The sequence below is a fragment of the Elephas maximus genome, chromosome 2, assembly GCF_024166365.1.
Source record: "Elephas maximus indicus isolate mEleMax1 chromosome 2, mEleMax1 primary haplotype, whole genome shotgun sequence".
In the NCBI taxonomy this organism is placed as follows: Eukaryota; Metazoa; Chordata; class Mammalia; order Proboscidea; family Elephantidae; genus Elephas; species Elephas maximus.
The window spans coordinates 155,152,928-155,223,756 of record NC_064820.1 but is presented as its reverse complement, the minus strand read 5'-3'; the positions used below and the strand labels follow the sequence as shown (position 1 = coordinate 155,223,756).

Below are 70,829 nucleotides of genomic sequence, written 5' to 3'. Positions count from 1 at the left end.
CACAACTCCCACCCCCACCCCTCAGCCCCTAGCAGGTGATATTATTTCCCTCTATCAAGCCACTTAGGTGACAGTGGCATAGCATATGAACGGCAACCTCCCACCCCCGAGGCAGACTTAATTTGGGGAAACCTGAGAAGTGAAACCCTTTCCCAGGTCAAATGAGATCCTCCTCCCCCAGCCAGGGGAGCTCAGTTGGAACAAGAGAAGAACTTTTTAGCCTAGCAGAATCTCTCCAGAGATAAGAATATCTTCCCGACTAGGGGAGGTCTTCCTTTAGCCAGAAGAAATTTTCCTTAAGCTGGAAGACATAGCCTCACTTTGCCCCTCCCTGACAAAGTCACATGAGACCATTTTAGCCAGGTGGACCCTCAGAGTTCTGGGAAACTGTATTCCGATGTCTTCTCCCCTAGGCCTGGAGCACCCATGGGTGTGGGGCACTTGGCACAGTGGGGGGCCAGTTGCCTTTCTGTAGAAGTTCTCAGCACCCCTCCATGGGAACTGCCCCAGGGGCTGGGCAGCTTGGTGGGGCCGGGGCCTGGGAGGGAGCAAACAAAGCGTCCCTGCAGACAGGTGGGCGTATCTCCCGCTGTCATCTGGTGCTGGCCTGATGCCAGCTCCAGCTCCTTTCTCCTTCCGCATGGGCTGAAGCTGCCTCTGTCTTTGATGTGAGGGAGGTGAGGAAGGCTCAGCCTGCCCTGGACACCGTTACCTTTCTTAGGAAACTATGCATCCTGGATTCTCAAGCTGACATAGGGGATAGGTAGGCGCTTCAGACTCCTTTTAGAGGCTAGTGACCTGCAACCTGGAGAAGGGACCAAGAAAGAGAGGAGAGACAGACAGTCAGGAGTGGCAAATAATAATAGCCTAGGTGCCAAGCACTGTTGTGAACACATTAGGTGTATTATTATACCATGTAATCTTGTAAGGTAAGGATTATCTCCATTTTACCAATGGAGCCCATGGAGATTAAGAAACTTGCCTAATATCACACAGCTGATAGGTTCAAATCCTACCTTTGCCACTTCCAATAGTCTGGCTTCAGAGCCTGTGTGCTTACCAGCTACATGGCCTTGCAGGGAAATGAAGCAGGTTAGCAGGGCAGAGATGAGGTAGAGAAGTTGACAAGGGCTGAAACACAGGTTGGGGAGAACATGCAATGGGAAAGAGGCATAGACAGAACTGAGCAAGGATGGGAGGGAAATAGAAACTAAGAGTCGCAGACAGAGACAAAGACAGCAGGGTGGCAAGTGACACACGGTGCGAATGATAGTCAAAATTGGTAACAGTTAGACAGTGGGTGGGGGGTAGAGGGTGGGAATGGGGAGGGGAGAGGAGATCTTTAGGGTTTAACATTCACAGGTGTGAGCGGAGACCAGGGTAGCTGGGGAACCCCTGCCCAGGGATCTCCACTGTAGAAAAAGACCTTGGCAGATATAATTGGTGTTCTCCTTCCCAAGGGAAAGAAGACTAAGAGTGTCTTGAGGACCTACAAAGTGCCCAACTCTATGTTAGCACTGATTTTTAGAGACAGATAGGAGGATGGAGAGATGGATGGATGAATACTAAACCAAACCAGTTGCCACTGAGTCGATTCTGACCCATGGCAACCCCATGTGTGCTGAGTAGAACTGTACTCTATAGGGTTTTCACTGACTGGAGTAGGTTGCCAGCCCCTTCTTCCGAGGTGCCTCTAAGTGGTGTTAACCATTTACACCACCCAGAGACTCCAAGTGGATGAATAGAGAAGGGTAAGTGCTATTGAGGGGCAAATTTCCACGTGCTAGAGGCCCTGGTGGCACAGCAGTTAAGAGCTACAGCTAGCTACGGCTGCTAACCAGAAGGTCGGCAGTTCAAATCCACCAGCCACTCCTTGGAAACCCTATGGGACAGTTCTACTCTGTTCTATAGAGTTGCTGTGAGTCAGAATCAACTTAATGGCAATGGGGGTTTTTTTTTGCTTTTTTTTGTTTTTTTTCCATATGCCAAGGAGCCCTGGTGGCTCAGTGACTAAGTGCTGGGCCGCTAACGAAAAGGTCAATGATTTGAACCCACCAGCTGCTCTGTGGGAAAAAGATGTGGCAGTCTGCTTCCTAAAGATTTCAGCCTTGGAAACCCTATTGGACAATTCTACTCTGTCCTAGAGGGTTACCATGAGTTAGAATTAACTCAACAGCAATGGGTTTTTTGATTTTCCATGTGCCAGGCAGTGTAGGGCATTTTTATATGTATTATCCCAAGTCTGTCTTGAAAGAAAGAGCAGCCAGAGCGCTCTTTGGAAGCAAGCATGGCGAGACTTTGGCTTATGTACTTTAAACATGTTATACCAGTCCCTGGAGAAAGACAGCATTGGTAGAGGGTCAGTGACAAAGAGGAAGATCCTGAATAAGATGGATTGACACAGTGGCCCCAACAATGGGTTTAAGCATAAAAACAATTGTGAGGATGGCGCAGGACCGAGCAGTGTTTTGTTCTATTGTACATAGGGTTGCTGTGAGTCCAAACCAACTTGACAGTACCTAACAGCAACAACATCCCGTTTAATCTTCACCACAACCCTGTGACATATATACTGTTAATTTTTCTCATTTTACATATTTATAGACTGCAGTTTGGGAAGGTTAAATAGCTGGCTCAAGGTCACATACTTATTAGGAAATTGGTGGAGCTGGAATTTGAACCCAAGACTCTTGTTTTACTTCCCAGAGAGTGCGAAATTATGCCTGCCCCTTCTGCCCCTTTTCCTTTTGAAGGCCATCAGCTATTGCATTCTGTCTGGCTATGGCCTAACTCCAACCCTCACGTTTCCACCTAATCAATGTACCACATGGTCATTCCCACCTGGTTCCTGTTGCCCTGTTACCACCCATGTTTGTGTATAGAGTTGGGCCTAGCGTGCGTCGGCATTGGTGTAGGAGGGCGTGGCCACTGCAAAGGGACAGATAGTTCATTGTTTGACACTGGGAGCCCAGCCCACTGCCAGCCGGCTCTGTGGCCTGCACCAACCCCTCCCTCCTGGCCGCAGCTTGAGCTGGATTCCTCATGTTGGTGCCTGTTGGTGCCTCGCCAGGCCAGCACCAGCGGGAGGGGAAGGAGCTGCTGAAACAGGTTTCCCCGGTTTGACAGGGCAGTGGCTGGGGCCTCGGCCTGGCAGGCGGGCTCCCTCTGACCCACATCTCTACCTGGCTGCTTTCAGAAGAAACCCTCTCACCTGTGGTCTCTGGGCCGACATGTGGTTCTCCACTCACACTTGCAAACACATATGCCTTCTCACACAATCACACATACAAATGTTTATGTGCCTGCCTACGTATTATATACACACTTGCGCGTGTAGACGCCATCTCTGTTGCTCACACCTTTCTTTAGAAGGGTTGAAGACCAGTTCAGTGACTTGGAAGGGCTTCCCTCGCTGCTACTTGGCATCCTCATCCTGGTATTTTGGGGAACTGTTGCAGGAATGACAAGTGGATTTTAAGTACATCCTGTCCCATCTCCTGTAGTCGCCTATAGCTGCCTGTAGCACTGTTGAAGATTCACAGGCTGCATCTGAGCTCTTCAGAAAAATAGATTAGTACTGTCTGCCAGAGTCAGGACTGAGAAAAATCTCCTTTTTTTAGAAAATGTACTACTTTTCGAAGTTTGTTGGACAGGACATCGGCAGCACATTGTATCCCTGGACTAAGCCATCCCGGTTTTCCTTGTATTTCTCTCCTGCCCTGTAGGTGAAGGCCAATGACTCAGATCAAGGTGCCAATGCAGAGATTGACTACACGTTCCACCAGGCCCCTGAAGTGGTGAGGCGTCTTCTGCGACTGGACAGGAACACTGGACTTATTACTGTACAGGGCCCCGTGGACCGTGAGGACCTAAGCACCCTGCGATTCTCCGTTCTTGCCAAGGACCGAGGTGCCAACCCCAAGAGTGCCCGTGCCCAGGTGGTTGTGACTGTGAAGGACATGAATGACAACGCCCCCACCATTGAGATCCGGGGCATAGGGCTGGTGACCCATCAAGACGGGATGGCTAACATCTCAGAGGATGTGGCAGAGGAGACCGCGGTGGCCCTGGTGCAAGTGTCTGACCGAGATGAAGGAGAGAATGCAGCTGTCACCTGTGTGGTGGCAGGTGATGTGCCCTTCCAGCTACGCCAGGCCAGTGAGACAGGCAGTGACAGCAAGAAGAAGTACTTCCTGCAGACCACCACCCCACTCGATTATGAAAAGGTCAAAGACTACACCATAGAGATTGTGGCCGTGGACTCTGGCAACCCCCCACTCTCCAGCACTAACTCCCTCAAAGTTCAGGTGGTAGATGTCAATGACAATGCACCTGTCTTCACGCAGAGCATCACTGAGGTTGCCTTCCCAGAAAACAACAAACCTGGTGAAGTGGTTGCTGAGGTCACTGCCAGCGATGCTGACTCTGGCTCCAATGCTGAATTGGTCTACTCTCTGGAACCTGAGCCTGCTGCCAAGGGCCTCTTCACCATCTCACCTGAGACTGGAGAGATCCGGGTGAAGACATCCCTCGATCGGGAACAGCGGGACAGCTACGAGTTGAAGGTGGTGGCCGCTGACCGGGGCAGCCCCAGCCTTCAGGGCACAGCCACCGTCCTTGTCAATGTGCTGGACTGCAATGACAATGACCCCAAATTTATGCTGAGTGGCTACAACTTCTCAGTGATGGAGAACATGCCAGCACTGAGTCCAGTAGGTATGGTGACAGTCATTGATGGGGACAAGGGGGAGAATGCTCGGGTGCAGCTCTCGGTGGAGCAGGACAACGGCGACTTTGTTATCCAGAATGGAACGGGCACCATCCTCTCCAGCCTGAGCTTTGATCGGGAGCAGCAAAGCACTTATACCTTCCAGCTGAAGGCGGTGGATGGAGGCGTCCCACCTCGCTCAGCTTATGTTGGTGTTACCATCAATGTGCTGGACGAGAATGACAATGCACCCTTTATCACCGCCCCATCCAACACCTCCCACCGGCTGCTGACCCCCCAGACACATCTTGGTGAGACTGTCAGCCAGGTGACAGCCGAGGACATTGACTCTGGTGTCAATGCCGAGCTGACCTACAGCATCGCAGGTGGCAACCCTTACGGACTTTTCCAGATTGGGTCCCGTTCGGGTGCCATAACCCTGGAAAAGGAGATTGAGCGGCGCCACCACGGGCTGCACCGTCTGGTGGTGAAGGTCAGCGACCGTGGCAAGCCTCCACGGTATGGTACAGCCCTGGTCCACCTTTATGTCAATGAGACCCTGGCCAACCGCACATTACTGGAGACCCTACTGGGCCACAGCCTGGACACGCCTCTGGATATCGACATTGCTGGGGATCCAGAGTACGAACGCTCCAAGCAGCGAGGCAATATCCTCTTTGGTGTGGTGGCTGGTGTTGTGGCCGTGGCCTTGCTCATTGCCCTGGCAGTGCTTGTGCGCTACTGTCGGCAGCGGGAGGCCAAGAGTGGCTACCAGGCTGGTAAGAAGGAGACCAAGGACCTGTACGCCCCCAAGCCCAGCAGCAAAGCCTCCAAAGGAAACAAAAGCAAAGGCAAGAAGAGCAAGTCTCCGAAGCCTGTGAAGCCAGTGGAGGATGAGGATGAAACGGGGCTGCAGAAGTCCCTCAAGTTCAACCTGATGAGTGATGCCCCTGGGGACAGCCCCCGCATCCACCTGCCCCTCAACTACCCACCGGGCAGCCCTGATCTGGGCCGCCACTACCGCTCTAACTCCCCACTACCTTCCATCCAGCTGCAGCCCCAGTCACCCTCGGCCTCCAAGAAGCACCAGGTGGTGCAGGACCTGCCACCTGCCAACACATTTGTGGGCACTGGGGACACGACGTCCACGGGCTCTGAGCAGTACTCCGACTACAGCTACCGCACCAACCCCCCCAAATACCCCAGCAAGCAGGTAGGCCAACCCTTGCGGCTCAGCACGCCCCGGCCCCTACCCCACCCCTACCATGGGGCCATTTGGACCGAGGTGTGGGAGTGAGGGAGCAAGTGTATCATGCCTGCCACACTCAGCAGCACATGTGGGAATCGGACCACAGACCTAGGGGGGCTGGGGCCTCGGACCTTGGTTATGACCCTGCTGCCTGACCCAGGCATGGAGGGTCAGGCTGAGTGAAAGTTGAGGGAGGGTGTGCTCTGGGTCTCCTCCTCCCTGAGCCCCCTCCCCCACTGAGGAGAGGACTATGACTTGTTAGACCTTAGGACCCTGGATCAGCTGCTGAGTCTGTGGTGAGGGCTGATGGGCAGGTGAGCAGAAGGGTTTAGAAGCAGAAGTGGGAGAGGGAAGAGGGGAAGAAGTGTACTCCAAACCTAGATCTCTATTCGAAACTAGCCATAGGTGCTGTTCAGAGGAGAAACAAGGAGACCTAGAGTACTGGTGGGAAACTGGGTGGGGAGTCTGTCAGGGAGGGAGAACCTCCCCATCTGTGCCTTCTCTGTATATCCTGTGTTAACCTTTTCCCCACCTCCAGGCTCCTGGAACTGGGCCCCAACTCCCCAGCCCCAGCACCTAAACTTGTCTCTGACAATAAAGTTCTCTATTTTTGGAGTTTTGGTTTCTTATTTTCCTGGAACTGAGAGAAGGAGCGAGAGAGACTGGAAACAGCCCTTTGTCTTGCCTCAACTTCCCCATTCCTTGTCTTATCCACATCCTAGACCTGCCCACTCCACCCCATCCTATCTTAACTTCCCATCTCCTTATCCACCCCCATGGCCACATCTGGGGAAAGTGCCCTCTGACCAGCTTCAAAAGAAGATGTCTGGACCCTGTCCCCTGCCCCACAGTGTGAGGTCATCTCCATAAGAATGACACCCTTCACTGAGGAAGGGCAGGTGGGGATGTACCCAAGTCCTGTTCTTTCTCCACTGAGACTTGATACCCAAATTAAGTGGCCCCTGATAGACCTCAGACCAGAGGTCTTGTGGGGGTGGAGTCAGCCGCCTGCCTCAGGGGAAGGCAGAGAACCTCCTGATTATACCAACCACCTTCCCTCAAACTAAGATCTTCCCCCAAGTCCCTTTCCCACTCAACTCCCAGCAGTTAGCTGGCCCTGCCCTGTCTCCCCACCAGGATCACCAGCCCTGCTGGAGGGAGGGAGGGTCCAGTGAATGGGGAGGGGATTCTCAAGTTCTTTGGATTGACCTGCTCTGCATCCCCCGTTCCTAGATTGTTCCCTGCCTACTGGGGTGAGTGGGTCCCAGTTCTGCATGCTACCTCTGCTGCCACCTCCCTCCCCTTCCTTCAGCTCCTTACTCTGGCTGCCCTAGGCTGCTGGCTCTCTCTCTCTCTCCATCTCTCACTTCTTGTACTTGTGGTCTGCCCTGTCTCTGGCTGTGGCTGGGAGGAGGGACTTGGGCTAAAGTCTGAGTGAGAGCCTCAGGTCCTGGGGGAGTATGTGAGGCCAGAGGCAACCCATCTCCATGGTGACTGAAGAGGCTTGAGACACTCCCAGGAGGTCCAAGGCGCCAACTCCGTGCTCTGATTCCATCCACAAATTCTCTAATGCCTTGGGGGTACCCCCAAAATAAGAAATTCTAGTGATTTAGGAGGAGCAGTCATGGAGGGAGTGAGGTCTAGTTACATCAAGTTATATCTCATTTCACCTGGACAAACCCAGCATCTCATGGGAGACCTCCAGCAACTCCTGACTTCCCTTTCCTTTTTTTTCCCCGATTCTTGTCACTGCTGCCACCTTCTTCCTCCTGTTCCTTTAGCTCCTTGATTGCTTTCTTTCCCAGAGTCTAAGGGCTTTCCCCTTACTGCACCAAATCCAACCCATACGCGGAGCCATGTTGAATACCTTCTCCAACATTTGGACCCATCTTTTTTTTTTAATCCACAACACCTATTGTCATCATCAAAACACACAGGCTATGTTCCTCCTGTGTGCTCAGCATGGTACTAGATCCTGAAGAAAAAATGGCATACTCATTATAAGATGTACAAGTGAAAAGTTGAGGCAATTGAGAATCTAAGTGTCAAATGAAAAGAGTGCCATCGTAAAGGTTTTCCCAAATTGTTCCCTGAAACTACTGCTTGAGTCTATTTTTTGAGTCCTTACTAGTTGCAAGGTACCATGCTCAGCACTTTATGTGAAGTAACTCGTTTAACACTTATAGCTTTTTGTGGGTCGTTATAATGCTCATTTTACAGAAGTGAAAACTTGGGCTTAGAGCAGTTAATTAACTTCCCCAAGGCCATACCGGTAGTTCAGTGATGGAGCCAGAATTCAAACGCAGCACCAGGAAAACTGATTTCCAGAGTCTGCCATTATCCATTATGCTATACAAAAGGGGTTCCATGATTACGTTAGTTTTGGCAGTAGGGTATCCGCTCTGAAGATTCACTATCACTGGATATTAAAGCCTTCATGAAGTCCTACAAAAAAGGGGAGAACCTATTAAACATTAGAGTTTTCTAAATTTATTTGAACTTACCTTTCTTTGAGGAGCATAGTATGGGAAAATCTGCCATAGGACATGAGGTGGATTTCTGGGGGCAGAGTGTGAAATTTAAGCCACCTCTTCAACGAGGAGGCAGGAGGATAGCCCTGCCTAGGGTCACCATGTGAGTAAATGGGCTGAGGCTGGCATGAGTGCCCAAACTGGAGGCAGGGAGAGGGCTGAGCAGGGAGTATTTGGGGTGGACGGGAGGGTAGCGGAGAGCTGAGAGATCAGATTGGAAGAACTGTAGGTTGTAGCAGACATGGATGCCTTCCCAAAAGCTCCTTAAAAGTTTGAGTTTTTTCGGGTGAACTGAGTTTTAAAGAGTTCTCTAGAATGTGTGATGGGTTTAAAAGGGCTGGAGATGAAGGTGTAGGCTTCAACCTTTAAGTTCTGGACTAAGGTGATGGTAATGGGGGTGGTAGATGGATGGATAGATTTGGCTGAGCTTAGGGTATGGATAGCGAATGAGGGGAGAACTACCAAGATTGGGCGGATAATGATGAGATCGTTTACCATGCAGAAGCTGATTGAAGAAAAAGAAGAATTTGGTTTCACACATGCTGAGTTTGAAGGGCTAGTGGGGGTTAGTATTCAGCAAGCGTCTAGAATTTCAGAATTAGAGTTTGAGAGAGATTTTAGAGCTGGGCTTTTATGGTTTGCTAGTTGTAGAATTATAGGGAATGTCTAATGCCAAGTGTAGCCTACCCTTCCATTTTACAGAAAAGAATCATAGGAAAAGAGACCAAATGACTTACCCAAGGTCCCAGCTAATGGGCAGGACTGGAGCCCTCAGTTACCAGGTGTGGGCTCTGCAGGGAGGGAGGGGTGCAGGCTGAGGTCTTGAAAGAAGAAAGAGAAGCACTGATAACCAGGCTCCTGTATACCTCTCAGACCCATCCTGGAGCTTGTTTAACCCACCACCAGGCAGACTATGCTCCTTTCTAACCTCCCAGCCCCAATGTCCAAGTCAATTTTGGGGACCTTGTCTGACATCACCCATACCCTTTGGTGTTTTGGATCACAACATGGATCCCAAGAACGGTCACCTTTTCCTGAAGATGGGGCGGGGGCCACTGTAGAGAAGCAGTTCTGGCCTGCCTTCCTGCCAGCTACAAATCTACTCTGATAGCCTCCCCGACCCTAGCTGCCTTGAGTAGGGTTGAAAATCATGTAGGGGTATCAGAAGGGTGAGTCTGCAAACCCAGGAACCACTTCTCCTGGCTATCTTCACACCTCATAACCTACTGAGGTTTGTAAAGACAAGCCCTGCCAAAGCCATGGCGGGCTGGAGGGAGCCTGGAGACTCATCAGCAGGGCTGGATCTGTGCTGTTCCCGCCTCTGGCCTCCAGAGGCCCTGGGTCTGTGCCCTCCACAACTCCTAATTTCTGTTGGCAGGAAAACCAGTAGCAGTCCCAGGTGGGTGTATAGGTGGCTGGGTGGTTGTGCAAGTACCAAGCCAAGGTTGCCAGGTTCCTGGGATGATTGTTAACCCATGGCAGACAAACCTGGCTGCTGCCTGGAAGTTTCGTTTCCCCACTTCCCACTCCAGTCTAAGTTTCCAAGCCAGCTCCTCCTTGAATGGGTGTCCCTCCCCCAAACTGGCGGCCCCTCCCAAGCACTCCTTCCTATTTCCTAGAACGAAGCTCCATTTGAAGCCAGCCTTCCTACTCCCTGACTGATACCAGCCCTTCCCTTCCCCCCATTCCCAAGCTTCTCACAGGGCCTCACCCTCTACAGTTAATACTCTCTTTCCTGATCTGGAAGACAGGGGAGTTTCCTTTGTTCTACTGCCCCACCAAAAATCCTCACAACTGAACCAATAAGCAACATGATGATAAATGAAGAAAATTTTGAAGTTGTCAAGAATTTCATTTTACTTGGATCTACAATCAACACCCATGGAAGCAGCAGTCAAGAAATGAAATGATGTATTGCATTGTGCAAATCTGCTGCAAAAGACCTCTTCGAAGTCTTAAAAAGCAAAGATGTCAGTTTGAGGACTAAGGTGCACCTGACCCAAGCCATGGTATTTTCAATTACCTCATATGCCTGTGAAAGCTGGGCAATGGAAAAGGAAGACTGAATAAGAATTGATGCCTTTGAATTATGGTTTTGGTGGAGAATACTGAATATACCATGGACTGCCAGCAGAAAGAACAAATCTGTCTTGGAAGAAGTACAGTCAGAATGCTCCTTAGAAGTGAGGATGGCGAGACTTTGTCTCAGGTATTTTGGGCATGTTACCAGGAGGGACCAGTCCCTGGAAAAGGACATCATGCTTAGTAAAGTAGACGGTCAGTGAAAAAGAGGAAAACCCGAGATGAACTGAAACAGTGGCTGCAACAATGGGCTCAAATATAACAAAGATTGTGAGGATGGCGTAGAACCGGGCAGTGTTTCGTTCTATTGGTCTTAGGGTTCATAGGGCCGCCAAGAGTCCGAACTGACTCAACAGCACCTAACAACTGCCCCACCCCAGGTGCCCTGGTTTGTTAGGCTCCCTTTTCACCGGTCTTCCTTCCCACCTTATTCTACTCCAAAGGGCTTTCTGGAGAGAAATGAATGTAGGACTGAGCGGGGAAAGGACTCAGGAGGGCATCCTGAGGCTGCCTGCAGGGCTACAAGCCAGGGATGGGAAAGAGGTTGGCACCTGGTTTGGATGGGACAATGAGAAGTTACACAGCAGTGAAACAGGTGAGGACCTGGGCTGGAGTTTGGAGGTGCTGTTTGGAAATTAGGCGACTGTTCTGGTACTGGTAAGCTGTTTGGCGTTAGGAGTCTGTACTGCTTTGGAGGGAGCTAATCTAGAAACTGTAGTCTGTGCCGGTGTTAGGAGGCTATGCTAGAACTAAGGGAGTTGGGCTGGTGGTGTGCTCTTCTGGTGTTGGGTTCTGCACTGTATTAAGGCTGTTCAGAATTAAGGGCTATACCAGTGTTGGGAAACTGAGCTAGAACTAGAAGAGCTGTGCTCTAACAGTGGATTGTACTAAATTAGGGTTATTGTTGTGGTCTGGGGGCTATAATAATATTGGGGCCTATGCTATGTTGGGACTTTTGGTATGTGGACTTGGCTGTATTGGAGGCTGTCCTAGAATTAAGTGGCAGCCCTCTTCTAGGGCCTGTGCTTTCTTGGGGGCTGTGCTGTGTGCTAGGGGGCTGAGCCTCTTCCTGGTTGCTGCTGAGGCCTGGGGGGCTGGAAGTTCTGAGTGTGGGCCTTGCTGGGGCTGGGGTCTGGTATGGTGATGGGCCCATGGGGCAGGCTGACCAGCCAGCAGTGACAGTCCCTCTCCCAACAGTTACCTCACCGTCGTGTCACCTTCTCGGCCACCAGCCAGGCCCAGGAGCTGCAGGACCCATCCCAGCACAGTTACTACGATAGTGGCCTGGAGGAGTCTGAGACACCATCCAGCAAGTCATCCTCGGGGCCCCGACTTGGTCCCCTAGCCCTGCCTGAGGATCACTATGAGCGCACCACCCCTGATGGCAGCATAGGCGAGATGGAGCACCCTGAGAATGGTGAGGAACGCCAGCATGGTAGGAAACCTTGGGAATGAGTAGGAGGCTGAGAATGGTGAAGAGATCTCCTGCTCCTTTCATTGAGCTTATTGTGTGTGCAGCAGTAATCACTGTGCTGAGTGCTTGCAGGTATATATTCACTGAATCCTCAGAACTACTCTGTGATCTGAGAACTTTTTTGTGCCTACTTTACAGTGAGAGAAACCGGGGCTCAGAGATGTTGTCTCTTGTCCAAAGTCATACAACTAGAAAGTGGCTGAGCTGGGAGGAATTCAAACCTAAGCTTCTTTAACTGCAAAACCCTTGCATTCAGCACTACATTATACTGCCTCCAGGGAAACAGGGACCCTGAGAATGATGAGGGGAACATAGGATGGCCAAAGGGCTCCGGTAGTGGTGCGGGAACCTTGGGGAGGGAGATGGAGGTAGGTTGGCAGGATCCCAGTTGCTATGAAGAGCTCTAGGACTGGTCTGATGATCCCCCTGGAGAGGACTCGACTGAGGAGGAGAAGGCTGGGAAAGCTGGGGCAGGGAAAGGCCTTTCAGAAGGGTTTGGAGGGTGATGGCAGAGGGCAGTCCTAGGCGGGAGCAGAGGTCAGCATGGGAATGGATGACACAGCGTGCTGTCAGAGTATGTGTGCATGTGCACGTGTGTGTTGTGCGTGCGAGTCTGTGTGTGAACGCATACGAGGCAGCCTGGGGGAAAGGAGACAGGATAAGCTAGCCCTTGGGACGGAAAGACTAACTTGAAGCTGTCCTTGGGTCTTGCCCCCTCCCTCAGTTCCTAACCTTCCTCCCCAAAATAGATCAAAAGTGCCACTCCCCACCCCTTAAGCATAGGGCCCATGTTTAAGCTCCCAGGCCCTAGGTCTCATGCTGCCCTGTGCCCCCAAGCCCCCTCCCTGCGCGATCTCATGCCAGTCTCGTCCTTTTTGTGCCCGCGCAGAGCCGACTGGCCGGAGCAGGCCCTGAGGTGGAATGCCAGGTAGGTGGGAGCTGCTCTGGGGTCTGGGGTCTATGGGACTCACCCAGCACCCAGCCCCGCCCACCCAGTGCCCGTGCTCTGCTCCGTGCCACATTGGGTTCCCCAACTCCTCCCTGAGGTAGAGGGCCTTGGCGGTTTGAGGGTTAACAAGAGTGCTGTCCCATCCTCACCTTGCACTGCCAGGAGGCCAAGCTAGGGTGGGTGGTGCCAGGGGAGCCCCCACCCCAGGCAATGCTGTCTCAGTCATGTCCCTCGGGGAGGTCACAGCCTCACGCTGTCCCTGAGTGAGGGCAGGACCAGGGCAGCTGAGGTAGTAAGTGCTCATGGCCCAGGTGTTCCCATGGAGACCCCGCTCCCCAGCAACCACACCAGCTACTGCTGATGTCAGGCGGCCAACTCCTGTTCCCGTGGGTGCTCTGGGCTGGGAGCCGGGGCAAGGCCAGGGGTGGTGGTGGTATAGGGGAGGTGCTGCATGAGCGTGCTTGTGGGTGTGTGTGTGCTTGTATGTGAACACCCCACAAAGGCTGGCTCGTCTCCTCCCAGGCTTTAAAGCAGGGCCTCGCTGTACCAGGGTAGGGTGGGATTCCAGGACACTAGGAGGGCGAAGGCTTGAGGGGGCTTAGAAGAAAGGTGTGTGCCCACATTTTTTCGAGGATAAAGATACCCAGTATAGGTTTTTGTGTTTGTGCTTATCTGTGGGGAGATGTGTATGTGTGTGAGAGAGAAAGTGAGATTGTATCCTTAGATGAGGATGGGGGTTTCCTCAGCCCTATCTGAGGGTAGATTTGCATGTTGAAGCCTGTCTGGAGACAGATGACAGAGAGTGTAGTTGAGTGTGTGTGTTTGTGCACCTGTCTGAGGGCAGATTTGGTGGGTGTGTGAGAAGAGAGCTCGAGAGTGGGTGAAGATGGAAGGAATGCATCTATTTAAGGACGGATTGTGTGTGCGTGTGAGAGAGAGAGGAGAAAGAGCAGTGGGCTGGAGGGTGGATGGTGGAAGGGTGTGTCTTTTTGAAGGTGTGTGTTTGGGAGCTCAGTGGGCAGGAAGGGGCGTGCACCCTTGTTCTGAGGCAGGGTGTAGGTGCCTGCTGGGGGCTGTGGAACAGAGCTTTTTGAGGCTGACCCACTGATGACTGTCCTTTTCACCTGTCTCCTGCAGACCTGCGCCCTTTGCCTGATGTCGCCATGACGGGCACATGCACCCGGGAGTGCAGCGAGTTTGGCCACTCTGACACGTGCTGGATGCCTGGCCAGTCATCTCCCAGCCGCCGGACCAAGAGCAGCGCCCTCAAACTCTCCACCTTCGTGCCTTACCAGGACCGAGGAGGGCAGGAGCCTGCGGGCGCCGGCAGCCCCAGCCCCCCGGAAGACCGGAACACCAAAACGGCCCCCGTGCGCCTCCTGCCCTCCTACAGTGCCTTCTCCCACAGTAGCCATGATTCCTGCAAGGACTCGGCCACCTTGGAGGAAATCCCCCTGACCCAGACCTCGGACTTCCCACCCACAGCCACACCGGCATCCCAGACCGCTAAGCGTGAGATCTACCTGTGAGCCCCCCTCTGGCCGGCCGGCTGCCCCCTCCCTAGCCGCCGGCCAGCTTCCAGATGGGCCCATTCCAGGGCCTCCACTCCTGACCCCTCCAGCGTGGACTTCCTGACCAGGACCCCAAGGTGGGGGGAGTACTGGCTTCATAACCACGCTGACCTTTCCCCCACGGAGGGTCCAGGTCCTCTCCCCTCATTTCCAGCCCCCAGCCCCTGGGAGCCCCTTCTTCCCTTTTATGGGGCTCCCCCCAGCTGATGCCCAAGAGGGCTCCTTTACAATTACTGGGCTCCCTTCCCTCGGCTTCCAGGGAGCACCCCTCACTTTGGGCAGATTGTGGAGTCAAGGGCAGGCAGCACACTTTTAACTCATTGTTTCCCGCATGGCCGACGGGGCAGGGATAGAATGCCCCCATTTTAGCCCTAAAGCAGGGCTGGACTGGGAAGTTCCTCTCCCTGAGAACTCCCAAAAGAAACCCTTGACTGTCAGGGGCTCTGTGAAGGGCTTTCGTTGCCAAAGGTGGGGTGGGGATGGGGGTGGAGTGGGACGGGGCCTAGGGGCCTTGTCTTCCCGTAATGCTCCTGGGCTGGCCCACCTGCCTGCCACATGCCCTGCCTAGTCCCATCTGAGTGTCCCCTTCCCCCCGGTCATGCAGTGTCTGTATATAAGGACCTTGGAATGATGTCCCCATTTCTGCCTGATTTGCAACTTTTCTCGTTGATGTTGTGTTGTCTTGGGGGATCCCTCTGGTGAGGGGAACCTGCCCTGTGCCCCCTCTCCCTGTCGCAGTGCCCCCACCCCATGTTGTAAATACCCCTGGGGCCGTGGCGAGATAGGGGTGCAGGCCAGGGAAACAACAGGGTGGGTGGGGTGGGGACGGGAATAACATTCGCCTATCAGCAGAGCTGGGCTTTTATTTAATTTTTTTTTTAAAAATACAGATCTCTATTTTTTTGGAACTGTTGCGCTGTGCCCTGGGGGGATCCCCGCTCAGGCTGGCCCCCCACATCCAGATGAGCATCGCAGAGGGGCCCTGAGGCTGTGGGGGGCAGCTGGACAGGGGTGGGATAACTGTGCCTCTGGCCTGGTTGGGTGAGTTGGGAGCAGGAAGGTTTGTTCAGGGGGTGGCTGGTTGCTGCCCCTGGTATGGGGGGCCTGCCCCCTGTCCCCTCCCTGCCCTCCACCCCCCAGCCCCTGCCATGACTGACCCGTCAGCCTGTAAAACCACCATTGCCTTGATCTCAGGGGGGTGGGAAGGGCTGCCTCAGGGCATCCCAGGATCCAGGCCCCCTTCTTCCAGTTGGGCTTCCCTTTGCCAGGGTCAGGGGTCCCATGGGGGGGGAGGGGCTAGGGGGCAGCCATGATGAGGTGGGGTTCCTTTCCTCACTTCTAGGGGGCCAGGGTATGAGGGGCATCCTGCAGAGCCCCTAACTCCCACTGTGGCCATCTCAAAGCCTCAGCCCCTCTTCTCTCCAGAAGCCCCCACTGCCTTGGCCCATACCTCTCCAGCTCCCCAGGGGTCCAGGCTGGGAGGCTGGAGACTCAGGGTATGGCCCTTGCTTGACTTAGTCTCTAAGCTTAGGGGTGGCCCAAGTGTGGGAGGGGTGGGTCAGGTACAGGCTGCTGGGTTGTCTGGTGCCTTTGGGAGTGAGCTGCGCTACTGGGGTCTTGACTCCTGTAACCCCAGAGACTCCCTCCCGCCCTGGAAAAGCCAGGGGGGCTGAAGAATCACCGTTTTCTCTGCCCCTTACCCCCAACTTGGCTTGGGGTAACAGTGCTGGGAAGGAGAGCATTGTTAGGCTGGTGGCCCCAGCAAACATAGCCCTTCTATGGAGGGCAGGGGCGGAGTGGGCTGGGGTCGCAGCAACCAGGTCTAGGGGTTCGCCAAAGGCTCCTTTCCCTGGGGGAGGCCCAGGAAGTGGGCTGGGGGCTTGTTAAAAAGCTAGTCCCTTCCCCCTGCACAAACGGGACAGGTGCAATAGTGGTAGAGTCCGTAGCATGAGATGCCCAGCTTGTGGGGCAATGGCCTCGAGGGCTGTCCTGGGTCCTGGAGGTCAAGATGCAGGCAAGAAGATTGTATGAGGCCTGTTTGCTTGGTGGAGAGGGTAGTCCAAACAGGAGGCATTCCTGGGGTTAGTGGACTCCCTGGAAGCCTCTGGTGGCTTGGGCACCCTGCCCTGGTCTTGGAGACCCCTGAACACTGAGTGGAAGGGCAGAGGAACATTTTGCACAATGGAGAAGCCAGAAGGAAGGGGGTGGCCCAGACGGATGGGAGGGCTGAGAAGCACAGAGGAGCCCTTCCCACAGGCAAAGGCAGAGCCCCCATCCCCCTGGTTGGGGTGGGGGCACTGAATCTGTCACCACCTGGGCACTTGAGAGGTGAAACCAAAGGTGGGCAGGGGATGGGTGACACTGGGGACCACCTCTATTGGTCCTAGGTCTGTGTAGGCCCTCCCCAATGCCTTGTGTCGCGTACAGTTTTATGTACAAACAGGCGACATTCGGCCAGAGGAGACCCCCCCAAACTCGGCCTGACCTAGTCAGTGTCTTCCTAGAGGGGACTGAATCGGCCCCCATCCCCCTACTTCAGGGCATGTCTCTTGGTGAGGGGGGTTATTTGGGGACATTTCTCTCCTATCCCATATCCAGGGGGATATGTCTCATACCCCAGGGGGAGGGTCTTTGGGGCATCCCTCACCTCTGGGGGTCCCCTAGGCCCTATCTCCCCCCTTGGGAGTCTCTGAGGGACACGCATTCTCCCCTGTGGACCACGGGAGCATGTCTCTCCTCCTAGTCAGGCTCTCTCGGGAGCCTGTTTTCCTCCCAGGGTTCCTGGGCATACTTAAGGCATGTCTGTCTTGGGCCATCTCTCTTCCCAGGGAAGGGGGCTATCTCGGAAGCATGCCTGGGAAGGGATGTTTCTGGCTCTCCCCCCATCTCTCTTCTGGGGGTGTCTCAGACCCGCAGCACTTTGGGATGAGGCTGGGAGTCTCTGAGCTGTCTTTTCTCCTAGGGGCTCTAGGATACCTCTCGCCTGAGGGTGGGGCTTCTGGAGCCATTTTTTTTCTGGGTGGGGGCTATCTCCGGGTGCTGGGAGGGCTTGTGCTGGCCGTGAGAAAGTCTCTTAGGGGTTGTCTCCACGCGGGACTTCTCTGGGAGGGGGGACTGTGTCTCGCCCATGGGGTTCCCGGGCGGGTTTTGTCTGCCCGTGGGGAGGGGGAGACTGTGTCTCCTCGGGTTATCTGAGTAGGGAGGGGGGCCGTGTCTCTCTCATGTGTAGGGGGGTGGGGACCTGGGAGGGGGGTTTTGGGCGCGCAGAGTGCCCACACTGGGGTCGTGTTTCTCTTGGTTCGTGCCACTTCCCACCGCCTCGCTCCTCCCGGGAAGGGCCCTCGCCCCGCCCCCACTCCACCCCATCCCTGGCGCTGCGAGCACAATCCCGTTGATTTGTAATGATTTCTCTGTCTTTCTCTTTCTCTGACCACGCCCCCCCGCCGCGAGCATGCGCAGGCACCACCCCTATCCCCTCCGGTTCGGTTTGTTTCCGGTTTGTTTGCTGAGCTGTCAATGAAGAGACCCGTGTAATTATTCCCGAGCTTTACAATAAAAGTGTGAAAACCGGACCCCAGTCCGCTTCTTCCGAGCCCTTGGGGCTGCGTCCCGGGGAGAGTGGGGGGCTAAGCCTGGATAGAGGCCTCGGGGCTGGGAGACGCAGCGGGGAGAATAGGGACCGAGACTCACACGGATTCATTGGCGTCTGAGGGGCGAGGGGGGCGTGTATGAGTGGAGAGAGGCCGCTGGGCTGAGGCTAGACATCTAGTCCGCACACCTCAAAGTGCGCCACTCGGTCCGCTGAGTCCTGCCCGCCTGGGCAACTCCATCCCCACCCGGAGCTGAGCTGCAGGTCGGGGATTTGGGGGCGGGGGGGTGCTGCTGGGGAGGGTTACGATGTGTAACCTTCTTCCCTGGGGTCCTCCCCCCAGAACACGCTGGTGTCGTCCCCTGGTGTATCCATTCCCGTTCCCTCCCTCCTTTGGCGACGAATCCGAATTGCCGGAACTGGATGGGAGAAGGGGCGGGAGACATCTGTCTGTCTGTTGCTCCCTCCCACGTCAAGAACCAGGGTTGGAAGTTGATTTAGAGGACCCGAAAAGGTCGCAGCCCGATCTCCGACTGCGCTCCTTTCCCCTCCTCCTTCCGGGTCCTAGCGGCTCGGCCTCCTCGGTCCGGCTCCCGGGTAAACACCGGCTCCTCCCGAGAGGTAGAGAACAGAGACCGGATCGGCGGGTTCTCGGCCCCGCCTCCCGGGCGCCCCTCCCCCTGCGCCCTTCTCCTCGGCCACCGCCCCCTCCCCGGTCCGGCGCCGCGTGGGCATCGCACAGAGACTCGGGGTCGGTCCAACCGCTGGGATTAGCCGCGCGCTGGGGCTGATCCCGGATGAGCCTCCGTGTACACCCAGATCGACGGCGGGGACGGCGGGGGGCGCGGCCGCCCATTCATCGGTCCCACACCAGGGCGCCTTGCTACTTTTGGAGAGATATGTGGTTAGTTCTCCCGGGGGGTGGGGGGTGGCGAATGAAGAAGACAGGGCAAGGATCTGGCGCCTCGATCTGGAGAAGGGAAGCCGGGGAGAGGAGGACAGAAAGGAAGGGCTCTCTGGCCAGCTCTGAATACTCCCTGGCCACAGCCCAGCACCCCCATCAATCCTCCAATTACAGAATCACAAACCCTCCCCCTACCAGTGGCCATGGTGACCGGCCCATAACCTGGAGGCCTCACCTAGTCCGGAGAGGCCTTCCAGCAGGCACTGAATCAGCACAAGGGGCCCCACCTCAACCCCACCCAAGATTTGGGCGGACAGTGAGGGAGGAGGGGTTCCTCCTGGTGAGACCAAGCCCGGGAAGAGATGTGAGGGGTCAAGGGAGCTGGAGGATATGGGGGTGGCAGGCTGAATACTAGACCCCCGTCCCTGATTGAGTCCCTCATTCTACAAACGGGGTACTGGGACACCCCAAAAATAGCACACACGGCCTCTCCGGAAAACAGATAGGTAAACAATAACCACAATCATGTGTTCAACCTGCTGTGAGCCGGAAATTCTGGCTGGAGTGCCAAAGGAGGTGTCTCCTCCAGCTGGAGTCCTGAAGACTTCCTGGGAAGGGTGGTGCTACAACTGAGTTTCTAAGGCAGGTGGGGAATAGCCAGCGAGGAAGGGGGTGAGCTGAGGGAGTAGTGTGTGCAAGCACCTTGGAGGTGGAGGAGAAGGTGAGGTCAGGCAGGAAGGCAGGAAATACTAGAGAAGAAGGCAGGGGCCAGAACTTGAAGGGCCTGCTGGTCAACCTAAAGAGCTTGGACTCAGGAGAGGGGGGAGCCACTGAAGGATTCTAAGCCTCTGAAACAAAAGGTCAAATTTACGTTCGTTACAAACTATTTGTCCTCCCTCCCTTCTTCCCTGCCCCAGGTCACGCTGGGGATGCCTGGGTTGGGAGTGGAGACCGAAAGAGGAACCAGGTTCAGATTAGGTTAGGAAATATGGCCCCCACCTCCTTCCATCACACCTGGAGTCAGAGAAACCTGCATTAGAAATCTGGCTGTATTAGTTCCTAGTGATTTGACTATATGCAGATGACTAGGCCTCAGTTTTCTTATCCGTAAAATGGGAAGAATAATACCATCAAGGAGAATTATTGTGGGGCTTCAATAAAATCATTTGTCCACTCTTTATTTAACACATTTATTTATTTTGCAAGTTTTTTTTTTTTTTAGATGAAGGCTTGCAGAGCAAATTAGTTTCTCATTAAGCAATTAATACATATATTGTTTTGTAACATTGGTTGCCAACCCCAGGACATGTCAACGCTCTCCCCTTCTTGACCTTGGGTTTCCTGTAACCAGCTTCCCTGTCCCCTGCTGCCTTCTCATCCTTGCCCCTGAACCTGTGTACCCATTTAGTCTTGTTTTGTTTTATGGGCCTATCTAATCTTTGGCTGACGGCAGTGGGTGGATTTAATCTTTGGCTGAAGGGTGAACGTCAGGAGTGACTTCAGTACTGATTAAAAGGGTGTTTGGGGGCCATACTCTCTGGGATTCTCCAGTCTCTGTCAGACAAGTTTTAAGTCCGGTCTTTTTTTGTGATGTGAGTTAGAATTTGTTCTACATTTTTCTCTAGCTCTGCCTGGGACCCTCTATTGTGATCCCTGTCAGAGCAGTCGGTTGTGATAGCTGCTTACCATCTAGTTGTGTTGGACTCAGTCTGGTAGAGGCTGTGGTAGTTGTGGTCTGTTAGTCCTTTGGACTAATCTTTCCCTTGTGTCTTTGGTTTTCTTCATTCTCCCTTGCTCCCGACGGGGTGAGACCAGTGGAATATCTTAGATGCTGCTCACAAGCTTTTAAGATCCCAGATGCTACTCACCAAAGTGGGATGTAAAACACTTTTTTATAAACTATGTTATGCCAGTTGAGTTAGATGCCCCCCGAGACCGCGGTCCCAGTCCTCAGCCCAGTAATTTGGTCCGTCAGGGAGCTTGGATGTCTGTGCTGCTTCCATGACCTTGCCTTGGTCAAGTTGTAACACATATTTATTAAGGATCTACTATGTGGCAGCCCAGAGCCCTGGTGGTTCCGTGGTTAAGAGCTTGGCTGCTAATCAAAAGAAGGGCAGTACGAATCCAGCCATTCCTTGGAAACCCTGTGGGGCAGTTCTACTTTATCGTATAGGGTCGCTATGATTCGGAATCGACTTGACGGCAACCGGTTTGGTTTTTTGGTATGTGGTAGGCCCTGTGCCAGGTGCTGGCAATAGGGCACTGAATAAGACAGAATAAAACCAGCATGGTCCTTACTCTCTCCTGGAACTTAACATTCCACTGTAGGAGACAGGCAATAAACAAACAAACAAATGAGATAATTATAGATTGTGTTAAAGTGCTGCGAAAGAAGCAAACATGGGAGTTGAAGGAGGATAAATGGAGGTGGGACAGGGGAAGGGGCTGCTTTACCGAGGAGGAGGGTCAGGGAAGCTGCTCTGAGGAGACCTGAGAGAGTTCAGAGAACAGCATTCCAGGTACAGAAAACTGCCCTGGCAAAACAGCCTGAGGTGGGGACAATTAAGAAGGAATTTAGCCTGATTCCTCTAAGAGGTTAAGCTACTTCAAGGCAGGAACCTAGGCCTCTCACTTTGCATCCCAACCTACCTGGGGCTCTGGATAAATAATGGGTGAAGTGACTAGAAATGGAGCAGGAAGCATTTCTGGCTAGCTGAACCTAAGTACCAGCCCCCTTCCCCTGTCCTCTGGGATGGTGTTGGGGGAGTTGCTGGCCTCTTATCAGTCCAACCATCTGCCCAGCTTAATCTTCACGCCAGATGTTCTGTAACTCCACCCCACCCCATTCCAGGACTGGTCTTGGCCTATTCTCATCCCTTTCCTGGGGCTCCCCTCCTCTCTTGGGGCAGGGGCAGGTTGAGGGCCCTTCAGAAGCTGCTAATCCAGAGCTTGGACTGAAAACAGTTTAGCATCTTCCCTACAGGTGCTGACAGGGAGAATGTGTCCCAGATGAGTAGGGCCACAGGGTTTAGGGCCATTGGGGCTTTTGGAGTCTCCCTCTGGGCCTGTGTCTCACCCAGAGAGGGGGCCAGGATCCCTGTCGGATGCTCCCCCACACGTGGATACATTTCACACACAGCCGCCTGTGCTGCGGAGAGCACACAGCTCCTCTCACACACTCACCATCCAGCTGCACTGCGTCTCCATGGCAACCAGTAGGCCTGGTCCATGGGTGTTAGAAATAAGTGCCAGAGGAAGGGGGGATGGAGGGAAGAAAGAGAGAACCGGAAATAAAGAGACTTGGAAAGATAGGCCCCAAGTAGGCCCCCTGCTTTTTCCTCCTTGCACTCTTTCTGCCAGGGAGACATGAATGGACTTGGGGCCTGAGGATGGAGGGACTTGTGGGGATACTAAGTGGTGAACTGGGGGCTGTCTAGACACAGGTAATGGGGCACAGTGGGCAGTAAGGGAGGTGCAGCATGAGAGAAACTTGAGTGACAGTGTGAAGTCTTGCGCTAAGAATACTTGGTCTGAGGAAAAGGATGATGGGGGGTAGGGGTGGGAGACTTGGGGGAGCTACTTTCCCTTCTTCCTGGCCTAATTGGCTGTTCAGGCTGAAACCACCTCTTAGTCACTTAGTCTAATTAGAATTGTTCTGGAGAAGACAGTGGAGGAGGGGAAGGAGAAGCAGGGGCATAAAGGGGGGAAGATGGGTGGAGACAGAGCAGGGTAGGGGTGGGGTGGTGAACATTCCTTCTATCACCCTCCATACATTCTACTATCATCCAACTGTCCATACTGTGGGTCACTGTAATCCCCTCACCTATCACCTGTCACTTAGTTCTTCTTCACACTCACCTGCTTTCTGCCCAACCCATTGTGTCTCTGTCCCTGTTGATGTGTATATGTTGTTGTTGTTAGGTGCCATCGAGTCAGTTCCAACTCACAGCGACCCTATGCACAACAGAACGAAACACTGTCCAGTCCTGCACCATCCTCACAATTGTTGCTATGCTTGAGCCCATTGTTACAGCCACTGTGTCAATCCATCTCCTTGAAGGTCTTCCTCTTTTTTCACTGATCCTCTACTTTACCAAGCATGATGTCCTTCTCCGGGGACTGATCCCTCCTGATAACATGTCCCAAGTATGTGAGACGTAGTCTCGCCATCCTTGTTTCTAAGCAGCATTCTGGTTGTTCTTCTTCCAAGACAGATTTGTTCATTCTTTTGGCAGTCCATGGTATATTCAATATTCCTTGCCAACACAACAATTCAAAGGCTTCAATTCTTCTTCGGTCTTCCTTATTTATTTTCCAGCTTTCCCATGAATATGAGGTGATTGAAAACACCAGGGCTTGGATCAGGTGCACCTTAGTTCTCAAGGTGACATCTTTGTTTTTCAACACTTTAAGGAGATCTTTTGCAGCAGATTTGCCCAATGCGATGCACCTTTTGATTTCTTGCCTGCTGCTTCCATGAATGTTGATTGTGGATCCAAGTAAAATGAAATCCTTGACAATGTCAATCTTTTCTCCATTTATCATGATGTTGCTTATTGGTCCAATTGTGAGGATTTTTGTTTTGTTTATGTTGAGGTGTAATCCATACTGAAGGCTGGGTTCTTTGATCTTCTTCAGTAAGTGCTTCAAGCCCTCTTCACCTTCAGCAAGCACAGTTGTGTCATCTGCATATGGAAGGTTGTTAATGAGTCTTCCTCCAATCCTGATGCCCCATTCTTCTTCATATAGTCCAGCTTCTCTTATTATTTGCTCAGCATAAAGACTGAATAGGTATGGTGAAAGGATACAACCCTGATGCACACCTTTCTTGACTTTAAACCATGCAGTATCCCCTTGTTCTGTTCAAATGACTCCCTCTTAATTCATGTACAGATTCCTCATGAGCACAATTAAGTGTTCCAGAATTCCCATTCTCTGCAATGTTATCCATAATTTGTTATGATCCACACAGTTGAATGACTTAGCATAGTCAATAAAACACAGGTAAACATCTTTCTGGTATTCTCTGCTTTCAGCCAAGATCCATCTGACAGCGGCAATGATATCCCTGGTTCCATGTCCTCTTCTAAATCTGGCTTGAATTTCTGGCAGTTCCCTGTCAATAATATCCCTGCATATGTAGTATGTATATATGTAATATGTATATAAATATAGTATGTATATGTAGTATGTACATGTGTATATACATATATATATGTGTGTAAAATCTTGCTCTAGTTCTCATTCTTCTGCTCCTGCTGTCTCTCCGTATCTCTGTTTCTCCCTTGCCTTCCCTTTCCCCTTTCTCAAGGTCTCCCAATCTCTGGCCACCAATATTTGTCTAATAAACAGATGGAGTATTTAAGAGTTCTGACTGGGGCTGATCCACTTAGGAGTGAAGGTGGAGCAGAGGAGGAAATTATACAGAGAGCAAACTCATCTTTTGGAAGTAAGCAGGCATGGGGCAGATACTGCCCTGGCAAGCACATACACCTCTATCCCCATCGCCCAGCTGAGCATTTTCGCCTCTCAGGAGGCTCTTGCAGAGGACATGGTGGTATGTGAGAGCTTGGCCTCTAGAGCTGGGCTCAACTGTCTGGGTTACCTTAGACATGTTATTTAACCTCTCTGAGCATCAGTTTCTCTAGCTATGAAATGGGGAAAATAGATCTTAAATTTGCAGTGTGGATTTGAGGCAATCATGCATGTAAAGTGCTTAGCACAATAAATTGTAAGTGCTCAATAAACGACAGCTTTTATCATCACTCCCAGACTCCTTTCCTTTCTTCAAAGCCCTTCAAGAGCCAAGGCATCTATCTGCATCTTTCAAACCCCCTCCTCCTGCTTCTGCTGCCCCATTCTTGGAGTCCAAATATTACCTCTCTTTTCCTAGACTCCTTAGTTTGCTTCCAAGGCTATTGAGTGGGTGTTCCTGTTGGGGGCGAGGTATGTGTGTGGGGTCACACTTGGATCCTACCCCCTACTTAGGGTCCCATCAGACCCCTCCTCCAGCCCACGGTTTTCCCTTCTCTGCCTGCCTCCACACGGAGGGAGGGAGGCAGCCATAAATGATGTAGGTGAAGTGTGCTTGCTGAGGGGGACAAGAAGGGATGAGCAACGTCCAGAAGCCTAAATATTTTATGGGGCTGCAGCACTGGGAAGAGCAAAGTCCCTGAGCTGTGTTTGTGAGTGTGCATATGACTTCATGTGGCTTGGAGCTGTTCCACATGCCCAATGCCCTCTGCACTTTCCACCTGACCCTCAAAGCATTACACGCACAGAAAGCTGCCCCGGTGAACCCCTTCCTGGCCGTGATCCCTCCAAAACCCTCTCAGCGCATGCATATTTTATCTCATACAGCTGTAGTAATCTGTACGACTTTCAGGCTGTATTTTTACATGGCCCTGTCTTTCTGCCCCATGTATTCTGTGTCCCCCTTTAGGTTCCCCAAGAACTGGTGCCCTGACCCCTCACCATTCAGCATTATCAGGAAGTTGAAGTAGTTGGAAAAATCTGGCAGACTGGAGAGAGAGGTGGGGGTGACAGAGAAGAGGCCTCTTGATTTAGTCTGTGTCTGTTTGTCATGGTTGACTGAGGAGGAAGGTATCCATCAGAGCAGGTGGGGAATGGGCAAACAGCAGTGCCTAGTGCCTTCCATGCTCACTGCCTGCAGATGAGCTGGGGGTCTGCCTTTGCCATCCTCTGCCTCCAAGTGGCCTCTGTAGGGCTGCCATCTGTGGCCTTTTCCTGGCTCTGTGTCTAAGTAGGTGCCCCTTTTAATCTTTGTCCTTTTCCTTGATCTGGTCCCAATCTATCATTATTTCATTTGTTTGTTTGCTTGTTCAATTTCTGTTTCTTCCCACTAGAATGAAAACTTGCAGGAGGCAAGAATTTTGTTTAACTCATTGATCACCCCTTAGAAATGTTTGCTGAGTGAATAAATGGGAAGAAATCTGCTTGGGGATTCTGCAGCCAGAGCAAGAAAAGTGAGGCAGAGGGAGGGAGGGTCACAGGCAAGTGGAAAGTGTATACTCAATTGATCCCAGGACTGCAGTGGGAAGGGGGGAAGTAAGGGGAAGGAGTAGGGATGGAAGTGGGATGGAAACTGGGGGAAGAGGTAAGAATAAAGAGGGGACTGGGGTGGAGGCAGTTGGAGGTAGAACCAGGAGGCATGGCTTTGGTGGAGGGATCCGGAAAGGAGGGTTTTGGGTAAAAGGAGGTCAAACTTGGAAGAGAGAGCCAAGAATAGAGTTTTTAAGGGGCAAGAACAGGCCTGGAGGTGGGGGCTAAGACCACAGCAGGTGGGGTGCAGGGGCCCACCAGGAACAGCTGAGCCATAGGAGTTTCTCAGGGCCCGCAGCTGCCATCAATGTCCCTTCAACCCACCCTCGCCCCCAAATCTGAGCTGGATGCTCAGCCCCAGGTCCCCCTCCCCTTGCCCTTCTAATCCCATAAACAGGAAATGCCCCAGGTTGGACTGGCTAGTGCTGCCCTCAGAAGAAGACCGAGGGACCCTCTTCAGACTGGGGGAGGTACTCAAAGCCAGCAGAGGGGTTCCTGATCCTTTGATTAGCTGTGCCAGGGAGGCCTCTTCGGAAGCCTCTACCCTCCCAAATCAAAGGTGACAGCAATATTAACTCATTAGCACTAAGCCCCCAGAGGAGATTGGGGTTGATAGAGTAATAGCTTCTAAGGGCTCTGGGCTGTCCCTTGGCCCTCTCCCCAGCCCAGGGCATTCCTGAGAAAGCAGGCAAGAGACAGGGAAGGGCAGCCTGGGTGCAGGTGGGGAGATGTATCCCTCTGCCTCCCGTCAGCTAGATGGTGTCTCCCCTTGAATTGGCCAGAGTGGCTGTGTGTGTGGTGGGGGGGGGCGGGGGGAAGCAGAGGAGATTGGAGATGCGCACCTGCAGTGGTTGTCATGGCAACCCGGCTTGGATCCCAAGGGGGTGGCCTCTCCCCCAAAGCCCTATGAAGCCTGTAACACAAGAGTGGAGGAGATACACACACATTCTGGGAGAGGCTCTCCCCTCTCATCTCCACTTTCCTGGGTGAGGCTGACACAGGCAGAGGCCATAGGAAGGGGATGTGTCAGAGTCCTAGGGAGGTGGAGGTTCCCCAACAAGAGGTTAGGGGCTGTGCGCATCTCCCAAATGTGTGAGTTGGTGTGGGATCATGCGTGCAGTGTGGCTGACCCACACCCGGTCCTGCAGCCAGACCACACAAGAGAGGGGTTTGGGAGGGAGATGATTATTAATAAAGACAACAATAATCACAGTTAGCCTTAATTGAGAGCTTATTAAATCCTGGCTATGTGGTGAGCATTTTACGGGCAGTGTCTCATTTGATCCTCATAACAACTGTACAAGGTAGGAATTATTAGCTCCCATTTACAGATGAGGAAACTGAGGTTCAAAGAGGTTAAATAACTTGTTCTGGGTCAAGGAGCTGGTAAGTGACAAGGCGAGACTCTGCAGGAGGGGAGGAGGAAGAAGACGGGGTGCCAGGCCCTGAGCCACTAGTCCTGTCCCCAGGCCTCAAGGTCACCCATACCCATGGTGCCCCAGTGCTGCTTGGTGAGGCTGGGCTGGTGCCATGCTTAGAGGCAGGGCCAGAATCTTCAGGTACTAGTGCCTACCTGGGCTGGCCTGGGGCTGGGGCAGCTGAGGGCACCTGTGAGGGTGTGGGGTACACTGAGCAGCGGGCATTGTGATTGGCACGAGCCAGGGGAGTGGCTGGCAGCCTTGTTCCTGGTAAACACGAGGAGAGGTTACTTCACAAGGAAACAGTAATTACCTTTAATTAGCACCTTGCATCTCGGAATATTATTAACATCTCAATTTCTCTAATCAAGGCAGCAGGAGAGGGGCGGCATCAGCCTTGCTGACTCCTTCCTGGCCATGCTTCCCGGCTTGGCTTGGTTCCTGCTCAGGCCCCCACCCTCTGGATGGTGCCCAGGAGTAGCTCCTCAGAAGCTGGTTGCCAAGGGGAGCCAGGGAGTGAGGGGAACCTGGGCCTGATGGTGCAGAGAGAGCAGGGGCAGAGAGGCACCTGCTAGCCCTAGCTGGACAGGGGGCAGAAAGACAGGGGCTGGGCTCTTTATGTGGCCACCTTATCTTTCCAAATAAGGCACTGAAGGCAGGGCTAAGCCCACACTGCCTGGTTGAGAGAACAGACATGACTGCCTTGCTGTTTCCCCCTTCATCTTTTCCTACCTCCCTTCCTTCTTTCCCTTTCTTTTTGTCTCCCTCCTTCTTCCCTCTGCTTTTCTCCCCCTCCCTTCTTTGAACTAGCTCATTTTCTATCTCGAGTCTTTCTCTCCCTTCTCTCTTCTCTTTTTTCCTCCCTCCCCTCCCCTCCTCACCCTAATTTTTCATTTTAACAAGCCTTTATGAGTCAGAATGGACTTGATCAAAGTAGGTTTTGGTTTTGACAGGACAGGGGCACTGCTTCTACCACAGGGGATACAGCAATGGGCACAAGACGACACCTCCTTCAGGAGTTCAGAATCCTGCCAGGAAGATAAGGCTTGGGTCTAACTCACTGGCATTTGGGCTCCATACTGATAGGCATCATAATGGAGGTACAGATAAAGGGCTGGGGGGTGGGGGGTGGCTAGCATGGAGGCAGGGATGGGAGAGGCCAGGGTCATAACTGTGAGGCAGCAGGCATAGCCCATCGTGACCACCACAAGGGCAGGAGGATCCTGAGGCAGCAGCGAGGGCACTTGGTGCAGTCCAGCCCTCCCATCACAGTGGGAAGTCCCTGAGGGCACAGGAGGCACTGTCTCTTCATTACACCCACCCTCAATAGCTGTTAACCCTACTGCCTGTGTGTCTGGTATTAATAACTGTTTTTTGTCCTCCTTGGTCTAATTACAGTGGCCTGCTGCTTGCACGATTTGTTATTTATTTGGCAGTGTCTTCATGGCTATCTCTGCAGTCCCTCTAGTTTATATTTATTGAGCACCTACTAGGTCTTGAGGGCTTCTGTTGTGGAATAAGTGCCAAGTGATGGAGCCTCTCTGTACAGGCCTGGAGGGGATGGGTCACAATAGAGCTACCTGCAGGCCTGGGCATTTCAGCAAAAAACGGGCAGTGTCTGCACAGGGTCCCCCATGGGGAAGATACTGGCTCCACATTGACCTTGTCAGCACCCCTCCTTTGCTGCTGCACTTGTGCCTACGGTGTCATCTTTCAGCCCTCCCCACCTCTATTTTTGTGCCATTCAGAGGACAGTGTAGGAAGGCTAAAGTTCAACTGTAAATCCTTGTCCAACATTAATCCAAAGGGCAGGTTAAACGTTCAGTGGAGATCTCAATGCTCAAACCCACCTAGTTTAGGTGGGCACTCACCATTGATTTTATTATTGACCTTGGCTCAGAAAACTGACCCCATATCACGTTGCAAGGTGCAGAATGGAACCTGGGGCAGAGTGGGACCTGCTCCATCGGACTACCCTTGCTGGTGTGGGCCATGGAACAGGGGCAAGTATTTGCTTTTCCTTTACCGTCACACTGTTCACCAGTTAAAATCATCTTTCACTCCTCCTAGGATCCCTCTAATTCTCTAGTCACCTGCAGCGGCAGGAACTATTATGCCCATTTTATAGTTGAAGAAACAAGACAAAGAGAAGTCACACAGCAGGTTAGAAAGTGAAAGCAGAGCAGGGACAAGAGCTGATGTGGGTCAGACCTGGGGTCATGTGCCTAATCAGGTCCCCCCACTGTATTGTGACCCTCCACCAGGAACTGGGAGGCTGAAGGAGGTGTAAGCCATGCTCCTGCCTTGGAAAGAACCAGAAGAAAGGCCACTAGCCTTTCAGCAAACCCAGCTCTCCCTCCCGCTCTTCCCCTCCCTCTGTCCCCCACCTATCCAGCTACGGGAGGGCTGGGGGCTGGGCCTCCATAATTGTAGAGTAGCCGGCACAGGGCGGGGAGGAATCTGACGTTTCCAAAGGCCTTTTTGATGTTGATGATTATGGCAATGACGAGGCTGTCTTCTCCCTTCAAGACTCGGGGACTTTCTTTGTTTGCCTCTCGATCGGAGTCTCTTTTTCTCTCTGCCCTGAGAATTGGTCTTGTCAGAGGCCCGGCATTTGCTCCTCTTTCGGGGAGAAAGGGGACGTACTGAGCCCAAGTGAAACGTGGGGAATTAGCCCACCCTCTTTTTTTTTTTTTTCCACCTTCTGCTCCTGGGCATAGGGGTGCGCGGACGTGCTTATTAGCTTAAAATTTGCATAAGGAACAATTGAGGAGATTGGAGTAGCGCCTCAGAGGAAACACCTGCAAGGAACTGTGAATGAAAAGCCTCTCATGCCCCCCTTCCCTGACCCCTCCGCCCCACCCCAAGATCCTGGGGGGACATGGCAGGAACCCAACGTGACAAATAATGATGATGGCGATCACAGCTTTAATTCAGAGTGCCTACTAAGGGCCATTGCAGTGGATGTTCTGTTTCTCCTCATCTTCACGACCATCCTATGGGATAGGAAGCTGGGGCCTAACCCCCCTCCCCGCACCCGCCCCATCCAAGTCGTAGATTAAGTTAACGGCCGAGCTGAGCTTTGGAATAGGGTCATGTGACTCCGCGCCCACGCTCTCAACCACGCCCTGGGGCAGGGTGCTCTGGACTCAGACCGCAAGATCCAGGGTCCGTGCGCCTGGGGGTTCCTCAAAGACAGACCACTACACACAGACACATATGCTCACGCACACACTTGCACAGCCGCTCTGCCCTTCCCCCACCCCTGCTTCTGGAGGCTGAGAAGCTGGGCTGACTAGGCCCATAACCAGGTTAGCCAAGATCCAATTAACTAGTTAGCGCAGGCAGAGCTGCGGGCAGGCAGGGCGCGCAGGGGCGTGGGACGGATGGGTCCGGTAATGCGCAGAGACAGCCAGAGACAGCGGCTCCGCTCTAACCTGATAAGCAGCTCCCAACATCGATGCGGTCCGGCCCGGCAGGCAGTGCGCCCGCAAACCCGGAGCGGCTGAGGGGGTGCCCTGATGGCCTCCGACCCCCATCTTCTCACCCGCCCCCCACACTCACTACTGCCCTGCCTCCTCTAAGGGCTGTGAGGCAGGCAGCTTGGGGGGATGCATTTCCTTCCAAATGAGACTAAAGTAGAAAGCTGGGAATATCTGTCTTCGTGCAAGGAACATATGGGAGGGGTGGGGTAAAGCTGCTAGAGTTAATGGGGGGAGAGGGATGAAAATAACAGTATCCACCGTTTGTGGACTTCACCATGCACCAAGCACTGTACAAACCGTTGAAGTGGTACTATTCATTTCATTTAATACTCACAATAACCCTTTGCTGGAGGTACTACTGTAATCCTCATTTTGCAGATGAGAAAACTGAAGTTTAGAGAGGGTAAGAAACTTGCCCAAGGTCACAACTGTCAAAACGCCTCAGGCTCAAAACCACTGCACTTCATACTACTCATGAGCCAGGTCTAGAAATAACAAAAATATTACTGAGAGCTATACTTGTTGCTTTTGTATATCACTTTAGAGTTTACAGTGGAAACCCTGGTGGCGCAGTGGTTAAGTGCTACTGCTGGTTGCTAACCAAAAGGTTGGCAGTTCTAATCAGCCAGGCGCTCCTTGGAAACTCTATAACGCAGTTCTACTCTGTCCTATAGGGTCACTGAGTCAGAATCGACTCGACAGTAGTGGCTTTGGTCTTTTTGGTTTATTGTTTACAAAGGTTTTTCAGATTTATTCTGACCGCAAGCCCATGGAGTAGATGTTTTATTTCTAACCCCTTACTTTACAGATAAATGAAACTGAAGCTTGGAGAGGGGGTGTGGCTTGCTAGAAGCCTCACAGCTAGTCAGTAAGCGTCAGAGCTTGAATCCTGGTCAGGCCTTGCTGACTCCTAGTCTAGTGCTCTTGAGGAGGCAGGGGAAAAGGAAAGAGACACCCTATCCCTAAGTCAAGAGTGGGTTGTTCATCTGTTTATTTATCCCATGCTTATTGGAAGCCAGGTGTGTGCAAGACACCATCCTGGGCATGCTTATTCAGTGGTGGGAAAGCAAATGGCTTCCTGCCCCCTTACAGCAGGAAAAGAAGAAAGCCCTGAGATTCAGTGCCTGGGGATCTGGGGCTGCCTTGGTCAGGGAACTCCAGGGAATGCAGGGCCCAGAGACTCCCCTTCTCTGTCACTTGCTGCACCAGACCATCTTCTGGTCTGATTTCCTCATGCTTTTCAGAGACAGGAACACAGACCGGGTCTCCTGACATTGAGCCATGCCCCTTCAGCCTTGGGCACCCCCTTTCATTGCACAGTAGGGATTTCCTAGCCCTAAAGGCTCTTAAGGAAACAAACCTTGGTGGTGTAGTGGTTAAGAGCTACGGCTGCTAACCAAAAGGTCGACAGTTTGGATGCACCAGCCGCTCCGAAGAAAGACGTGGCAGTCTGCTTCCGTAAATATTACAGCCTTGGAAACCCTATGGGGCAGTTCTACTCTGTCCTCAGGGTTGCTATGAGTTGGAATTGACGCAAAGGCTTTGGTTTTGGACAGGCTCTTAGTTCTGTCTGATGTCCCTTCACCACCCACTAATAAAGAAACCAAAAGCTATGCCAACTATCCCAGAAGAAGGGCCCTGTTTCTCTTCTTCTGTGCTCTGGAAGAAGAGAATCAGCTGAATTCTTGCAGCTTCCATCAATCTGGGGCTTTGGGGTTGGGATGTGGGGATGAGCCTGCTGAGGAGGGCAGAGCAAGGGAAAGGCCTGCACCTGTGTGAAGCACAGCGTTTGGGCCACACCTGCAAGAACATGTGTGCGCATCCATGCTGCTCTCTGCTTTCTCTGATACCAGCACCAGAAGGGTTAAGACGTCCCCAGCTCAGGGGACTGTGGAGTTGTCGGTGCAGGAAGCTGCTCTCCTAGTCCCTAAGGCCTCCAGGGAATGGGGGAGGGGAGTGACTTACCCAGTCTCTTTCCCAGGCTCCTCAGCCTCTCTGGGGACCCAGCTACATGCCAGAGAGGTGACCCTTGACCCATCTCCTTGCACAAGCACTCTCCAGCCGGGTAAAAACACCGATTCCCTGCTCAGGGCACTGGGACAGCAAGACCCCCCTACTTCCCCACCTCCATTTTTCCCACCATCTCACAGTTCCCCTTAGCATCTAACCCCACTTCCTTCTACCCCATAAACAGACCCCCTGAGCTACTTCCTCTTCTTCAGGCCTCTCCTTCCAGTCCCCGTATTTGTAATCTTCTAAAAATAAAAGGCTGTGATTCAAGTAGGCAACTCTGGGGATATACAATCCAGCCCAGGCATCCGCTGGGTGGGGGACAAGGAAGGGCCTGTGTACTGAGAGACATCCAGACACAGCAACCCCCTACCCAAGGTAAACAGATGAACCGGCTTAGAGGTAAACAGAGGAACACAGCCTGCTACAGCAGAGAAATAAGGCGAGGGATGGAGGATGGGGTTGGGGTGGGGGCGCTCTGCTGGATGGGGCAGTTGAGCTGGGCTCCCAGTCCTCTAACAAAGAGGGTCAGGGTCTCCTCATGGCTCCCCTCCTCATTTCCCAGCAATTGCTTGGAGAATTGGTGGGCTGCCTCTGCCCATAGCCAGCCCTAAGTTCCCAAGTCAGGACTGAAATCTAGAGGAATTCTTGCAGGCCTGGGCCCTATCCGCTGCAGTTGGTATTTCCCAGGAATGGAGAGGAGGGTCACTTTGGACAAGGTGCTCAGAGAGTACTAGCCCCTATTTCTCTGCCTCCTCCTGGACCTGGCCAGGGCAGAAGCCAAAGAAGGTTTAGGGGTGCTGCCACCTAAGATCCTCCTTGTCTTTTCCTGCTCTGTGACCAGGTGGCCATGGAACATGGTGGCTACGCAGTAGCCTGAAGGGACAGCCTAGCCCCTCTGTGAGTCACATTCCCAACATGGCAGAAGAACTGGGACTGAAACACATTGGACTTTGGTAAGATTCAGAAATGCCAACAGCCAGGTCTCTGAGAAATACTTCCACACTGGGTCCTGCAGAATTCCTTGCTGGGATTAGTGTAGCTGCTCAATCACAGTACATATTGGGACCTCACAAACAATAGTAATAATTAATTAGACAAATAATAGCTAACATTTTTCAAGCACTTACTATGTGTCAAAGCTGGGCTAAATACTACACATGCGTCTTTCTCACTTAATCCTCTCAGAGGCCCATTTTTATCATCCTTAACTTCTCGGTGGGAAACAGGCATAGATTGCTCTCAGAGCTGGACCTAGGTTACAGGAATAAATGGCAGAGCTGGGAATTGAACTCATGGCTGTCTGACTCCACAGCCTTTTCCTCTTAACCTCGGTGTCACAGCTTAAGGGCGGGGCACTCTGCTGAAGGGGTGTCTTGGCAGGGACTGTGGTCTCAAGGTGTAGGTAGGCACCACTCACGTTCTGGGGGTAGCGACCTGATGAGAGGCTGTGGTTTTTTCTGCTTTGGCCTGGGCTTCCTCTTTGCATCATGTGATGTGGGCAGAGACAGTGAGCACAACACAATGGGGTCAAATGATCCCTGGCTCCTTCCACCCTGCACCGCCTTCAGCTCAAGCCTCAGGAAAGCAGCAGGGGGTTGGCTGTAGGGAGTCTGAGAAGCCACCCATCAGCCTTATCCCTGAGTCTCTGTCCCCACCTGACTGGCATCCTGACTACTGGCCGGTAGGCCTAGCTGACCTCTACTGATCCCAGCCTGGCCAGCCTTCTGCAGCAGCCTTAAGTGAAGCAGCAGAAGCAACAGCAGAAGTCTGGTTCATCTTCTCATTTCCTTCAGCAGGGGCTGGGTGGGGCTGGCAGCCTTGTAGGGTCTCCCAGAACCATTGTGAAGCAAACAAAGATTGACTTGAGAGCCAGCCCCTCTCTGGGCATCTTTGGGTCCTTTCCCAGCTCTGTTTCCCCTATGTATTCTTCCACCACACCTGGCTTTTGCATCCTAGGGAAGAATTAGTCCCTCCTCTCAGGTCCCCAGTGAGTGAGCTGTCCAGCTCTTCCTATACCATAAACAATCCCAGCCCAAGGGCAGGCAGGTGGTGATTCCACCCTTTTTGGTTTAGACAAAGCTTATCTATCACAAAGGAATTAGGTGGTACACCTGGGAGGATCCTTCCTCTAAAGTCAGTAACACAGGTAAAGGCTTAGTCCAGTATCTGCCATAAATACAGTGAGTGTATTAGGGTGTCACTCGGGACCCCTCAGACGAGTTGCCTGTGATGATAATGATAATAACGCTAACAGTACCAGTGACCATTTATCATCAACCACGTGTGACACTGTGCCGAGCACTTTACATGCATTCTTATTTAATCTTCACAATGACCGTGTGAATTCGGGGCTACTCGTCCTCATTTCACAGATGAGGAAGCTGAGGCCCAAAATCTCACAGTTAATAAGTGAATGAGCTGGGATTTGAACCCAGGCCTGTAAATTATGGGACTCTCTTGTGGTCACTTCACTCCTGCATTATTGGCTTTTGTTCATATCCCTTAAGTGCACGTACCCCTCAGGTAAAGTTGGCAACATTTCCTGAGGTTCTAAAACTGCTCCAGGAAGTTCTGATGGGGTAGACATGTCCTGCAACCTGGGTCAGGCTTTGCTTTAGCCTCTAATTGGCCGCTGGCCAGCACCCACCTTCCTGAACCAGACTCTTCTGATCAATAACAATTGGATGCTTTTACCCTCACGCAGCCCCGTAAGTCCAATCACATTAGCACAATTCTCAATACTCCCCCCACCAAAGAGCCCCTATGTCCCTTTAATGTTTGTCAGCTAAGCTACTAATCTATATGCTTCCTTTGTCCTTTGCTTTTCTATCCAAGATAAATTCCATTCTGACCCCCACCCCTCCATTCCAACCAGAATGGCCTTGATACAGAAGTTTAACTCTAGCCCATCTGTCTGCCCACCCCGTTATCTCTGTCTTAATATTTCTCTGACTCAGTCACTCCTGCTCCTCCTGCAGCTGTCTCTGGTGTTCCTATCACTGCTTCCCTCCCCTGAGCCAATGCCACAGAACCACCCAACATATGTGAGTGTGACTGCCTGGAAAATGTAACTTTCAAGAAGACTGAAGTTGAGTGACGGTAAACAGAACCTTGGAGACCCAGACATCATCTAGGGTTTACATGGACTCTGCAGCAGGAACTTGGAAACAAGGAAAGATGGGAAAGAGGGAGGGATAGGCGTGATCAAAAGAATGAGCTGGAGAGGGAAATGGGAAATGGGGGAAGTGATATAGATTCAACCAGGCCAAAAGAATCCTCGACTGTCAGTGACTGCAGGGCCCTTAGAGATCAGCCAGTCCAGGAGTGGCAAAGATATTTCAAGTAATGAGCTAATGCTGAATGATGATAGCAGCTGCAGACCGAGAAGAGCATGCTGCTGTTGATTAGCAATGTCTGCCATGGGTGCCAGATGAGAAGTTGTGGTACATGTGCTAGAATTTACATCCCTGACCTAGTTTCAACCTCTACACTGTAGAGAAAATGAGGAGCCCAGAGGAAAAGAGACTTGTCCAGGGGTTTTTACTCAGTGAGTTGAAGGCGGATTGCGGGGCTCTTGCTGTCTCCTAAAACACAGTGAAAGTTGTGAAACTAGATGTAGAGAAGGGACCCAGGGAGAATGAAGAATTTACGAAGTCCTGAGTGTGAGGTAGCCAGTAAAGGGGCAGCCAACCTGAAGCTGTGGACTTGTGCTCAGTTCTCACTGAGTGATGGCTGACCAGATCCGCCCAGCAACCTGGCTGTAAGTCCTCTGACCTCTGATCTCTTCCACCTTTGTCCTTCCAGGGAAAATAAGGAGGCTTCCTGGAGCAAAGGTCGCGCCTCTCTCTAGAAAAGAGAAGAGAACTCAAGTCAGGATGCGAGAGGAGGAGGGGTACGTGGGCCTGGGGCAGGAGTGGCACTCATAGGGGCCAAGGCCCAGACTTTGGGGCAGTGGCAAGGGCCCTGCAAGAAGGTGGTAATTCGGAGGAGCCAAGGCCTTGGCAGGAAGTGAGCTTTGAGGCCCCTGTGCACAGAGTTGGTGTGTGGGCCAGAGGAGAAGAAAGAGCCTCCAGGTGTCAAAGAGCTGGAGAATGGGGATAATGATACCCTGATGATGCAACGGGGGGCTTGGAGCCTAGCCCAGCCCGGGCACTAGCGCAGCTAAGCCATGACGCACCACTCATGGGCAGGGAGGGAGAAGCAGGCCAAGGTGGCCCAAGATCAGTGCAGCCTTGGAAATTTGCTCATGAGCTTCATTCTTCCTCCCTTTCTCTGCCCCTCACCCGTCCCCTTGCTCTTCCCGTCCTTTTCCATCTCTCACTTTCTCTTTTCTCCCTCCCTGTCTCCCCTCTGTACCAGAGTCTCTCCTGGGAGTAGAAATGGCGAAAGGGGTAGTGAAACTGGTGGTGACATAGAAAGAGCTGTTGTCATCCTCGTGTGCCGTCAAGTTGATTCCTATTCATAGTGACCTTACATGACAGAGTAGAACTGCCGTACAGGATTTCCTAGGCTGTAGTCTCTACAGGAGCAAATCACCAGGTCTTTTCTCCTGCAGAGTGGCTGAAGGGTTCAATCCAATGACTTTTCAATTAGCAGCTGAGTACTTAACCTCTGAGCCACAGGGCTCCTAGAAAGATCTAGGAGCTGTTTTAATCCAGATCATCCACCCAAGGCTATGAAAAGAAATCAGGCTGCGAGAGTGTTCCATGAGCAGATGGACAGACCTGGACAATACACTCAGTGTTTCACAGAGGAAACCTAGACCTAGAGAGGTGAAAGCCTTCACAAAGTCAGTGTCATGGTCAAGTAGTTGTGTTGGTTTGCCATCCATCTTCCACCTTCTTTCTACTGGTGAGCATACCCAGGTTTTTCCCTAGGCAACCACTCTTCGCTATCTCTGCTCATGTAGTTTTTTGTTCTTGTTTTTAATATATATACATAATATTTTGTTGTATTTTCAGTGAAGATTTACACAGCAGTTTAGGTTCCCGTGCAACAATTTCTATACAAATTGTTCAGTGACATTGGTTACATTCTTCACAATGGGTGAACATTCTCATTACTTCCATTCTGGTTGTTCCATTTCCGTTAATCTAGTTTCCCTGTCCCCTTACACTCTCATCTTCATTTTAAGGTAATTGTTGACCGACCATTTGGTCTCATATAGGTGTTTTTTTAAAGGAACACAGTACTTACAGGTGATATTGTATTTTTAACCAATTTGTTCTTTAGCTACAAGGTGACCTCAGGGGTTAGTTTCAGTTTAAGGTTTTAAAGAATAACTCAGGGCAACAGTCTTGGGGAGTCCTCCAGTCTCGACCAGTCTAGTAGGTCTGTTTTTTATTTATTTTTATTTTTTTAGGAATTTGAGGTTCTGCTCCACATTTTTCTCCCATCCTTTTGAAGTCTATCTATCGTGGCCCTGATTAGAACAGTTGGTAGTAGTAGCCTGCCACCATCTAGTTCTGGTCTCAGGGTAGATGAGGCCATGGTTCATGTAGACGATTTTCCTACAGACTAGACTCTTTAAGTCTTTGTTTTCCTTCTTTCCCTGTTGTTTCAGACAAGTAGAAACCAATAGTTGTATCTTAGATGGCTGCTCACAAGCTTTTAAGACCCCAGACGGTACTCACCAAACTAAGATGTAAAACATAATATTATAAACTGTATTACGCCAATTGACCAAGATGTCCCACAAGACTGTGATCCTAATCCTTCAAACCCAGAAATCCAATCCTGCGAGGTATTTGGTTATGTCTAGGAAGTATCCATAACTGTGCCCCCTATGTCCATGTAGTTTTTTTTTCTTTTTAATATTTTATTGTTTTAGGTAAATGTTCACATAGCTAGTTAGGTTCCCATTTAACAATTTTTTTTTACAAATTATTCCATGACATTAGTTACAATTTTCACGATGTGTCAGTAATCTCATTATTCCAATTCTGTCTGTTCTGTTTCCATTGATCTGGCTTCCCTACCCCTCCTTGTCTACTCATCTCCACTTTTTGGTAAGTGTTGACTATTTGGTCTTATATAGTTGATTGTTTAAGGGAACACATTACTCATGGGTGATATCATTTATTTTATAAGCCAATCTATTCTTCGGCTAAAAGGTGACCTCCTGGAATTGCTTCAGTGCCAAGTTCAAAGAGTATCTTAGGGCAATAGTCTTGGGGGTTCGTCTAGCCTCTATTGGTCTGGCCTTTTTTTAGGAATTTGAATTTTGTTCTACACTTTTCTTCCATTCTGTTCAGGACCTTCTATTGTGTCCCTGGCCAGAATGGTCGGTAGTGATAGCCAGGCACCATCTAGCTCTTCTGGCCTCAGGTCCGTGGTAGTTTTGAAAGGACTGGACTTACTTGGCCTCACTCCAAGATCCCAAGGTGGGCGCATGACCAAGTCTGGCCAGTCAGTTTGTGCCTTCCACCCCTTTATCACAATGATTCAATAAAAGTTGCTCTAATAAATGGAAATTAAAACTACGATGAGATTCCATCTCACTCCAACAAGGCTGGCATTAATCCAAAAAACACAAAATAATAAATGTTGGAGAGGCTGCGGAGAGATTGGAACTCTTATACACTGCTGGTGGGAATGTAAAATGGTACAACCACTATGGAAATCTATCTGGCATTATCTTAAACAGTTAGAAATAGAACTACCATACAACCCAGAAATCCCACTCCTCGGAATATACCTTAGAGAAATAAGAGCCTTCACACGAACAGATATATGCACGCCCATGTTTGTTGCAGCTCTGTTTACAATAGCAAAAAGCTGGAAGCAACCAAGGTGTCCATCAACGGATGAATGGATAAATAAACTGTGGTATATTCACACAATGGAATACTACTCATCGATAAAGAATAGTGATGAATCTGTGAAACATTTCATAACATGGGGGCACCTGGAAGGCATTATGCTGAGCAAAATTAGTCAGAGGCAAAAGGACAAATATTGTATAAGACCACTATTACAAGATCTTGGGAAGTAGTATAAACTGAGAAGAACACATACTTTTGTGGTTACGAGAGGGGGAGGGAGGGAGGGTGGGAGAGGGTTTTTACTGATTAGTTAGTAGATAAGAACTGCTTTAGGTGAAGGGAAGGACAATACTCAATACAGGGAAGGTCAGCTCAACTGGACTGGACCAAAAGCAAAGAAGTTTCCGGGACAAACTGAATGCTTCAAAGGTCAGCGGAGCAAGGGCGGGGTTTGGGGACTTCTAAGTCAATTGGCAAAATAATTCTATTATGAAAACATTCTGCATCCCACTTTGAAATGTGGCGTCTGGGGTCTTAAATGCTAACAAGTGGCCATCTAACATGCATCAATTGGTCTCAACCCACCTGGATCAAAGGAGAATGAAGAACACCAAGGTCACACGATACCTAAGAGCCCAAGAGACAGAAAAGGCCACATGAACCAGAGACCTACATCATCCTGAGACCAGAAGAACTAGTTGGTGCCCGGCTACAACCAATGACTGCCCTGACAGGGAGCACAACAGAGAACCCCTGAGGGAGCAGGAGATCAGTGGGATGCAGACCCCAAATTCTCATAAAAAGACCATACTTAATGTTCTGACTGAGACTAGAGGAATCCCGGTGGTCATGGCCCCCAAACCTTCTGTTGGCCCAGGACAGGAACCATTCCCGAAGACAACTCATCAGACATGAAAGGGACTGGACAGTGGGTAGGAGAGAGATGCTGATGAAGAGTGAGCTATTTGTATCAGGTGGACACTTGAGACTGTGTTGGCATCTCCTGTCTGGAGGGGGGATGGGAGGATAGAGAGAGTTGGAAGCTGGCAAAATTGTCACGAAAGGAGAGACTGGAAGGGCTGACTCATTAGGGGGAGAGCAAGTGGGAGTACGGAGTAAGGTGTATATAAACTTATATGTCACAGTTTGACTTGATTTGTAAACGTTCACTTGAAGCTCAATAAAAGTTAATTAAAAAAAAAAATTCTGCATCCCACTTTGAAATGTGACGTCTGGGGTCTTAAATGCTAACAAGCGGCCATCTAAGACGCATCAATTGGTCTCAACCCACCTGGATCAAAGGAGAATAAAGAACACCAAGGTCACACGATAACTAAGAGCCTAAGAGACAGAAAGGGCCACATGAACCAGAGACTTACATCATCCTGAGACCAGAAGAACTAGGTGGTGCCCGGCCACAATCAATGACTGCCCTGACAGGGAGCACAACAAACAACCCCTGAGGGAGCAGGAGATCAGTGGGATGCAGACCCCAAATTCTCATAAAAAGACCATACTTAATGGTCTGACTGAGACTAGAAGAATCCTGGTGGTCATGGTTCCCAGACCTGTTGGCCCAGGACAGGAACCATTCCCGAAGACAACTCATCAGACATGGAAGGGACTGGACAATGGGTAGGAGAGAGATGATGATGAAGAGTGAGCTACTTGTATCAGGTGGACACTTGAGACTGTGTTGGCATCTCCTGTCTGGAGGGAAGATGGGAGGGCAGAGAGGGTTAGAAACTGGCAAAATTGTCACGAAAGGAGAGACTGGAAGGGCTGACTCATTAGGGGGAGAGTAAGTGAGAGTAAGGGGTAAGGTGTATATAAGCTTATATGTGACAGACTGACTTGATTTGTAAACGTTCACTTAAAGCTCAATAAAAATTATTATAAAATATAAAAAAAAGAGGAAGATCCTCAGTGGAAAAAAAAAAAAAAAAGTTGCCCTAATAAGACAGGCATTGAATCTTTTGCTGAACTATTGGGAAAGGAGTGCTTCTTTACACTGAGTTTGTCAGACTGGTAGGTTTAAGCCTGGAGCTGCTTAAACCACTTGGGGAATGGCTCCCAGAGAGTAAAGCTAACACAAAGGAGAGCAGAGCCTAGAGCTGGAGAAAGACAGAGGCCAGATGACATCTTCTGAGTACCTGGATCTAGCTCTGCCTGAAGGCTCCCCCTTGGCTTTTCAGCTACATAAGCAAGACAGTTTAAGCCGGTGTGAGTTGGATTTCTGTCATTTGTATCCAAGAGACTCAAGAGAAGCATAAGGAGAGAAAGACAACACATTAAAAGAGAGAGGGCAATAACTGCAGGGACGAGGACCCAGAGTCTAAAGGGAAAATAGGGGTATATGGGAGTGGTCCATTATTACCATCACTGAACTGACATTTCAACAGTAAAGCATGAACACTACAGTTTATTGGAAAGGGTACACAGACAAAGCTGACTCTTCAGGTGGGCCAGATCTGCCCACCACACCACAGTTATGAGGTGGGTGAAAGCTTTTTTGCTGCTATGTAGGCTGTCTAGCGACATAATGACAGATGCCTAGGGTGGGGTCTACATGGGGTGGGAGGAAGGCAAGGCCAGTTGGAGCTTATCTGGACAGTCAACACCCAGTTGCAACGGATGTCCCTACTAACAGCTTTTGTAACGTAAACCTCATTCAAACATCAATCTTTAAAGACAAATGAAAACATCCAACCAATCCATGCTTGTCACATGCGCTCAGCGTTCCCCAGCCCCTTCCTTACCAGATATCCCTAGATTTCATATGATTTTCAGGATACAAAACTTAGTGATAAATAAGAGAGACGGAAGGAGAAACTAAATCACAAGACTGACTTCTCCAGGTCGTACAGTTCCAACTCATCATGAGAAGTAGCCCAGAGAGGGTGACCTCAACTTGACCCTTACCCTGTAGTGGTAAGATGTTTTTCAACTCCAGTGATCTCCATCTGCACCTGCTTGCAGGAGGTTCCAGGTAGAGATGGGTATGGTGGGAGGAAGTCATGCCCAGGGCTGATAAGAAACTCACTTCCCATGTTCCAGGCACACTGTGATTTCTGTGCTGGGAATTCCCAGAAGTGAGAGGAAGGGCACGGCCCTGAAGAAAGACAGAGAGGGTGGAGGATCTTCTTCCCGGAGCTTGGGAGTCCGTCTTTCCCTCTTTGCCCTTCCCTACCATTCTCCAACTCCCCTCACTGGGAAAATATCTATACCTTAAAAGAAATAAACAAAATACAAATATGTAATACGTATGTGTGAGACATTGGTGGTTCAGTGGTAGAATTCTCACCTTCCATGTGGGAGACATGGGTGGGTTCGATGCTGGCCAGTGCACCTCACGTACAACAATCACCCGTCTGTCAGTAGAAGCTTGCGTGTCACTGTGATGCTGAACGGGTTTCAGCAGAGCTTCCAGACTAAGATGGATTAGGTGAAGGAAGAAAGGCCTGGCGATCTACCTCCAAAAATCAGCCAATGAAAACCCTATGGGTCTCAACAGTTTGATCTGCACCAATCATGGGGCACAGAGTCACCATTAGTCTGGGGCTGGCTTGATGACAGCTAACAACAACAATATATGTGTATATATATAAAATATATGTAAATATATAAAATATTCTAGGTATTGTTTCTTTCCTCCCTAGCTCTGTATCTTAGAGAATTTTCCATGACAGGATAGTTAAGATACAGATCATTCTTTCTTACAGCTTCAACATAGTTCAGTTTATTTATCCACTCCCCTACTGATGGACATTTAGGTTGTTTCTGACTTTTTACTGTTGCAAACAGTGTCCCAATGAAAATTTAATACACTCATCTTCGTACACATGTATGAATGTTTCTTGAGGATTAATTCCTAGAAGAAAAATTGCTGGCTCAAAATGTGTATGAATTTTTCATTTTGAAAGATACTGCCAAGTTGGAATGGAGATCTCTTTCCTGTGAAGGGGCCCTCCCTGGGGCTGAACCAGAAATAAAAGTCATCCAGGGTGGAAAGAACATGGGGTTTCAAATCAGACAGATTCAGGTTCAAATTGAGACTCTGCCACCTTCTTCCTGTGTGACCTTGGACAAGTCACTTAACCTCTCTGAGCTTCTGTTTCCTTCACTGTAAAATGGAGGTCATAATAGCTGCCTCACAGCTGTTGCAAGGATCAAATGGCCTTTCGTAGATCAAGCCTTCAGTGTGGGCCTGGCACACAGTAGACTCTTGGCCAACGTTAGCCTTTTTTTGACGCCTGGACCCCCTTCTGTATTCATCATGGGAAGCCAGCTCTGGAAAGAGTCTGGGGAAGGTGATTTATTAGTTGAATGCCACACAGGAGCCAGGACTCCGAGGTGGCTCCTTCTAAAGGTCACCCAGGCAATTTTTGGAGGTAGGAATCATTTCAAGTAAAATGTAAGGATCTACCTTTCAGAACACAGCCTAGGGGGCACATGGAGGCCAGAGCCCACTGGAGGACCTTTCACTAAATGGTCCTGCCATGCTCTCAGTTTCCGCAGAGGAGGTGGGAGGGAATGCTATCTCAAGAGAAAGAGTGAGGTGGCTGTATTTTATTACCGAGCATGGCTGGACTGATTTCTCCACAGAAACAGAACAGGTAAGGTACAGCAGAAAAGACTGAGGGTACAGATCTCTGTCTTGAGCCAGCATGTGGGTGTGAGGAAAGCTATAGGGCTGCCTAACTGAAGATCCCAGCGTAGGAGGTGGCCTGCCCTTTTTCAGGGGAATGGTGGTTCTGTGAATGGGTGTGGAAAGCTAGCAGGGGCAGCCATCTTTGAGAGTAACAGCCACATTTTGTCCATAGTCCAATAATGCTTAGAGCCCCGTAGCTACAAGTCGTTATGCTCCGCTGTCTCCAGGCACCTTCCCGTGATCTTTAGAGCCAATTTTTCTTCCTTCCAGAGACTTTGAGGGACATAAGAATTCCAGGCTGGGCTGTCTTTCCTGGAAAAGGATGTGTGTGAGCCCAGGAGTCTGCTGTGATGGGGGCCAGGATGGTGACATTGGCAAGAGTGGTGGAGCTGAATAGCATGGTGACAGCAGTGGTGACAGGGACTCCAACTGATGTGGTCACCATGAGTTATAGCTCAGTTGGGGAAGCTGTGGGAGCCTGGTAAGAAAGAGCTGTGTAATTGGAGTCTGGACGCTTGATTTTTAGTCTCAGCTCCATCTTTTATAAGCTGTGTGGTCTTGGGGAAGTAGCTTGCCCTTTCTGACCTCAGTTTCTTCATCAGTAACATGGAGATGCTAAGTCCTGTCTTCCTCAGTGCCTCCAGCCAGCAGTTGTCTTTATTATGCCAAAGGGCAAGAACAAATTTAGGTGGGGGTACCTAGCTAAAAACAGCCCAGAGAGGGAGGAGATGACTGAGTAGAACTGGTCACATTATCCTTAGAATGATTTCTCCTGTCCCCTGGAGACTCCTGTTTCTGTGATTTTATTTCCCTGTTCCCAATTCCTGGACTCCAGGGTAGCTGAGATCTTTTGGCTCATGCCTCACTTAGCATTTAGTGATGTCCTGGCCTCCTGCCCAGGCGCCACTCACCAGTTGGTTCTGGAGCTGACCCTGCAGGCCCCTGGCTCCTTCCTTGCCCTTCCTTGAGACGGGGCCCAGGCTAGTTGGAAGGAACCAATAAAAGGCTTGCATGAAAGCCAAATGCTGTGCCAACAGAGCTTGATTATGGTGGCCAGGGGCTGGGCCTGAGCAATCTCACTCAGGGGACACTTCTCAGGGGTCAGGAGAGTTTCTGGCCTAAACATGATTCTAGGCTGTCAGGGTGGGGAGAACAAGGCAGAGTGCGGGTGGGGTGGAGGATTGAGCAGGAGAAGGTAGACCCTAGATTGTCCCTTATCCCATAATGGAAATGGGCCCTAGACTGAGTGATTTCCTCACCTTGCTGATGCCTTAGTATGAGACCCTACCAGGAGAACTAACCCCAGGTTGGGATTGGAGATGAAGGCCACTCAAAGTCCCCCACTGTAAAAAGAATAAAAGAAAGGGGTGGGGTTGACAAGTGCTTGCCAATAAGTGGGAGGGTCAGTGCTGGGGGCAATAGAAAGGGAAATACCCTTTATTGGGCACCTAGGAAATGCCAGAAGCTGCACCTGCATAATTTCATTCCATAGGCACATCTCAGTGAGGGGTAGGTGCTAGCATCACAATCCCATTTGGCAGATGGGGAAACTGAGGGTCTAAGAGGTGAGAGGATGTCATGCTGCTAGGAAGAAGCTGATCTACAATCCAAACCCAGGACTGTTGGTTTTGCTGCTAAATTAGTGCTTTGTGCACCTCACCTATCTTCCCAGGGTGCAAGACCATCCCTCCTGCACATTGGCCTTGCCTCCAGGCCCCCAGCCTCCCCTGGCTGCTCTATCTCCTAAAAGCTCCTTGACTCTCCTCACTCACTCTTCACTCTGCTTCCTCTTTGGAAACCAGCCACAGGCCTTTTTCTTCCATTTGAGGGAAAGAAAATGGCCTTGTTCCCCACCCCCAGGCCTTTCCATCCTCTTATCCATCCAAGCCTAGGGATCTCTCTCCTTCCCCTCTCCTTCTCTCTCTCTCTCTCCTTGTGTGTGTGTGTTTCTTTCTGTTTATCCATCACTAGAATCCGCCCCCCCTTCCCTCTTGCCTGTAGGTTCTGTGGCTATAATCAAATCATAACTTTTATTAAATTTAAGATTACTTTTTAATGGAATCAATTTCTTGTGTGGTGCTTCTCTGCCTGCCTGCGGGCTCCGCAGGCTCCACTCTCAGCATCCCCACCCGCACAATTGTCTCTGCCGCTGGCATTTCTGGCTAAGCTGCCTTGGAAGGAGGGGCAGGCCTGCCATCTCTAAACACACACACACACACATCAAGACGCACCATCCTGCAAAACCCCAGATACACAACCACTGAGCCCTCAGGCTCCCACGCAAGGAGTGGTGGGGGTGGGGGAGCCAGAGAGTGAGGTGGCAGGGATAGGAGGAGGGAGCTGCAGAGAGAACGACTGAGGGTGCAAAACAAACACGAAGCTGAGCAGACATTTCTCAGCCTGTTAATTTCCTATAGTTCTGTTTTCCAGCCTCAGAAACAAGCTGGTTGCCTCCAGTCCACCCCCTCCCCGTGACTTCATTGTGCAGCTGGTGAGCTGGGAGAAGTTGCAGGGAGGAGGGGTCCAGAGAAACAGCAAGAAGACCCAGGTCTTCATCTGATTTACCAAAGTACAGGCAAATGTAAAGAGGCATTGGAAGCTGTGACCCCCAAGGAGACGCCCAACTGGGAGATTTAGAGGCTGTGCCCATCTAACCTACAGGTCTGGGCCACAGAGGGAAGGAACCCTGGGGGTGCTGCAGGGAACATTCTGGAGGTAGGAGAAGGAACAGGGAAGAGAGAGGTTGGAGGGTCACTTTGGGAGGGGCAGGGGCTGGAGAGAGGTATAGGGAAGTTTTTGCAGGTGGCTTATGAAGGGGGGCCCTGGAGATGGGGGTTTGCTGGCTCAGCAAAGACATAGGTGCCTCCCTGAGCCATCTGGGCAGCCCTGGCCTCTGCACCAGATTTCCTGGGAGGCTCCCTGGACAGTACTAAGTGGACAGGAGGTCATCGGTGGACAGGTGAGTCTGAGGCCTGAGGGTGGCTCCTCCCCTCAGCTCTCCACACTATCCTCAGCACACCTTGTTTACTAAGCCTCAGGCAGGGGGACCTCAAGTCCATCCAGGTGGATGGTGCATAGTTTAGTGACTCTGTGGGGAAGAGCACAGCCTTAGGCATCAGTGCTTCCATGCCTCCCACGCTGGTGCTTTCTAACTAGGTGACCTTGAACAAGTGACCTAAGCTCTTTAAGCCTGCTTCTACATTTAAAAATGAGTATTCAGTGAGATGGTTCATGTAGAACATCTCCCATAAAGCCTGGCACATAGTAAGAACTCCATAAGTGGATGTTAATATTTGTACTATGCCTCACCTATTTGTATTAAGCTTACCTAGCCAAGTGCAGCAGCCAAATGTGTACATACAAACACACAGCCTTCAACCCACCATGCTAGGTTGATTGGGACCTGAGCCAAGTGGCAGACCAGAGGGCAGACACCACATAGCAGGCCTCAGCTTCTGGATGAAAATCATGCTGGGGACATAGGCCATGATGTGAGTGACAGCTCCCAAGACAGGAACCCAGGGCACCCGGGCTCTTCTCCACCCTTTGGGAAGACGAGTGGCTAATGCTGGCAGAGCCCACAGCACCTTATGGGGGGAGAGTGAAGGACTGCTGAAGGCTCCTGGAGGCAGAAGACCAAGTCCATTCCCCAGTCCTTGACTTTCAGGGACCAATGAGCTCAAAGGTGGGGTTCCCCCTGGAATAGGATGAGAAGAGAACTTCTTGTGGCTGATTCCTCCCCATCAGCCTCTGACAGCCATCTGTTGGATTTGGAGCCATTACAGAGCTCTGTCCTCCTTAGGCAAGGCCCAAACAAGGGGAGTCTACAAAGATTTAATTAGGCATTGCTCACGGGTGACCTTTGCTTCCCACTCCTGTCCTCCAACCCTAGTGGGAAGGGAGAGATTTGTGGAGAATGAGAACAATGGGAAGAACCAGAAAAAGCTGGCTCTGTCAGTGAAATTCCAGTGCACCCAGCTTGGAAGCAGAAGGCAACATGGCCACAGTCACAGTACAACCAGGATCTGCAGCTCGGCCCATCAGGGCTGCACACTGGGACTGGCAGCTGCCTGGAGTGGGTGGCAACTGGGGCCCCCTTCCAGAGGTAGGGGCTCTCTCACCTGGTCCAGCCTGTTCAGGACCGGCCTCTGTCTGACCCCTGGTACAGGCATGCTGGCTGAATCACACCTGGGCTACAGACCTGTAGGGTCTTGTCTGAGCCTAAATGTTCCCATGGGGCCACATGTCAGTTACATATCGTAGAGCTTTGCTGCTCAAGGGGACCTTTCAGGTCTGAACATTATTCTCTCCAACTCTTTCATTTTACTCACAATACAAAGAAAGCCCAGAAGGGGGGAGTCACAAAGACTAAGCGATAAGAGCCTGAGCTAAGTCTCCCGAATCTTTCAGCTTGCTCACTGGGCTTTGTGGTCCTCACTCTGGATGTAGCTGTTACCTTCATCTACACTTTAGATAGCACACTCTTACCTAGCGTTTACCATGAGCCAGATACCTAAATGAATTCACAGCAATCTTATCTCCATTTTACAGATGGGGAGACGGAGGGTCAGAGAGCTTAAATAACTTACCTAAGTTGGCAATTCAAGTCCACCAGGCGCTCCTTGGAAACTCTATGGGGCAGCTCTACTCTGCCCTATAGGGTCAATATGAGTCGGAATCGACTCGATGGCAGTGGGTTTGGGTTTTTTTTTTTGGCTAAGCTAGTAAAAAAAAAAAAAAAAATTCTTTTTTTTTTAAGCTAGTAAGTGGTGGAGCTTCAATTTAAAACTAAAATGTTTGGCCCCAGAATCTGCTGTGCTGCCTGTCTTCACCTGAAGCTTCGCCCGCACCGGCACACATTTTCCTTCACTCCCCTCCCCCATCATTTTTCCCATCACCACCACCTTCACAATCCGTCACTTTCCATCTAAGCCAGATTAGCACCCCAGATACAAGGGTAGGCTCAGCGTCATTACGGCACCCCCCGCCTCTTTTTCTTTAACATCAACATCTCCAATACGCTCACTACCATCATCAACATCACCATTTATAAAATCCCTAATTGCAAATGACTCCGTTCCCACAGACCAAAGCAGATCTTACTCCTGCCTTGGGGCAGGGAGTGCTGAGACAGTCTAAGCTGCATATACATTCCTTCAGGCACACAAGTAACAGTAAGAAGGCCAGACAGTGGAAAGGCAATCTCTGTCCTGGAGACTTTTCTGAAAATAGGGGTGGGAGAATTTGCATACAGCCAGAGTGTCTGTTAAGGGAAATTAATCAATGGCCAAGGAGATTGCTTGTCATCCTTTAATATCCACACAAATAACAAGCCTCCAGGGAGGGAGCCAGACTCCAAGGGAACAGAGCACCAGAGGATGCTCTGCCTAACCCACACCTCTATTGAGCTACAGGGGAAGATGGAGCCATGGGCAGCTTCCACTCACTTTGGGTGTTGGCCAATACCCCAGCTTCCCCAGTCACAGGAGCACTTGCAGTCCTTGGAAACCAGCGACAACACTTCCCAGGAGTTTTAAAAATTAATTATTCCTTTGAGTCCAAATTCCACCCACCTCCCACCCCAAAGAGCCTGCTGGTTGGCTCTCCGTGGGTGTTGGCCGCCAGAGGTACCATTGTCCCGCACAGGAATGAAGGAGGAGAGGAGCCATGGCTTCCTGGACCACAGTCCCCACCCAGAATTCCAGCCCAAGCCCCAGAACTCCCAGGACCTAGAGGAATTTTTCCCCCTGGTAGTGTTTGAAATTGGCTGGTTTTCTGGGCACCAGGCCCAGCTCAGTTTAATTTTTGTTTATTTTTATGTACAGATTCTCTTCTGTTTGGGGAAGAGCTTTGTGTAAATTATTATTATTTATATGATAAAGAATAAATCACACCAAATAAAAAAACCCACAATCTCTTTTTCTCAATAGAATTACTAAATTAGGGGCTGAAAGGAACAGCCGATATGCTGGGGTTTGGTTTCAGGAAGCCTTTGGACATGGATTCTCACAAAATCTCTTAGTAAATGGGCTCTGTTAGCCTGAGTCTGATGTTGCTTACAGCCAGCAGAGGCATATGGGGACTCCCAGGAGGGCCGAAGTGGTGCGGGCCTAAGGGTGCTGGCTTCCTGGTCCTCCTCAGATCTCATCCCTTGGAAGGTGAGTCAGGCATTTTTAAGTGATTGGTTAACTCAGAATGGGGAAGAAAGGGGGAAATAAAGGAGATGGGGATTCTTGCCAGGAACATGATCAAATGCCCCGAAATGGGCTGGGGGTAGGGTACATAGGAGTTACTTGAATAGTGGCATTATTACATCAGGGGAAAGTGAGCCAATCATTTCTTTGCCTATTCATTAAATTTGCATGCTACAAATCTATTGGTTGGAATGAAATGAGTCAGGAGACAGGGATGCAGATGGGCAGAAGACCAGCTTGGCCCAGAGTAGCCCCAAGCGGCCCCAAGCCCCAAGCGGCCCCCATCCCCAGCTTGGGTAGGGAGAAGAAAAATTCACCTGAAGTACCCTCCCCTTGCAAGATTTAAAGTTCTATTTGGGGACTGGAGAGGGACACGCCTAGGACCAAGAATCTATCCTAGGGCTAATACCCTAAAGACCAAAAACCCACAGCCATAGACCCTATAGGACACAATAGAATGGCCCCATACGGCTTCCAAGCCTGTAAATCTTTATGCAAGCAGACTGCCACACCTTTCTCTCGTGCAGAGGCTGTTGGGTTCGAACCACTGACTTTTTGTCTACCATAACCACTGTGCCACCAAGGCTCCATATCTTAAAGGCCAGGGAGAGGAAAAAGTGGACAATAGCTTTTTAAAAAAAATCTCACAGGGCCTCAGGCTACCAGAGATTTTTAAAAACAGATTTGGCAGTGTTGCCTACCAGCTTTTGCTCAAGCTGCACCTTCCTAGAATGGACTGCTCCTGTCTGCCCATCCAAGTCCTACCTTTACTATAACCACAGTCATGGTTAAGAGCAGGGGTTCTGGAGCCCCCTTTTGAGCTTGAATAGCCACTCTGCCACTTAATAGCTGCTGAAAATGTGGGCAAATTGCTTACCTTTCCTGAGCCTTAGTCTCCCCATCTGTAAATGGGATAATAGCAACCACATGCACTAAGGCTTATTACTAGTTGCTGTCAAGTTGATTCCTGAGTCATGGCAACCCTCTTTGTGTCAGAGTGGAACTGTGCTTATAGGGTTTTCAATGGCTGATTTTTCAGAAGTAGATAGATCACCAGGCCTTTCTTCCAAGGCATCTCTGGGTAGGCTGGAACTTCCAACATTTTGGTAGCAGCCTAGCACTGTTTACATTACCCAGGAAATCCACAGAGGCTTACGGTAAGGATTAAGCGAAAAGATCCATGTAAAAAGTGCCTACCATATGGTAATTGTTCAATCCATGAGGTTGTATTTTAAATAATACTTCAATAAGCTATCCCAGAGGTCCCCAGCTTGAAATTAGCCACACACACACACACACACAACACACCCCATACTCTGGGAACACAAGGCTTCCATCTCTAAGGTTTCCTCCTAAACTATTTTTCACAATTTGCCCTGAGTCAGCTATTGTGTGTATCTGGCAGTCCCTGGTCATGCTTTGCACTTAGTAGGTACTCCGGAAATCAGTAAATGCTTGTTTAGGTAGTTGCCCAACTCATCAAACTGCCAACCTTTATAAAATCCCACGAAATCCTAGTCTCTCTCTTCCAGCTCCCACACAATGCCTGGTTCAGTCTGTCCCAGTAGAGTAGGACATGGGGAGCAATGGGAGCTGGGTCCCAGGAGGAGGTAGGAGGCGGGAAGTAGACCGAGACTGTGAGGGGCTTTACTGCCTCCAGGCTACATGGATCAATCTCTTTCCACTGCCCCTCCCATAGGGCACGGAATATTCCATCCTCATCTTCGATTAACTAACAGCCGACCTCAGATATGTTGCCGGTCGAGGTCCTCATCCAGCCAGAGGGGATGGGTAGTGATCAGCCAGGCTAGCATGATGAACTGTACAGGCTGTTGAGTCTGGATTGTCTAGGAGGCCTCTTGAGAGTTGGTCCGTGTACGGTGTGATGCAGACACACATGTTGTTGCCCCTAAGTATCTATGCATTTATATATGTACATTTATGGGTAACCACCGGTTCTTTTTATCTTGGCATACATTCAGTCATTCAGTTGCTGCTTTTTTATTTATTGTGGGCGTATTCTGTGTTAGCCCTATGCCAGAGACTATAATGCAGTAATGACTGTTGTTAGGTGCTGTCCTATCAGTTCCAACTCCTAGCGACCCTATGTACAACAGAACAAATCACTGCCCAGTCCAGCACTATCCTCACAATCATTGTTATGCTTGAGCCCATTCTTCCAGCCACTGTGTCAGTCTATCTTGCTGAGGATCTTCCTCTTTTTCACTTACCCTCTACTTAACCAGGTATGATGTTCTTCCCCAGGGACTGATCCCTTCTGATAACATGTCCAAAGTATGTGAGATGTAATCTTGCCATCTTTCCTTCTAAGGAGCATTCTGATTGTACTTCTTCCAAGACAGATTAGTTGTTCTTCTGGCAGTCCGTGGTATATTCAGTATTCTTCTCTGACACCACAATTCAAAGGCATCAGTTCCTCTCTGGTCTTCCTTATTCCTGGTCCAGCTTTTGTATGCATAGCAGGCTACTGAAAATATCCCAGCTTAGGTGATGACCAGTGACCAAGACAGACAAAATTCCTGCCCATTGGTCTAACTGCCTCCATGAATTACTACCTCTATTACTGTGAGACCAGAAGAATGGGATGGTGCCCAGCTACCATTATTGAATGTTTTGATTCAAGGACCCAATAGATGGATCCTGACCAAGAGAAGAAAAAAGGGTGGACCAAAACTTCGAATTCTTTCAGAAATCGAACTTACTTGACCCACTGTGACTGGGGGAATCCCTGAAACTATTGCTCTGAGATAATCTTTACAACTTGAACAGAAACTATTCCATGTAGTCATTTTTAAACAACAGTTTAGCTCAACTAGTAAAGAATGTTTGCCTTGAGCAGTATGCTCATTTAAAGAATTATCTATGTGAGATCAAATTGACAACCTGAAACACAGAGGAGAAGCTTAGGAGACAGAGAGTCTAAGATAATGGTGGTGAAACAAGATGGGTAGAGATAGTGAGAATGGTGACACAATGGAAAGAATATAACCGATGTCATTGAACTGTATATGTATAAAATGTTGGCTGGGTGTATGTTTTGTTATACATATTTTCACACACACACAAAAACAAACAAAAAATCCACCTATACAGAGCTTATTTTCTATTGAGGGGAGGGAGTAACAGTAAACGTGTAAAAAAACAAATAATTTAATTTCAGATTGTGAAAGTGCTATAAAGAATAAAACAGGCTAGGGCAATAGAGGAAACCCTGGTAGCACCATGGTTAAGCACTTGGCTGCTAACTAAAAGGCTGGCGGTTCGAGCCCACCAGCTGCTCCAAGGTGGGAGAAAGGTGTGGCAGTCTGCTTCTGTAAGAATTTACAGCCTTGGAAATGCTAGGGAGGCAGTTCTACTTTGTCCAGTAGGGTTACCATGAGTCGTAATTGGCTCAGTGTCTGTGGGTTTGGGTAGGGGAATAGAGAGTGACAGGCATTAAAGGGTGTTCCTTTAGGCTGGGTGGTTTGTCCAGAGACCTGAATGATGAGAACAAATTATCCTTAGAAAAATCTGTGAGCAGAGCATCCCAGGCAGAAGGAACAGCATGTGTGAAGGCTTAGAAGAACTGCTTTGGGACCAGTGACTCTAGGAATCTGTCTTTTTGAGGCACATACCAATCAGCCCTTATTGCACGTATATCCTTGTGTCTTTCCATTGCTCATAGAATCAGACTCCTTACTGAAGTCTCTGAGCCCCCTACCTGATGGCCTCCAATCGCACTGGCCTCTTCAGTTCTTGAGTAAGCCAAGCTCCCACCTGTCAAAAGGCTTTTGCACAGTCTGTTCCCATCACGTAGAATGCTGTTCCCCTCCTCTTTAGTTAAGTCTGACTCCTTTTAGATCTCAAGGTAGCCTAGGGTGGACCACTCCCTCCCTTCCACACTAGATCAGCTTCCTTCGTTAGATGCTTTCATATTTCCAAGTTCGTTTCATCAGATCCCTTATCTTACTTGGTAAAAAAAAAAAAAAAAACTAGTGCCATAGTGGTAATTATGCATTAATTCCCAGCCTTACCTGATTAATATCTGACTTCCCCACCGGACTATAAACCTCAGAAAAACTGAGAACTTGTCTGTATCCCCAGCTCTCAGCAGAGAGCCTGGAAAGCAGTTAATAAGTACTTGTTGAATAAATACTTGTGAATTCTGGGATCAGCTCTGGGCCCACTGCTAACTGTCCCCACCAACTCACGGGGCAGCAGAGAAGAGGGGAATAGGATGAGGAAGTGACTCAAAACCACTGACTGATGGGGACTGAGTGAAGAAATCAGGGATATTCAGCCCAAGAGAAAGAAAGCAGGGGGTTATAACGGTAGCCTTCAAATTCCAGAAGGCCTGTCATGGGCCAGAGGAAAACCAAGCCAATACAGGGGCCAGGGAGGTAGTAGGGCTCCTTCTGAGGAAGGTCTAAGAACTTTCAGGAATGGAACAAATGCCCATTAAGGTAGTGAGTTCCCAGTCCTCGGAGGTCTGTAAGCAGACAGAAGAGACAGAGGGCCCCGAAGTCTTCATTTCAGTGCCGAGTTACTGTGACCAGTAGTCCACTAGAAGATCAGGTGCCACAGCGAGTCTCTCTTCTCAGTGGTGAAATGGGGGCCCCAGGTACTTTCCAGCTTCATCCAGGAGCAGGGACTCCCGTGGCTGCTCTTCCCCCTCTTCCCCGCCTTGCTCTGAAAGGGCTGGGGAAGGAGTGGGGGGAGGCACTTCCGTATAACTTGTGTGGCTCTCCAGCTGGAGCAGTGGTGCACATTTTAAAATGAGTTTACAGACAATGGATCTCTCTAGGGCTTGGAAGGGAAGGAAGCTGAAATTCGGGACCAATCTGTGAATTCCCAAGTTCTTTGTGTCCATTGTGTGGGAACAATGCTGTTTGTTTGACACATCCACTCAAGACGGGAGGCAGGGAGGATGGTCAGGCCCCGCTGTTCCAGGGTTCTTGGAGGGGCAGGGCTGCTCAGCGATTGAAGATCCTCTTTGCGGAGGGAGGAAGCTGGCGAATCTGGGGGTTGCCACAAGGGAGGAGCGGAAGCTGCAAGTCTGGCCTGGTGGGTTTGAATTCCAGGGCCCCCCACCCAGGTGAAGAAAGGATCGCTTTCCTCCACCCCTCCCACCCTCCCCTGGAGGCTTCTGACCTTGACTTGTCCTCCAAAGACTGCCTACTATGGGAGCGGAATAGAGCTGTCACATTCTACAAGTAACCTAGGACAAGTCACTTCCTTCTTAAGGCCTCACTTTATTGTTCTCTTTCCAGGGTTGAGGGGCTGACCTAGAGATCACGTCTCACAACCCTGCCAGCTCTGGCGTTCCTGGGCCCAAAGCTAGCCTTCCCTCCCATGCCACATCCCCAATATCATCAAGTCTGGGCCTCAGACTCTCACCCAATGAGTGGCCTGCGCAGTCTTTGTTGCTGGTGGAGGCTGTGAATACACAGAGCGAAGGGAAGGAAGTAAGAGACGTGGGCGCTAACTCAGGTCACAAAATCTCATTAATAAGAACGTCTCCACTTATTGAGGACTTAGGTCTCTGGGTGGCACAAATGGTTTTTGACTGTCTGTTAACCTAAAGTTAGGCAGTTCAAACCCACCCAGGGGTGCCTTAGAAGAAAGACCTGGCAATCTGCTTCCAAAAAGTCACAGCCATTGAAGGCCCTATGGAGCATAGTTCTACGTTGACACACATGGAGTCGCCATGACTCGATGGCAACTGGCTGGTTGGTTGGAAGCAGCTGCTGGACCCTGTGCATACATTATTTCATACTGTCTGCATTAAAAATTCTGCCTCCTGTTAGCTGAGTTGCCTCAGTTTCCCCTCTGTAGAACAGATCTAATAATGATAATATCTAATTCACTGGGCTCCTGTGAGGATTAAACCAAATAACCCATCTAACACACTGCATCTGGAAGAACATAGGGCTCAATAGATGCTAGCCTATATCTGATATAATTACTATCTCTTTTTTTCACATAAAAAAATTGAGGATCAGAGATGGTAAATATTTTACCTAGCATCACACAGCAAGTAAATTGCTATTGCTGTTAGCTACCATCTAGTCATCTTTCTGACTCATGGTGGCCTCATACACAATGGAACTGGACCATACTGGGCCATTATGATCCATAGGGTTTTCACTGGATTCTTTTTTCAGAAGTAGATTGATAAGCCTTTCTTCCTAGTTTGTCTTAGTATGGAAGCTCCACTGAAACGGGTTCAGCATCATAGCAAAACGCAAGCCTCCTTTGACAGACGGGTGGTGGCTGCGCATGATTTGCAGTGGCCAGTAATGGAGCTCATGGAAGGTGAAAATTCTATCACTGAACCACCACTGCTCTCTCAGTGAGTAAATTAGGGCATTATAATTCAAACCCAAGCTGGCTGATTCTGAAGCTGAGTTGCTGACCATAGCTGATGGGCTCCTGCAAAGATGAGACTGATGACCAAGCCTCCCACCGCCCACCCCAGCAGGCCTCTCGGGACTTTCCAACAACAACCCAAACCCATTGCCTTTGAGATTACTACTCACAGGGACCCTATAGGACAGAGTAGAACTGTCCCATAGGGTTTCCAAGGAGTGGCTGGTGGATTCAAACTGCCGACATTTTGGTTTGCAGCCAAGCTCTTAACCGCTGTGCCACCAGGGCTCCCATGACTTTTCTCCGACAGCCAACTTTTTTTCTCCCAGTCAGTCAAGTTCCATCGTTTAACCATAGCTGAGGTCTGAGACTCTCCTTTAGCCCATCCCATAATCTCACTCTAAGTGGAGTTCTATTCCCAACTGCCTCTGTAAGGCAATCAGCATCTTATATACAACCGGCACCAGGATCAGGGCCAGGAGTAGCCTCGGTGTTGAGTTTCAAAGCCAAAACATTGCATCTGGTCTCTGAGCCAGTTTCGTTGGTGCAGAAGAAAGGACCTAGGCCAGGAGGCTGAGACCTGGCCCTGTTGTGCTTTGGGGTCTTGGGCCCATCAGAAACATAAAACTGGGAGAGACACAGATCCAGGAGCTGAGGCAGAACTGGGAACGAGAGAAGCAGAGGCCGGAGACTTGGGGGCCCACGGGTTGCTGGGGGGGGGTGGGCACTGAGCCATGGCTCCTTCCCATTCATATCCTACCCCTCCATCAGCCCCATTCCCATCCCATTCCCATTCCACTCCTCCCATCCATTTCTCTCTCTCATTCATGGATCTCCACTGAATGAGAGGAGGGAGAAAGAGGGGTAGGAGAGAAAGAACTGGGGGAAGCGTTGCCCCCTTTGTCCATGTTAAGCAGTTCTTGCTCTATGAATGAAGGCGATGTGGATTCAGGGTAGAGAAAGGGGAATGGAGGCAAGCACTGGGTAGGGCAGCCTGCAGTGGAGTTGCCATGGGAACAGCAACCTGTCAGGAGCCTTGTCTTCAAAGATGAGGTGCTTGTGTTGCAGGTTCCTGGGGGAGGCAGATGGTGTATGTGTGTCTGGGGTGGGGGAGCGGTTCTGATGTGAGCCCCCTGGGACTCCAGCTCCTGGATTCAGATCAAAACCTTTACCTGAGAGGGAAGCTGAATCACGTGATGCTTCCTGGCAGACACCCCTCAGCTTCCAACCCTCTCTTGCTGAGTGTAAGACAGGGATGGGGGTGAGATGGGGGTGGGATCAATGTCTTCTGCTGACACCACCCCTTAATTTCAAGTGGAACAGAAGGGAAAGGGCTCTTAATGTGCATGGGAGGAGTGGGGGGATATGGATTTGCTTTGTCCTCTAGGCCTGGATTAGGGTGAAGCCTCACATTGACACAGTCATCGAGGGGTGCCTTGGGGTCTGGGTTAGGGCTCAGAATGAAACCAATTGGGCTGTGTGAGATCTCCTCCAACTGCACTCTTACACCCCCACCGCCCCCAAGACACTCGGCCCTTTGGCCACTAGGAGGGCTGTGGCCCAGCATCCATGGGAATTGAGGGGACAGGTGAGTCCAATGAGATAGGTAGTATGGCTGACATAGGGACTCAGGGGCACATGACATTCATGGGGTTGGCCCAGCTAATCCAGGTCCCAATTAAACCAAAGAGCCTTTAGAAACTGCACCTCTTAAGGACCCAGCACCCTGCGGCTACCAGTTCAGCCTTCTCAGTCTCAATGTCCAGCTGCCCACCCGGACGAGAGAAACCCTTCCCAGAGACCAACTAGCTGATTCAAAATAGCTTCAGGTGACTAATACCAGCGCTGTGCCGGACATTGCAAAGGAGGTGGGTGCTTACACAGTGTATTGTTGCTGTTATTTGTTGCCTTCTAGTCAATTTCAACTCATGACAACCCCATGTGTACAGCAGTGGCTAAAAATACAGGCACTGGAATCATGAAAACCTGAGTCTTAATCCTTATTTTACTATCTCTAACTGGATGACCTTGGGCAAGTTACTTAACTTCAGCATCAGTTTTCTCATCCATAAAATGGTAATGATAATAGTACCTAGCTCGTGGAGTTACAGGATTAAATAAGAAAATGTGCTTAAAGCCTTAGGTGTAATGTCTGGCACTAGGGGGAATCGTGCTAAGGGCTAGCATGGAGGTAGAAGCAAAGTGACAAGGAATTGTGGAGGAAAAAAATAAAATAAAATCAATCTGCCCCAGAGAATCTGGAAGGGCTTCTTGGATGTGGTGCCTGATGCTTGCCTCAAGGAAGGTAAGATTTCTGTAGCTAGTGAAGGCAGAGAACTTCATTCAGGGCCGAGGGAACTTCAGTGAGGAAAGGCATTTAGGGCCCTTACTTTATTTAATCCTCCAAGCATAAATTGGCAGTCCAGCGTCTCACCCCTGGGCCCTCTCTCTCCTACATCCCCGTATCTGTCCAGAGGCTGTCCCACCCACCAGCAACTCTGCCCTGGGCTCCCTCCTCCTTTTCCTTCATCTCCCACTTCTACTTTCTCTTCCTCCTCCTTCTTCCTTCCTCCCCTCGGGGAAGCTAGCTCAGAGAGAGCAAGTGCCACCACTAGTGCCCACTGCCCTGTGAGGTTCATAACTGGAGGCAATTTTGCACCCCATGGGACATTTGACAATGTCTAGAGACATTTTTGGTTGTCACAAGTAGGAATGGGGAAAGAATGCTACTAGGTTCTAGTGGGTAGAGGCCAGGAGTGCTGCCAAATATCCTACAATGCCCAGGACAGCCCCCCACGACAAAGAATTACCTGGTCCAAAATGTCAATAGTTTCTAGGTTGAGAAACCCTTACTGAGACAGAGACCTCAGCCCCCTGGCCCAGGCTCCTAACGTCCTAGTCCTACCTCCAAACCCCGTCCCAGGAGTCTCTGAGCTCCTCTTCTCCCTCCCCCATCTCTCTCCATCTTCTAGTCCAGCCCTCGGCGTCCTCTGGCCTGGCACTCCCCGCCACTCCCCCGCCTGTGCCCCTTTCCCCTCCGGTTCTTGTCCCCCCCTTTCATCCTCTCCCTCGGCAGGGGCTGCGGAGGCCTGTCAGGCAGGAGTCAGCCTGCGGCTGCACGGCTGCACGAGGCTTCGGAGACCGAGCTGCCTGCTGCACTTGGTGCTGCCTGCCCACTGATTGGCCGAGGCTGCTGTTTCCATGGTGATCCCTGGCAAAGCCCAGGCCCCCCCTTCCCCGCCCCCCCACAGGCCCTATTCAGTGGCGAGAGCAGCGACAGGCAGGTTAATAAAACCGGAGCCGCGTGAGAAGCCGGGCTGTGGGCCGAGGTCCCAGCGTGGTGGCCCGCCCAGAGGAGAGAGGGATAGATGGGGGTGGGGAGCAAGAAGCTTGTTGGCTGCCCAGCCAGCGCCCTCTTCTCTCCAGCCAGTCCAGGGACTGTACCCACTGCAGGTTCTGGGGTTGCACCAGATCAGGGGTGATTGGGGTTCAGCCCCTGGAGTGCACCTTCCTTCAGTGGCCTCTGGGAACAGTGTCCCTTCCCCCATCAGGACCATGAGACCCCAGAGCTGGAGTGGAAGGAGTCCTGGGGCTGGCGGAAGATGAAAATGGGAAAAAGGAGAGACATGGCAGGGAGAGATTGGAGTGGGAATCAGGCAGGAGATTAGGATGAGATGGGGATGAGGTGAGAGTGGGTTGAGATTGGGGACAGAGAAGAAGATGAAGAAAGGAATGAGGAAGGAGAAGAGGATGAGGATGGGGGGAAAGAATGAGTTGGGTGACATGGAGGATGGAGTAGAGTGAGGGACCCAGGAGGGTAGAGGCGAGGCCTGGAGGGGGATGGATGAGGAGGTAGTGGAGGGTGTAAGGTGGAGGTGTGGATGGGGTTGAAGGCAGAGGCAAAGATGAGAAATTGGGATGGGAGATGAGATTGAGTAAGATGAGAAGGGTGTGCAGGAAAGGGGATGGAGAGGGCAGTGAAGAAGGGTGAGATCTGGAGGCTCAGTGGGGTAGTGCTGCCTCTGACTTGTCTACCAAAAGTTCTAGGGAGCATGGGCCTGGCACAGTGTAGGTGCTTAGTAAGTGTGTACTTGTTACATAGTAGCAGGTGCTCAATATGCGTTTGTGGAATGAAAGAATGAGGTGGGAACTGGTGGTCTGTGGATGCAGGAGGCATGCTTGCTCCGGTATTGATAACCATAGCAGCACCAATGCCACCCCCTCTTCCTACCTCCCTAATATCAACACTTAGTGCTTACCATGTGGTCTGTACCCAGGTCTTGCATGGATTACCTCATCCGGTACTCCCAACAATCCTTTGACATGGGCACTATTACCATTTGACGAAGGTTCAGAGAGGCTGAGTAACTTTCCCAAGGTCACACAGCTCTGACCCCTGCCTCAGATATGACACATGGTCAGACTTAGGGTATTTCTGGCCAGAGACCTAAACCATGCAGATTGGTGGATGGGGAGGGTGAGGAGTTCTGTGGCACAGGGCCTCAAGAATGCCTCAGAGTTGCCATCCCTGACTCAGTCATTCACTGGCTCCGTGACTTAGTTTTCCCAGCTGGGGGAGATGCTGGGTTTGCTGTTGCTTAGCACATTCTTGCAGTCACAGCTGCACATGACAAGTGCAGAAACCCATAGCAGTTCTTGTAGCGCTACCCCTTAGGTCATCCAGCTAGTCATTTGAGACAAACGGAGGAAGCCCCAAAACTGGTACCTCAAAGTCTGGAGAGAAAATGTTTGTGGAATAAAATAAATACGCTTGGCTCTGCTATTTGCAGTGTGACCTTGAACAAATGATTTAACTTCCCTAAACCTCAGTTTTAAACCTCAGTTTTTCCATCTATAAAATGAGAGAACTCCATCTATAAAATGATGGGAATTACAATGAGATGAAATGACTGCCACAGAGTAAGTTCTCAGTCAGTGCCGGTTCCCTCTCCTGGGGCCAGGCTGCCTTCTGTTTCTCCTGAGAAATGTGCTGTGATTCCCCCATTCCAGGCCCCAGAGCGGAGCAGAAGTGAGAAGGACCCTCTTCTGCCTCCCTGGTGTCTATATTGTCACCACTTCCAGAGGACTCAGTGTGAGAGGTGGAAATTGACTTTCATAGGTCTAGAAAATGCATTAGGTAAGCCCCATGCAGTGAGGACATTTTTTTTTTTTTTTTGTCTCCTAACAAGGGGTTGATGGATCCAGGCTGAAGGAACAAGTGGGGTTGCACCCCATAACATCTTCCTTCACAGTCCTGCCGCCTCTCCCAGCCTGAGTGAGAGAAGGCCACTGAGGCAGCAAGCCTGGAACCAGAGCACACAGAGCCTTTGAGGTCCAAGGCTGCTGCCCCTCCAGCCTGCCAGTGGCCAGTCAGGCTCTGGGGGGCATGGCCGGGCAACCAGGCCAGCGGCTAGGAGCCCAGGCCTGGGAGGGCAGAGGCGGCTGCAGCAACCTGAGCATTCGATAAACCATTAATTCTTAATAAACGACAGGCTGTGCATTATTTAACAATAATGATACTTTCTGTTCCATTATAGATTAAAACACCGGCCTCTTCTTATTAATCCTGCATTTCAAAAGCTTGTAAATCCTGCGCAGCCGAGAAGATAAAAGCCGGCTCATCCCCAACCCGGGGCTGACACGCTTGCTCTGACGCTCGCTCTGACACAGTGGCTCAGCAGCCGACCTGTGTGCACACACGTGTGTACCCTGGCCCACCCACCAGTGGCCTCAGGGACAGGAGCCACTGCAGATGTGGGACTGTGTACCCTCCACCCAGCCCTCTCTCTGCTCTTGCTGTCTCTTACTGTCTCTCTGAATCTCCTCTCTGTCTCATTTTTATTTCTCCCTCTCAGTATTTTTCTCTTTTTCCTTCCCTTTCTGTTTATCGGAACCCTGATGGCACAGTGGTTTGGAGCTCAGCTGCTAACCAAAAGATCAGCAGTTTGAACCCAAAAGCCACTCCTTGGAAACTCTCTCTATGCCTGTGAGGGTCAGTATGAGCCAGAATTGACTCGACAGCAATGGGGTTTTCTGCTTATCTGTTCTTTTTTTAATCTATCTTGCCTCTCCTTCTCTCTTTGTATTTTCTCTGTTTTCACTTTCTTCTCCCACCTCTCCTCTCTCTATTTCTTTCACACACACACACACACACACACACACACACACACACACACCCCAGCCTGCTTTTCATCAACAGACCCACAATATGCAAAGACTCTCTTCAAATGGTCTTTGCCTTTCTCAGGGACCCCTAAGGCCAGGTATGGAAAGGTAGGGAGAGGGGAAGAGACTTCCAAACGGAAGGAAAAGAAGCAAGAGCACAGAAAAGAAGTGTGGAGACAGAAAGCCCCAGACCAAGTAGCTGGATGGCTTCTGAGCTTGATCCTTCCTGATATACGCCCAGAGCTGCATCTGTATCATTTTGTGTAATTTGAACTGATCCTCAAAGCCCCTCAATATTACCTCCAGGCTCAGTTTACATACCCCTAGGGATGGGAAACTCACTACCTCTGGAGGCAGCCTTTTTCGTTGCTGCAAAGCTTCTATTATTCAAGAGTTTTTTTTGTAAAACCGGGGCCCATATTCACTTTCAGACTCCCACTGGCATGTGACAGGCCTTTGGGAATCTGAAGGCTGCCACTCCAGCCCTCTGAGGCCTCCAGTCTCCCTGACTGAATATTCCCCGTTCTTCCTCCAGGATTCATGTGTCAGTGGGTTGAGTCTCTGCTCTGTGCCACCAAGTGTGTATCAGGGAGCTATCAAAGATGGGCCCAAAGCTGACCATAGTCCTTCTTGTGGTATGTCCAGAACAGAGGTCAGCCACAGCCTCCTTCCGTCTGGGGATCACTGTGCATAACTGGGGATTTCAGAAAATTTATTCTGACCTTGAACCTCCTCCCAAGGTCATTCCAAAAAATAATATAGTAACAAAACCTGTCATCAGTTACTGAATTTTTTTTACTACATGCCGGGAACCCAATTAAATACTTTACATCCCATTCAATCCTATGAGATTTGTGCTATCATTATTCCCATTTTGCAGATGAAGACTTGGGGTGATTATGTTAACCTGGCCAAAGTCACACAGCTAAATAAATTGGAAGCCAGAATTTGAACCTGGTACTGTCTTGACTCCAGAGCCCTTGCTTTTAATCTCTGCATGTTCTCTCTCATTATTTGGAACTAAAAAGTGTCTTTTTGGTCAACCAGGCCCCAAAAGTCAGAGAGACTGGTGTCTCTAAAGCTAAGCTCTCTTTCCAGGATGGAACTAAAGATGTCCCAACATGGACTTTCCAGTCAGAAGGATGGGAACTGGGGTAGGGGGATCTCTGGTGCCTGGGTTTGCACTTGCCAGACATTTCTCCAGGTCAAGGCAAAAAGAAAGGGCCCCTAACATTTACTGAGTGTTTCTTCCTGCCAGTTCTATCATCTCCTTTAATTCTCACTACAGCCCTGTTAGACCCATTTTAAAGAGGGACATACTGAGGCTTGGGGAGGTAAAGTCAATGTTAGTCATTCTTTCCCCCTACTCGGAACTCATGGAACTTGTCTGTGATACTTATTAGGAGGGGATGAGCGTGCGTGCGTGCGTGCGTGCGTGCGTGTGTGTGTGTGTGTGTGTACAGACAGTAAGTAGGAGAACAACGGGGGTCATTTTCAAAAAACAGAGTTGGGGAGGAAAAGCGAGCAGCCTTATTCCTTTTTTGAAATGTACGGATGGGAAATTTAACTTGATCCCTTGTGGCTTCCGGGCCAACCCCTGAGTGAAGTCAGATCGCTTTTGTAAAGGAAAATTTTATCCATTTTCTGGTTTTTATGGGGTTTCCACAATGAGCAAAACCTCTCCTGTTGGTACTTAGAGAGGATTTCTCTGCATGGCCCACAGTGATGCCATGTAATCTCCCAAAAAATATGGTACTAATATTCGCCGCGTTAGGGTTAGTTATTTTTATGTCTTTGTCATTTTGTTTCTCGGCAGCTCTTTCTGCCGCCGAGAAAGGACGCGGCGGACACTTTATTTCCAGAGTCATATTTTTTAATTTGATCAAAGCAAATTTCACTCGTTCTCTGTATAAATTATTTAACTCATTTCTTTTAGGTTAAATGTCTCAATAGGAAGATAGAAAGTCTTTCCATCACATTTTCTTCCAGGATTTTAATCAGATCCTCTAGATTGCGTGAACTTCTTAGTCTTCCATCCTTCTCTGTCTTTAAGCCCTCTCCCTCTTCCTCCTCTCTCTCTCTCTCCCATCTGCTCTGCTCCACCCTCTACCCCCAACTCCTCCTGGGCCCTGTGGCTCTGACCCAGCTTCCATTCTACTACTCCTCCTCCCCACCCCATCCCCTCCCCCCCACACCAGGCATCCCTGTGACTCTGGGTGGGAAGGGTGGGGTTTGCCCTAATATGCAGGGCCCTGAGCCCCTCCAGTTGGACGAAGGCCACATACTGAACACCTCCAAACCAAAACCAAACCCACTGCTGTTGAGTCAATTCCAACTCATATTGATGATAGCGTCATATTGACAGAGCAGAACTGTCCCATAGGGTTTCCAAGGCTATAAATCTTCACAGAAGCAGACTGCCACATCTTTCTTCCACAGAGCTACTGGTGGGTTCCAACCACCAACTTTTCAGTTAGCAGCTGAGTGCTTTAACCACTGTGCCACCAGGACTCAAACACCTCTGGCTGGACCAGTTACCAAAAGGTGCCCTTCCTCAGTGCTGGCCTGGCTTGCCAGGGCCCAGTTTGGCCGGCAGAGTCACGGCTGACTTCCCAGCCCCACTCACCCCCTCAGTCAGGTCTCTATACAGTACACAACCTGAAGTTGCTGCTCCTGCCTCTTCTGAGACCTGTGCTCCCCACATCCCCATTCTCCCTGTAGGGCTGCAGTTACCTGCTGAATTTACATGAAAGAGTCTCTCTCCCGGAGTTCCCCATCTCTGTCTCCTGATGAAAAATCCCCTTCTACTCAATCAATTGCCCCTTGTCACAGGCCAGGTTCCTCAGCATCTTATTTCACTCTGGCCTGGCTCCCTCAGCTCTAGAGCATCTCAAGCAGCCCCTTCCGCACAGACCTAAGCCCCCACTCTGAGAATTATGCAGGGCTGAGGAGTAGGGGGTAAAGGCAGAGGTTCTGGGGCTGAGAAGTGGTGCTGCAGAGGACCCCTGCCACCTCAAGAAGGAAGGGTGTTGGGCTTGGCACCTTCTCTGGCCCCAGGCACTGTGGAGAGGAGCTGAAACCAGCAGAGCCAGCTCATTACCCCGTGAACACTCTCCCTTCTTTCACATCACATTGTTTCAGCCAAGAACAAGTCTCCGGTGGGAATTCCCTTTCCTCTTACTTTTAAAATATACAGTAATTAACAAACTAATGCTATTAACTGTGACAAGGAGGAAATTACAATAAAATCACTGCAGAGTCCACAAGCAGTCAGTCTGGGGGTAGGTGGGTCTTGGCTCAGTCTTTGGGATGGGGCCCAGCTGGGGCCCAGGTGGCATCCTCTGGGACACAGTGGGTCCCATTGGGCAGGGAAGCCTCTACAGAGGCTGTGACCCTCAGCAGGTCAAGCCACGGCCCGGGCACAGCTGCTCCACTTCCTGTGCAGGAAGAGTCAGGATCCCGGCTATTCTTCTAGCCCCAGAGGTTTTTGCTCTTTCATGAAATCCTTAAATAATAGAGTTGTGGCCTGGCGCTGACCTGGGCGTGTCTGCGAGGGCATGGCCCTTGCTCCCATGCAGACCGAGTGACTTCCCTTCAGGGTCACAGTAGGGAAGCCACTGTGGCCTCTAGGGGATGAGGCTCAAAGAAAGTCTGGGTAAGGAGCTACTGCTTCGCCACCCTTGGTCTCTGTCCCTCCTTCTATCCTCCTTCCAGCAACAACAAGATGAGACTGCCACCTCAGGGGAGATTTTACTCAGGTACTGCCAAAGATGCCAGGATTAGTGGGCATGTTGCCCGATTGTGTGGAAGTCTCTTTTCAGTCTGACTTCAGCCCTTCATGCTGCAGCCCCATGTAATTTCCTTTGCTAAGTTCCCAGCAAGCCTAGCTGATAAATTTCCTGTGCACCCCTGTCTTCCTGTACCAGACTAACAATCTCACCAAGTAGTTCTTTGAATCACCTTCCCCCATCAGGCAGCCATGGTCACCAAAAATAACAATCTGTTCTCATTCTCCCTCCCTAGATTTCGTCTCTCAAAGGCCACTCATTCCCTTGTATTGAACAAATGCCTGCTCAGAACTTTGAGAAACCCACAGAAAATTGTATGCTTATTCCCATTTTACAGATGATGAAACCAAAGCTCGAAGAGATTGAGTGACTTGTTTGAGATCACACAGCCAGCAAGGAGCAGCATCAGAGTTTGTAATGCAGGATGTGTTTTTCCACATATCTCTACCTTCCTTGTCTCCTTTTGGCTCTTAGGAGAGTGGATACTCCAAGAGAGAGGAGGTAAACCTGATCTCTTTCTCTCTCTGTGACCAGGCTGGGCCTGGGGAGGTGAAAAAAAAAAAAAAAAAAGATAGCTCATCTTATTTTACAACAGCATTGGAAGCTATCGTTACACAGATTTTATGCATGGGAAAACTGAGGTTTGGAGAAGCATAATGCTTTACCCAAAGTCACAGGCTGGTGGAGACAGAGCCAGAAGGTAAACCCAGTTCTGTCTGATTCCAGAGTCCACCCCTGCCCTTAGCTGCTTGCGTGAAGAGCGAAGAGCGAGGCACAGCCTGACTTGAAGTCGGCGGCAGAGAGTCCAGCCAGGGTGAGTGGTGAGTCTTAGAACCTCATTAGGAGTGAAGCTGCCACACTTGTCAAAAACCCCAGCCGCACAGCCAGCCCCACTCGGGCTTCCAGTGCACAGTGTAAACATCCTTACTAATTCACCAAACTCAATCACGTTATCGTGATGGATTTTCCCATCATTACTCCTGAGTGAGTGACAACCTGCTCAGACACTTGCCTTCCTCACTGCCTTCGGAGGGTTTCAGAAATCAAAATGCTTTGCTCCCTAAGTTGATTTCAACTTGTCCCAAAGTCATTTTAATTGGTGATATGTCAGAGGCAATTTGGGTGACTTCCTGAGAGCCCCTCCCCGCCAGAGCTGGGCTGTGGGGGGCCTCAAATGCCACTCTGCCCCAGCATGGCACTTTCTGCTCCCCTGATTGAACAGGAAGCCGTGCTCCGTGCTTTATTTTTGTGTTTCTCGCTGAGGTTCCTACTGCTGGTTCCTGAGGATAACAAGATTCATTTTCTCAATGGCTCTGACAGATAGGATTGTTATTGTTATTACACTCATATACCACCTTTCCTCCAAGGAGCTTAAGGCGCTTTACAAATTTGAAAATTATCTAATAATCTTCCAACAACCCTGAGAGAGGGGGAGTAGCTAGAGGTAGAGGCACTGCAATACAGAGAGAAACCCCTGCACTCCTCGTTCCCACCCAGGGTGGTGGGTGGCAACCCTGGGTTGGGGGGAACTTGGGGCTGGAGATCTCCTGAGGGTACTGAATAAGGAAGAGGAAGATGCCTGGTGGGAGGAGGTAGACAGAAGAAAGAAAGAAGGAAGGAAGGAAGGATGGGGGAGAGGACCCACTCCAAAGGACAAAATCCAACCGGAGGGAGCCCAGGCAAGGAGAGTTTCCTTCAAAGACACAAGAAATGAGAGGAAGCTCCCAGGGTCTTAGGGGTAAGAAAGCTGAAATTCAAAATGGAAATCTACTAAAGCAGCAACTAGACTGGTTGCAAAGGACCCGGCTCAGGCCTGAGAACATGGGCACAACTATCAGGGGAACCCAAATCGCAGATTTAGATGGCTGCTTTTAGGTGGGTGTGGGAAGCCTCTGGGGACTTCCTTTTTTGCACCTTTGAGCTGAGAGGTGTGGCATTAGGTCTCTGCCAGCCTGACATCCTATGATTCTGTCTTCCTTTAAATTCTCTCTTGCCTCAGGTGGCCACAGTAATTGCAGCATCTTCATAAAGCAGGAAGGGAAAGCTACTATCAAAATGACAGAAGGGCGTGACTGTATCGCCATTGTTTTCTCCAGAAGGAGGCATGCAAGACCCAGCCTTATTTGAGACTATCCTTTCGCTTTTTCGCTGTTAGGGGTTTGTGATGGTTCTGGGCAGGAGCCTTTGGGGACTGAGTATAGCATTGTGGTTAGGAGCTGCACTGTGATCAGGCAACCTTGGTGACCTTGGGCAAATGACATACCACTCTGACCCTCAGTTTCCTCATCTGTTCAAGGACGGTGATAGTGACTACTATGGTCTGTGGCTGCTGTGAGGATGAACTGAGATGCAGTGTGTGAAGTGCTTAGTGAAGTGTCCTGCACAGCCGGCTATGAAGATGTGAAGACGAGGAGGGGAGGATGCTGATACTGGTGGTAGGGCTACCCTCCCCTTGAGCTGCTTCTAAACTCCTGTCTTCTCTTGAGGGCTGGGAAAGGACAGTTAAGGGCAGTTAGGAGCTGGGGAGTCAGGAGGATGTGGGCGAGGAGAGCGAGGCGCGGCTGGAACCTGACATGATGGTTTCTGAGGCATCTATCCTCATCCTCCCCCCTACCCCAGGCCCATCAGACCATGGAGCTTACTGTAGTCCCTTTCACTGCTCTCTCTTCACTGCCCTTATTTTCCTTCCCCCTGCAGCCTTAACTGATGCTAGAGGTGTGACTGGCTGCATCCCCCTCCTTCTGCCCCAGCAGCACCTCTCCTGGAATCTCCCCTGGTGCGTGGGCCAAGGCTGCCCCACCAGGCCCACCCCTGCTGCTCGGTGAGCCCACCTTTAGAGAAAGCCGGTGCCTAAGCTTCGCCGATATGAGAAGCCTGTGGAGGAACCCAAAGGAGGACACAGGAGGTGGAGGAGAAGCTGCACAGGAGTGTGAAAGGCAGGTTGGGAAGGACAGTAAGACTCAAGACAGTGAGCCACAGGAGGGCAGAGCAGCTTCTGTAGCTTTTGAGGGTCCAGGGAGAATCCAAAAGAGGGAGGCCCATGTGTTCTCTCCCTGGTCCTCCTACTGAGATGAGACCCCGTAAGTGCTCACTGAACAACTGCTCTTGAGTTGATTCAGGCTCAGGGCGACTCCCCATGCGCAGAGTAGAACTATGCTCTGTGGGGTTTTCAGTGGCTCTGATCTTTTGGAAGTAAATCACCCGGACTTTCTTCTGAGGTACCTCTGGGTGCATTTGAACTGCCAACCTTTTGATTATTAGCCAAGCACTTAACGGTTTGCGCAACCCAGTGCCTCCTAAGTGCTCACTAGATGGGAGTTATTATTAATATTTTTTAAAGTATTTAAGAAACACAAATACCTAGCCTTCCAAGATGCTACGGATCCAGCACCATTCGTTCATCCATTTAACAAATATTTATTAAGCACTTACTCCATTCCAGGCCATGTACTAGGCACTGTTGTTGTTGTTATGTGCCATTGAGTTGATTCCGACTCACAGCAACCCTAAATAATTGGCAGAGTAAAACTTCCCCATATGGCTTCTTAGGCTGTAATCTTTACGGGAGAAGATCATCAGGTCTTTTCTCCCTCGGAGCTGCTGGCGGATTTGAACCACTGACTTTTAGGTTAGCAACCAAGCACTTAACCACTGAGCAGCCCGGCCGCCTTCCTGGGCGCTAGGGTACAACAAGCAACAAAAACAGACACAATTTCTGCCTTCATGGAGCTGAGAGTCTAGTGAGTGACAGACATTAAACAGGTAAACATACAAATGAAGAAATTATTTTAATGTGATCTGTTCGCTCCATCAGGCATTTAGCAATATCTGGGAGAGAAAAAAGAGCCAGTTTTGGAAGGCGG

General features: G+C 50.5%; 1 protein-coding gene and 1 long non-coding RNA gene across 8 annotated transcripts in view; both read left to right on the top strand.

Moving 5' to 3' along the window:
• Positions 1-15,367, top strand: part of PCDH1 (protocadherin 1) — a 24,751-nt gene extending 9,384 nt beyond the window's left edge. For 6 of the 7 annotated variants that reach the window (XM_049873925.1, XM_049873926.1, XM_049873928.1 and 3 more), the window contains 3 exons: positions 3,726-5,921; positions 11,768-11,987; positions 14,131-15,367. In XM_049873925.1, the coding sequence (XP_049729882.1) occupies positions 3,726-5,921; positions 11,768-11,987; positions 14,131-14,522 (2,808 nt within the window). In that variant the 3' untranslated portion in view covers positions 14,523-15,367. Of the gene's footprint in view, positions 1-3,725; positions 5,922-11,767; positions 11,988-12,933; positions 12,973-14,130 lie in introns of all 7 variants that reach the window. The other variant, XM_049873931.1, reaches the window with a different exon arrangement.
• A 3,084-nt stretch (positions 15,368-18,451) lies between these two features.
• On the top strand, positions 18,452-67,390 carry LOC126070099 (uncharacterized). The gene is made up of 3 exons (XR_007516118.1): positions 18,452-19,057; positions 33,877-33,988; positions 67,304-67,390. It is a non-coding gene; the product is annotated as an uncharacterized LOC126070099 (long non-coding RNA).
• Positions 67,391-70,829: the final 3,439 nt, after the last annotated feature.